Source organism: Paramacrobiotus metropolitanus, unplaced genomic scaffold (assembly GCF_019649055.1).
Source record: "Paramacrobiotus metropolitanus isolate TYO unplaced genomic scaffold, Prichtersi_v1.0 Parri_scaffold0000170, whole genome shotgun sequence".
Lineage (NCBI taxonomy): Eukaryota > Metazoa > Tardigrada > Eutardigrada > Parachela > Macrobiotidae > Paramacrobiotus > Paramacrobiotus metropolitanus.
This window is the reverse complement of record NW_026570390.1, coordinates 329-66,742: the sequence shown is the minus strand read 5'-3', so window position 1 is coordinate 66,742 and position 66,414 is coordinate 329. Positions and strand designations below refer to the sequence as shown.

The window sequence follows — 66,414 nt, the reverse complement described above, 5'->3', positions numbered from 1 at the left end:
ACGGTAAGGAAGTTCCAATAGGTTAAATGCAACTGAAGTGTAACAAAAGTCTGATTATGGATCTATTTAAAATACGATTTCATTATCAACCTATTGTTTCTGCTTAAAATTTTTGCACCTGAACACACTTATGCACAGAGATCATTTATACGACGAATCATTTTTCACTTTTTGACCATGAATTTTCAAGTTTTTGAAAGTTTTTTTAGAACTGGAAAAAAAATTCAATTCTGAATCGGTGAAAAAACGATCCTAATACTTATGTGCATTTATGTGCGAAGTGCGAAGAATCGTACCTAATGAAACTTTTATTACACCTAACAGTAAATGCGTTGAAACTTTATGGAATTTTCTTACAGCCATACATCCCGAACCGGAAGTTACGCGCACAAACGGTTTTCATGCTACTATAATTATACTAATCATCTGGCCATACTTGTCCTAAAGCAAAGCAAAATGCTTGAGCGTGCGCGAAAGTTTTCGTTCATGCATGCGGTGAAAAGCACGGAGTCGCTTCACTTAAATGCAAAACATCCCCATCTTTTGTCACATGCGGAGACTTGATCACGCTCGTCTGCCGCAGTCTTGTCGGCAAAACACTAACAGCATTCTCACTATTTAATGCATTCTCATTACTTATTTTAATGCACACCGCAATTAAAGGTCTGTATGAGAATGAGACTATTAAACCACCATAATAACGATAACGGTTTCATATTTCGGTCACCTGGTGGCTGGTGTCAACATTTTCGGATAAACAAAAATAGCAGAAATAAATAGTAATCACAATTTCACAGTAAAAATTTCTCTCATGAATTTCGAAGCATGAATTCACAAACTAACTTCCATAAAAGGAAGAACAGGAACTGGGCCTTGTGCAACCGTGCAAGGTAAAAGAACCGCTCTTCTGAGTTTACAACTTCAGAAATTTAAAATTCTAACATTTTCAATTTTGTTTCGATGACTACAGACCAGTGAGAAAGACATAAAAAAGTTACCGGTGACCGAAATATGGTACCGTATACTTAAAGTGGCTGTTGAAAAGGTACAAACCCAGGGACAAGGGTTTTGGTTAGCCTTTGGTTAACTGCCTGAACGCGTGGTATGCGTCGGGAGCCAATAAGGTTTTTTTTTTAATTTTTACTGCTGGCAAATGCGGAATTTGCGCTATCGTTTTCTACAGACGCTGAACGCAGGCCGAAATTACGAACGGCACCGTACTCCGCCAACTTGCCTGCTCATTCGCAACTGGTACTCCGCATCGAAATAGAGTAGTACGTCTACGAGGATCGGTGGCAGAAGATCGCTTATGGGCATTTCTCCAATTTCTGCAGAGTGAAAATTATGCGGTTCAGTAGACGCCAAGAGAAGAGAATTATGGAAATAGGGTAACGCTCAGTCACTCACCATGCTGGATGGGCGCGCGCCATGGGGCCGTACCTAGTGATACAGGTCCTTCGGTTAGTTTCTCCCTGAGATAGTCTTCGCAAGCTGTCTTCAAAGAATCTTCGTCCCAGAACACGCTGTAGTCAAAATTGGGGCGCCGCGATGGATGCTCACCGTGTTTTTCCAAACAGATGAAAGTGACCGTGTCACATCCCGCTCGCACGAACATGCGACTCTTGAAACCGAAGCAATAAAAAACACCGTCATGTTCTTCTCGCTCACGACAAGTGACCTGCAAGCGGTCTAGCCAAACCCGCCGTTTAAAGCCACAGTTGGAATCACAACCATGGTTGCTGCGGCGCACAACAAACCGACAGGTGCGGGCCATAAAGATCGGGATGAAATCGACGTCCGGCAACAGACGTGCTTCAGGAAAACTGATAACGTGCTTCTTGTACAGGTACCCCGTCGTTCGCTCGAAGAAACTTTCCCCATCATCCGGCATTGGCAGCTCATCGGTGCAATGATTACGAGGCACGATGATTTTTCGTTGGATTCCGTTAGTATCGTGAAGTGAAGTGAAGTGAAGTTTATTGTCCTTGCAACGAGGCGATTGCCCCCTCTAGGCTTCAGACAGCAGAAAGAAAACAGAGTGTAGAAACAATATCCAGAAATATAAACATGAAAACATGAAGGTCTTTTAAAACAAGCAGGAAACAAAACAAGCAAAGTAACACGCGTTGGCCATTAGCACATGAATAGGCAGAAAGGAAGTGAGTACTTTTACTGCGGTTGCGAAAAGTCGTTTTTACCAATGTGGAAAAAGGGAGGGAGACGATCGCGCTGGGGTCGATGCGTAAAACCGAAACCCACGAAATGTACAAAGTAATTATTAAGTTTCTCAAAATTTTCAAAAGAAAACCGTGGGGAAAAGGAAAGCACCGACACTTACGCACGTAATCGCCTTGTACTATCGTTGTCAACTATATCGCAACCGTGAAATAATTGCAGGAAAGAAAGAGAAGTTGACACCAAACATTAAGTAACTTCACAAACAATAAATATTCGAGTAAAAAACATTTAAACAAGAGTTTTCACTTTTAACACTTTCTTTCAAGATCTTTACTGATGGCAAATTGTTCAGTTTCACGGTATTCAGGGCTTCGGTAAAGGTGGCCAGCGTTACATACGCAATGGATTGTAGCGGAAGGTCATTCCAGACGGACACGAGTCTGTTGAGATATGATTCATGGGTGACTGGAACTGTTCTACCACAAATGGTTGTTGGAGCCGGTTTGATAGGACATGGATGCTTCAGGAGACGGTCAGATGTTCTGGTGTTACCTGCAACAGACTCAAGCACAGCAGCCGAGAGCGTGAGCGGTGATACGATTTGGTCACCCAACGGAATTACTTGGAACACCAATTTGTAAATAAACAACAAGGCTTTTTTCAAACGACGTATGCTTAGATCGTCCCATTTTAGCTCTTTTAGCCGTTTGTTGTAATTCAGGACACCGTTGCCTAAGCGTAGGGTTTTGGTAAATCTTCTTTGACAACGTTCGATTATTTTTCTTGACTGTTTCAGCACCGGATGCGTTAGGGAGCAGCAGTAATCGAGAACTGAGAGGACGAGTGATTCGAAAAGCCGAATGCGAGCCCCGTAGTCCGTGTATCGAAAAACATGATTAATGTAGCCAATTCTTTGGTTACATTTTTGCTACATTTTCACTGTTAACTTTAAAATTAAGTTTTCGATCAACAGACACTCCAAGGTGCTTAACATGATCACATTTCGGAACGGGAACGTCATTTATACTGTACTGGAATGGTGAGATCTTATCTTTTTTCTTCGAGAAATGAACATGGGCAGATTTACTGGGATTGAGAATCAGCTGCTTGGTGTTAAGCCATTCATTCAAATTTTTCAGGTCTCCCTGCAGCAACTGGCTATCTGTAGTGTTGGTAACAGGACGTAGCAGAACAATGTCGTCCGCGAAAACGTACACAGCGCTTCCGTTTTTCAGTGCACGAATAATGAAATTTAGGACGCATATGAACAGTAAAGGTCCCAACACAGAACCCTGAGGTACGCCGCTGTACACTGGTAGTTCATCGGAGATTTCGTTATCAACAACGACACGTTGCAGGCGGTTTTCAAATAGTCAGAAATTAGGTGCACAATCTGACTAGGGAGATTCATTTCGGTTAACGCACTGATTATTGATTCGTGAGAAAGCTTATCGAAAGCTTTAGAACAGTCCAAAAATACGGCGTCTACAGCAATACCGTTATTAATAAAATCGTTAACAGTTTTAACAAAAGAAAGAGCTGTAATTCAGTTGATCTTTTATGCCGGTAAGCAAACTGATGGTCGAAAAGAATTTTATTTTTATTTAAGTGATCACGAATTAGTTGGTCAAGACATCGCTCAAAATTTTCGAAACAGGGTTCAACATCGACACTGGTCTGTAACTGCCCGGTTTTCTGTGATCTGTTGCAACCTTCGGCACCGGGGTGATGTAAGATTGCTTCCATCTTGCAGGAAACTGACCCTCGTTAATAGCAGCACTGAATACCAATTTAAGCGGAGCGATGATTGACGGCGCAGCAATTTTAAGAAGCTTGTTTGTTATTTCGAATTTTCCGCTAGATGTTGTAACAGAAATTTTTGCTAATTGTTCGAAAATTAAAAGTTCTGAGATTTCCCAAATTTCATTGTTATTACAAATTAAATTTAAGTTCGAGCCACTACAGTGCCCATCGCACGGAGACTGAGAATCACGGTATAAAGAGTTCAGAGTATCTGCCTTATCCCTGTCCGTAGTTACTAGTTTGCCATCGCCAACGTTGAGCGGTGGCATACCGATTCGGCCATTTAACGACTTCATGTACCGCCAAAATTTCGAAGGATTATTTCTATAAGCCGTAGATACATCACTAAGCTTATGCTGGCCGAACTTCCTGATAAGAGAGGTACATTTTTTAGAAAGATTTTTCCATTTTATTTTTTCGTCAGCCGACTTTATGTTTTCACGGTACAATCTAAAAGCACGATCTCTCGAATTAATTATTTTTTTAATGTTTCTGGGATATTTCATAGATCCTTTACGTATTTTTACTTCGGCATATGTAAAAACGATCTAGCAATCTCAAGAAAGGTTTTTCGAATTTTTCCGCACGCTGGTTAGCATTAAGGTTAGCGAACAGGTTTGTCCAATCAACAGCTTTAAGCCCATCATTAAAATTACTAATAAGGTTACTCTCAATTTTCCACCGCATTACTGTACGGAATCTTCTCCGAAACTTTTAACTTTTAAAAAAATTCAAAACCAATATGATCATTGGAAGAAGAGGGCGGACAAATCGGCTTAGCTGGTTCGAATAGCGCGTTTGCACTTATCAAGCACAAATCAAGACAATTTTGCTCTCTAGTTGGAAAGTCGATTATTTGCGCTAATCCGAATTCTTTTACCGCATTTAACAATTCCTGCTGGCTGGTCTAATTGCTGTTTTATTTGACCAGTTGATATCGGGCCGATTAAAATCACCCAAAATTACACACCTTGCAAACAATTGAGGAGAGAAATTAGAACGCAGATGTTCAATTAGGGCAGGGACAGCGTGCATGCATTTATCTGGAGACGAATAGAAGGCAATAAAATTCGCTTGAGTGACCGAGATTCTACACACAAAATTTCCAGTGCAGGTGACTCTAGCTCCGGCCTGTGAATCGCTCGTAAAGAATTGCGTATAACAATGGCCACACCGCCACGACCATCAGCTCTAGCTTTTCGAAAGACAATAAAATTATCTAGGTCAGCAAAACAGGAATCTGTCGTAGAAGGCCTGTCGTGAGTTTCAGTAAGAATGGTCACATCACTGCCTGAACAGAATAATTTTACTTCGTCTTTTTTGTTGCTAACGCTATTCACATTACAACACCGCACACGGATGTTTTCTAAAGAAGACGGATGTTTCGGCTGCCCTACAACTTCGGCATGATCAGTAATTTTAAAATTATTCAAATAAGCAAGATCGTTAGTTTCAAAAGTCCCTAACTTTAGCGGTAACGTGGCACGTTTTTTAGGGAGCTATTATAAAACATTCTCGACTTATAAATTTCTTGGTAGACAGTGCAGTATTCATAAGCAAAAGCCGCATGCGAATTTTAACATCGTGTTTACCAGCCGCTTTGCAGTTCACACACGTATTTAAACAAAGGGTCTGTTTCGGGACAATCAGTAGAAAGATGTTGTTTTCCACAGTATCCACATACTGCACTCTTCTCACACTTTGAAGTAACGTGATAGTATTCACAACATTTCTTGCATTGCGGAACGTAGAAATGGTCACTGACAGGGCATGAATACCAACCCAACAATACGGACTTTTTGGTATTCAAAGCGTTGCGCGTCTCAGCATCGACGTCAATGACAACTGCATAGGTCAGCGGGTTAGGGCGATTACTTGTAAGTTTTTTTACTACTTTAACTTCACACTCATCATGTAAATTTTTGGACTTCAGCTCAGTGACAAAATTATCTTCGGACATAGCAACTGGAACCCTGCGAATTATCATACGATGTTTACGGGCTTTCGGCTTTTCAACATGTACTCCAAGGGCTTCACTATGCTTGTTAAATAGTTCTTCCCCTTTTGCCACATCGTCTGACGTTTTAAATTCAACAACGACTGACTTACCAAAACCCGGACGAACTTTCGTTACATTCGCTCCCTGAGCTCCGGTCGGAATAGTAGTAGACAAAATGTTGCAAAAAATCCGTCATTTCCTTGGCCGTTTTGCGGGACTGAGTGGACGTGGGCGCTTCTTTCGGTTTCAGCACCAGGATTTTCTTGCTGGATGCGGCATTTGGGAATGTTCCATGGGATGACACAGATGCGTAGGTGCTTCTTGAAGCGATTGCCGGGACATTCTGACGGTGAAAAGACTCAATTTCAAAAGTGCGGTTTTGTGTAGTTGTTGTAGGAGTCAGTCAGCTCCAGCACTGCACGGCCATCGGTGGTCAACGCAGTGAAATCCGCTAATTTTTTACACGTAAGAAAATCCGTAATGAACCGATTAATTTTGGCAACTGATTGGGAAAAATCAAGCAAGGGAATTTCCCGACGTACTTCCCCAATCGAACAATTTTACTGTTTTCCCCATGATAAGCGAGGAGAAAGCGAGAATGAGACTGCTTAAGCGAGAATGAGACTGCTTAAGCGAGAATGAGACTCGTCACCATAAGCGAGAATCGTCACCATCCAGACGAACTACGCAGAATGGCCTGATAGTGTCCCGGTCCATGGTACCTGGCCAGAATCTCATTGGATCGGCATGAGTATGCCGCAGTGCTACCTGCATCCTGGTGGTATTAGGCTCTTGGCGATACGTGGCAGGGTGGTGCGGCCAGAGATAGCTGGAGTGAATCCATTGGGCTCCGACGCTGCTGGCATCAAAGTCCACGTAGAAGTAAGGACCAATAATATCCTGAACGTATCCCAACCACCACTGGCCGTTTTCGCGATGCACCAGCACCGTATTGCCGTAATTCAATTCACGCGAACCCGAAAACAACTTGCGAAAGTACAATGATGTCGCGTTCATGGTGTGGAAACCAGACCGATAAGCAGGGCTATAACGCAACAAAAAATATCACCAAAAACGAGGACGAAAAAAAATGAGCAAGCGTACGAGATAACAGTCGATCCTTTTTAATACGACGAGCTTGCGAATAATCGCGTAAATCGCCACAACATGGCGTCTAAGTTGTGGCGACCCGTACAGAACGATAGTGCACCAACAGGAGACCAATGCAGAGTACTAAGCGTAAAGGCACATCAGCGCCGTGCATCGGTAATTAATTCAATGTGCGCATGAGCGCACATTTAATCCGGTTGCACGTGGCAAGCCCTGAGATCTTGTGAAAATCCCATAACCGGATGTTCCCGTGAAAATCCCATATCCGAATGTTCCTACCATCTGCACGTTCTGCTTGTATTCAATCTAAAATCCTCTACGCAATGGATATACTCCTGGTGTCCCTGGTGAAGTAGGTAGTGAAGGTATCCCTTTATTCGAGTTGACAGCTGTCAGAAAACCCACGGTTGACTGCTGACGTGCTGTGTCCGCCGCCGAGAGACATCCATCTGCGTAACTACATCATATCCAGGAAAATTCCGCAAAAAGCAGCTCGTGTCCAAGTGGAACGGCACCTGGGCTTTGACTTCCAGAATAACAAAAATTCCACTTGCGCCTGAAAAATAGCTGGCGAGTGAAGCGAGCGCAGTGATGCGGATATGCAATGGCGAGGAAGCGGTTGAAAGACAAAGCGGAAAGACCCCACAGCGCGTCATGTTGACCTCGTACAGGAAGTAGTGCCGGCAGGAAGTGTTGCTGGGAAAGATTCTGTGGTGCTGCAACAGGATCTGCAGGACTGTACATTGACCATCAACAGCTCCGCCTGGAATTAGTGGACCAACAAGAACCGATCACCGGACAGGGAGGAGCGCCGGTGAGAGGTCAGCGCAATGAGAAGAAGGTAGACGACAATGGTGAACAGACAGATCGACTGGTCAAGATGCCGCCATGCATGTGGCAAAATGAGCGTTGTTTAGGGCGACTACGTTTGTGTTGGCAAGATGTGTTGTATTAAACAGGAAAAACATCCGATTTATCATTTATCAATAAATTTTTAACACAGTTTGTTGCAACATCATTAATAGATGAGCTAGTTGTACCATATTTTATCCACAAGCTACCATCCACAATTACAGATTTGACGACACGTATGAGACAGAAAACGAATGCATTTTCATAATCAACAAAATAATATCGGCTTCAACGTCGCGTATACGTAGTTCGCGCATTATTAGCTGATAATTGCAAGTAATAATAATCGATAGTAAATTATACAGAATCAGATCACTCAACAAATCGTGTTTTTAAAAGCCATAAAACGAATGAGGTAGCCGAAGCGGTGCGGGGTAGCAAAGCGCATCAGAATCAGACTTCAGTACGATGATGCGTAACACGTAATCTTTCTAAATCTTGTGCTGACGGAACTACCGATTTGATCAGACAAGGGTCGAGCGAAAAGTCTGCCCTGCTGCGGTTTATTGTTTATTTATTGTTTATTGTAAATGCAGGCAGGTAACCCATTAAATGCTAGGATCGAAATCTAGCGTGGGAATCTAAACCTGGCTAAAACAGTAATAAAAATCAGGTTCATGAAATTTCAGCAAAAGCCACTCGAAAAACAGTATGTAGAGAACAAAGGTCATCAGTTAAGCAATGCTAACAAGCCTCAATGCATTACGAAAAACAGCAAGAGAACTGCTAGTGAGAATGTCACTCCCGGCCTCAATTAGCTGGCTCCTAACATTGTTCAGCCTCCAAGCCAGCGTAGATTTTCCGGTTCGTGTAGATCCTTCCGCTTCGATGAACGTGCGGTTTCCATTTCGAAGGCCATACGGTTTGGACGACTGCCTCACTACGATCATCTCGGTGAGATAGCGGGGAAGCTGGAAGTTTTCGGGATGCAGAATTTTGTAAAGCCAAGTTGCTTCCTGGTGTTTCCATCGTTTAAACAATGGCGTAATACCGTACTGTTCCATTAGTTGATTGGCCGATGTTCCCCCATAATTGGCGATAGCTCGAACGGCTTTTCTTTGGACGATTGCCAATGGTTCCAGCGTGGACACAGGCGCACCGCTCCATACAATGGAGCAACGGTCCAGATGTGTCTGGACAAATGCGTGGTAAAGTCCAAGGCGTTGGGCTACTGGCAGGGCGTCCTTTACACTGTTTATCAAGGCGAGTCCATGATAAGCACTTTTTTGGACCTTTTTAATTTGGTCGGTCCATTTCAAATGCTCGTCAATTATCACCCCCAGGTATTTCACTGATTCTTCCGGTTCTAACTTATGCCCGTTCAAATCAACCGATGCGACACTCTTATCTCGGCTGTACGCGGAGGAAATCAAAAGCAACTTGGACTTTTTTTCGTTGACAACCAAACGATTTAAATTAAACCACTCGCAAATTACTGGAAGTACTGCAGTTATTTTGTTTGCTGCTTCTGACTTCGTGTCTGCTTTTGCGTAGCAGATTGTGTCATCAGCAAAACTTTCTAACTGCACATCAGGACAACCAAAATCGATCTTCAACAATTCGTTTAGGTAAATGATAGACAGCAAGGGACCGAGAATAGAACCCTGCGGCACACCTGCGCACACACGTTCCCACAAAGACAGCCGTTCACCGATTCGCACCCGTTGCATTCTGCCAGTAAGATACGAGTGCAACCATTCAAGTGCATCCTTGTTGAAACCAAGATTGCGAAGTTTAATCAACAATAAATTATGACATACTGAAGGAAAGCACTTTTTAAATCAAGGAATACACAAGCCACCGCCTTTTTGTTGTCAACAGCCTTTTTCCATGCTTCGGTCACTTTAAGGAGCAAAGTTTCACACGAATGACCGTTACGAAACCCAGACTCGCATTGAGAAAGAATGTCATGATTTATTAAAAATTTAACAATCTGCGATTGCGCAGCTTTTTCAAACACTTTCGACAGGTTGCACAACAACGATATCGGCCGCACTTGGTCTACCGATTTCGGCTGACCGCACTTCGGCAGGGCGATTACTTCGGCTTTTTTAAAAATGTCCGGAAATACTTTTTTTATAAAGCACTGATTAATCAGATGAGTCATAGGCTCCACCAGTAACGGGTAAATCTCCTGCAAGAGTTTATGCGGAATGCCGTTAGGGCCGGCGCATTTTCTCCTGCTGAGGATGTTAGTGAAGGCTTCCGCAACTGTGGCAGCAGTTACCTGTTCGAACGCGAACGACGGAGATTCGTTGGTGGCTGGCACCGCCGCCGGCGGGTGAGGGCTACCGTGTTCTCCCATCTGGGCGAAGTGTTGGTTCAGTATATTAGGTTCAAAGTCCACAACAACGTTCGGTTTATTTCGATTCAACATCCGGTTTAATTCCCGCCAAACTACAGCACCGTTTTTGGCGTTCTGCTCAAAGTAACGTCTTTTGGCTTCTTTAATTCTAAGGATTACTTCGCGCTTTAAACGTTTAAACTGTCGATTGTTACTTTCGTAATCGGAAGTATTTTTCGACAACTTTTTACGTTTGTACGCGAGATCCTTTTCTTTCAGAAGCCTTTTGATGTCACCAGTTATGTTATCCAAAGAACACTTTTCTGGGAAACTCGTTTAGTACGTAACAGAAAACACGAATCAACAATTTCAAACAAACCACAAACAAAATTCGTTACTTCAGCATCTACGTCGCTGTAGTTGACGTAATTAACATATTTCTTGGTGAACTCAAAAACTTTATTCTTAAACAAATCGATATGCGTCGCTTTCCAGTCTCGAAAACTCGCCGTGCGATGCTGCGGTTTCTTACATGGATAAGCTGCAACTGTTTTACAAACGCGGTGATCGGAGATATCAGTGTCTGCTGCTAAGCACGGCAAATACGAGCTGGTTGGTCTGCATAGAATGTGGTCGATCTTCGACTGGGATACGTTCAGGATATTATCGTGTTTTTTCGAGTACTGCGCTACTCGAGTATACCCGATTACATTATCTGCGAGCAAAAACTCTTCAATAAAATCGACGGACAATTTGTAGAAAGGGCTTTTAGAATTAGAAGAAATATCAATATTAAAATCGCCCATAATAACATGGTCGTAATCAGGGTACTTCACCAAGACCTCCCGCAAATGATTAAACAGCATGTGGGTCTCTGACGTATTACTGTCTGGCTGACGGTATACAATACCCAAGATGATTTTCCGACCAGAAATACGCAACTTTAACCACAAACACTCAAAGCCCTTAGCCTGAAGGTTTACTTCTATACGAACGGCGCTAATGAAGTAGGGGATATAGCAGATGATTCCTCCATAGCGCTGCTTCCCGTGAAGATCAGATCGGTCGGTTCGAAACAAACAGTAGTCCGGAATAGAATAGATTTCATCAGGATCAAGCGAAGAAAGATGAGTTTCCGTAAGAGCAAAAACTTTTGAGACATTAACATCAGAACCAAGATAACGAGTCACAACATCTAGCTTATCGTATGAGAAACCTTGAATATTCAGATGGTAAAACTCCAGTGATGGCTTTTTGACCGTAGACATTTCAGACAACGAACTTACCTGGTGTTGCTATACATCACTCGATAGAGAAAAGGTTTTTCTACTTACCAAAACTAAATGTAAAAAGAGAAAATACACACAAAATGAATTGTTCAAACAAAACTACGCTGGCTGCGCGGATTAAAATTTATCCGCCAGCCAGCCGTCAACAGAATTCTTTACGTAAACCGGTATGCAAAAGCGATTAGTACGAGAATACAAGGTAAATTTTCGAAGTCAATAAATGTAAGTCAGTGTAATCTTTCGAAGTAATTTTCGAAGTCAATGTAATCTTTCGAAGTCAATAAAAAATCCTGCTGATGGGATCAATCCCATCACACTTAAGGAATGGACAAGATTTTGATGTTTAGAAGTAACGAAATTTACCTTGTATTCTCGTACTAATCGCTTTTGCATACCGGTTTACGTAAAGAATTCTGTTTTCCCAGTCGAGCTCTCCTCACAAAAGCTGAAATAACTAAATGATTCACCATTAAACCAACTACCAAAATTGTTATTAAAACGTGCATTAAACCTGTGTTGGAACGTTTAAGGAGATGTCCGAGAAGATCCTGGACCCAAAGATCTGGCCATCCAACGTATTTGTGCGAGAATGGGTTTTCTAAGTTTGTATAAATAGCCGTCGTTACAACGCATGCATTTTCAGAAGTAATTTGTTGCATGATAGTGTTTACATTGAGCACGTGTCTAATGGATGCATTGATTTGTGTAGTTGTAATCTGAATGTATCCCATGTCCGTTTGTTTCCCTGTCTTAGCTTAAAAGGAGGCGCTGCCTCGTAGCGAAGGACAATAAACCAGTTATTACCTTCCGGCTTATGAATGTGCACGTAATGGTTAATAACATTCCATCAAGGTGGGGCATATCTGTACTAAGTACTGAAGGAGCTGCAACATACGTCATACTTCAGGAAAGGCTCAAAGCAAATTACGCTTTGTTTGTTTCTTTAGACTGAAGCCAGCCTGAAAAATTAAACTATCACCTAAACACAGGAATCAGTGATTACACAGTTTCTAAAAAAAGTCACTCAACGGTGAAGAAACACAGTCCAGCCCGAATGATTTCATCGAAAATCCTGACCACCCGGGAAGGCAGCCACTGTAACTGTTGGCAAGCGTCGCCCGATCCAAAGCCGTTCTCTAGGAACCTTATTGCAATACGGTTTATTGTAACACGGTACTTTCAGTAACGAAAACCTATCTATTGTATGAAACACAAGAAAGTCCCCAGAGAACGGGATTTCCCTATGTTATTTTCTACCACGGTGTTATGAGTGATGTAAACTTGTGTTATGGGTGATTGATAGGCTGATGTTACTCGGTGTTGACTTAAACGCATAACCCACTCGATTTTCTTCAGGTATAAGAATATGAGCCCGTTTAGGAACACCCTTATGTGTACGTTTCCGCGACTAGAACATTGAAAAGTCGTTCATAGAAAGAACATCGTTCAAAAAGAGAATTGTGATCTTACAAAGTCACATCAAATTAAACATGCCAACTGCCACGGCATTCACTGATCGTTTCGAGGAGCGAGATACCAAATACATTTTTTTTTAAAAAAGTGACTGCACTCTGGAAACACTAGGGATTACTATGACTCAGTCAGATTCGGTTCTGGAAAACAAAATTATTCCATATTTTGTCGAACACTTCCCTTTCCCAATACCTGCCACCGACAGCGGTAACAGCCTTACGATTCAGCATTTGTTCTGGAAACTGCGGTTCCCAGTGGATCTTTGCGGCTTGGTTGATAGCTCATCGACGCTCTGGGTTTGGCCTTTGGTAACGGCTTACGCCGCATCAACATACGGTTGAACGCTTCCCGGCATTCTTTATTCATCGCGTAAAACAGTACCTGCATGGAATACAACATTAGATTTTCAGATAGTTTTACTGACATATCAAAATCTTTAATCAGAGACAAATTGAAACCAAACATATTACTGGAGTAGATAAATATCCGGAAAACAAAAGATCACGCAGCCACGGTAGCATCATCGTTTGTCGGAGCAACCATAACGGCAGCACTGATTTGAGCATCGGCAGCGTGGAAAAGCATACACAGTGCACGATCCAGTTGGCGAAGAGCATCTTGGCCAGTTGGACGCGCTTCCGAGATGCTCCGCTCACGGGAGGCAAGGCGGCCGCTTCCGCGGTAGAGCGATTTGCATGTCGCCGTGAGGCTGCCACTTGCCAAAGAACAATGACGTGCATAACGCCGGCCAGGGCCAACGGCAGGTGGACGCGCAAGGTAGCCACAGTGTCGAACAGCAGACCGCCCTGGCGGGCGAAATTGCACAGTGTCCATGGAGGTTCCGCGACAAAACCGTTAGCATCCAAGTAGAACGGCAGGTGAAAAGCAGTTCCAAGAACCCAAAATAAAATGATTTGGGCCAGGAGAAAGTGCCGACGAGAGAACTGGGGGTAGAGATGCGGATAGATGATGGCGATGAAGCGATTAAACGAAAGAGCGCAGAGACCCCATAACGCGGCCATAAAATTGATCTGGTAGAAAAAGAAGAAATTCCGGCAAAATGTGTTGTTAGTAAAGATACTGTGCCGCGCTAACAGCATTTGCAGAAGAAGGAGCGGCCAGTGAATGCCGACCATCAGTAGTTCCGTTAGGAACTGGTGGACCATCAGCAAGCGGGAACCGGACAGGGAGAAACGCCGGCGCAGGGTCAGCGTGACGAGGAGGAGATAGACGATGATGGTGAACAGGCAAGCCAGACTGGATACCATCATGAACGTCGCAAAATGGGCGGTGTCAAGGTCGGCTGTGGTGCGGTTAGTTAATATCGTGTGATTCCATGTGGACAACGATGAGTTGAACATTTTAGGGTGGCAGTGACGTATACATACATCAAAGGCGCAAAAGAATTAGCTCCGGTAACTGTTAGTGCACTTTGTAAGAACAACCTTTGACCCGGACTGTTGAGATCCAGGTTGTTATTTCCGCTCCGCCAGCACAATTAACCATACTTCAAAGTATTTAAGGATTTACGGATTAGGTGGATATCAGCTGGGCACTTTATTCACTGCATGGAATCGGTCTGCACTCAGAGCACCGTTTTATGCGCCAGATGCATCGCCCTGGCTCCCGTAAGCTCGCTCTGTGTTTAAAACACGAAGCAAGTTGGCTGCCGTTTCAGCGATCACGTGTGGCGGAAAGAGAACATGAATCTTTTCTGCTGTAGAATAAAATGATACTCTAGCCGAGCGTTTCCCGACTCCCAAAATAATAATGGTCCCAAGGCTTATAATTACCAGGCAGATTAATGAGGGTAATTAAGTAAAACGACGTAGAATTCCGTCACTAATTTAACGGACATCCCAAATTTAAAACTGCAAGACAGAAAGCGCTATGGGGACTTTGTATCGGCACGGAACACGAATCACATAATTTTGTAGCCGACGGCAAAATTAACTCGGGGTTTCTATTGACAAAATTACAGTAATATAATATCAGCACAGCTGCGCGCAATTCTTCACAGCTATTCATCGAACAACCTGGTAGCGAGATTACACCCATGATACTGAAAGGTCCGGATTAATCTCTATATCTCGTCCCTTTTGGAATTAACGAAACGTACTTCGAAGTATGCTAATCAACGGTGAGTACAAAGATGCGAGGCTGGGCTACCGCAGTGTCGTTGTATAGATGTAATCATGTTCTGTTTTTCCGGTGGGAAATCTCCTGACAAACACGGCTTTCATTGAGATAATTACGAGGGAAGTCCTGCTGCGAAACCAGTATGCTTATCGCGATCTGCAATGAAAACGCTCGACGTGGTTGCAACCCACTGGCTCGCTAAGCTGCACCACTCTTGTGTCGTTGCTCGACCAGAGCATTTTAAATCCCTGATTGCTGCTTGTTTACAGAAATTTTCTCGTAGTATTAAATAATAAAAGCCCGACGATCCATACAACATTAGTTCTTCTGAGCGTAAGAAAACCGCTAAGATGGTTTAGCGTATTTCCCACGAGTGGATCATGGCACAGCCGGCGCCACCCTCGTACTGGCGTCATGATTTAATCAATTGGACAACTTAATTAAATGGCTTGACTGAAGCGTGCATCGCTGGGAATAAGAAAAGACAGCAGCAATGTGAATGCTCGGCTGTCGGTTCGGCATAAACTTGCGCTGCCGTGCGAAAACGTAAACATGTAATGACCATTCCAAACATGTATCTGTACAGAACATCGCAGAACAATTTACAGAAAAAAGCGCCAAAAAAGATGTAGGTAAACTATCGTCAGCAAAACCTTCAATGTCAAGATCGTATAGCTCGACTGCGAAGTGCGACCATTGCCGGCTTTAGTCTTTAAACCAACCATCCAGTGCAGCAAAGGTAATACGCGACAGCGCAGCAATGTCCAGTTGGCGAAGATCCGTCGTAATCCAGCGCTGCGGTGTGTCCTCTGGGCGGAGGTTGTTAAACCTGATGTCACGTATTGAAGCACCGGTTTTTATTGGGCTTCTGTGTACTGGCCGAACAGATACTAAATATGATAATCAAGAACACAACCGAATATCCCATCCTCTAAGGTCACAAATATGTAAATGTTGCTACGCGCAAGGGCGCGTAGCCACTGTACTACATTACACCTTCACCGGAAAAATGAAGTGAAAAACTTCAGGGCAAAATATCAAAATAATCTTCTTCAACATTAAAAACCGTGCTGATTTTATCCTTCTTTCGTTCTTCATTTCTCTTTTGCTGGCAGGCTCTTTCGATATGACCTTTATTTCCGCAATGATTACAGCGAGTGTTCCGGTACCAGCATTCATCCGGTGTGTGACGCCATGAACCACACCGCTTACACTTGCGCCGGGACGCGCCCTCTTCGTCGCTTTCTTCCTCTTCATCACTTCCTTTCTTTGTCTCTTTACGGCGTTCACTTTTCTCGTCTTTCTTCTCTTTAGCGTCTCTCTTTGCAATTCTGTTCACCGATTCTTCTTCGACATTATTCTTTTTGGCTTCCTTAACGCTTGTCTCAAACTTGATGGCCAGCTGCAGGGCGGCGTCGAATGTTTTCAATTCCGACAACATCAAATACCTCCTGGTTGCGTCGCTTCGTATTCCCGCCACTAGGACAGCGCACAAATTCTTTTCAAGGACAGTGCTAGGGAAATCGCACAGGATGGTCTTATCCCGCATCCGTGTCGCAAAATCGACCAGGCTTTCACTTTCACCTTGACGAAGGCTGAAGAATAGTGCCCATTCCGTGATCTGGTTGGTGTACGGCGCGTATGCCGTTTCCAGCTTCGCCAGCAATTCTCCTAACGTGAAATCCGACGGCATTTTCGGCTTGCACATGGACACGAGAAGCTGTAAGGCTTTGGTGTCCAGGCTGTTAATCAGCAAAGGGCGGTGCTTATCGGTATGAAGATCCGTCAGGGCAACGTAATTATCAAACAAGAACTTCCACGCTTTGTAATCCATTGTTTCCGGATTAAACTTTGCCAGTCGATCCGTTGAAGTCGCCATTTTCACGCTTAACCAACACTCACTCTTCTCTTCCCACTTAAAGTTCAATGAATACTACACACTTCACGCCAATTGTCACGTATTGAAGCACCGGTTTTTATTGGGCTTCTGTGTACTGGCCGAACAGATACTAAATATGATAATCAAGAACACAACCGAATATCCCATCCTCTAAGGTCACAAATATGTAAATGTTGCTACGCGCAAGGGCGCGTAGCCACTGTACTACATTACACCTGACAAACAGTGTAATTTAACAGCATGTGTTCAAATCGATAGGCTGACCTACGTGCTTATTTAACCGGAGACAATAATATTTGTCTTGAGTTGTAGCAACGTTAATCTGATTCAAATCAAAGCTAATCTAGTGGCAAGAAAACACAATAATTTCAGCAAATACAGGAATCAGACAGTATTCCATACGCTACGTACAGTTGTAGGAAGTTCCGAATGCCGATCCACTGGTCCGGATAGGCCAGAGTCCGCACCCACCGCTCATGCATCGCTGTGACCTTTTCGTACACCCGCTGACTGACGGCCGGACACTGGTCGTTGGCCGCGGCTAGGAGAATGCGGATCTGTTCAGCAGTCGCTGTCCCGGAGCGAAAGCACAGAAACGGAATAATAACGGGGAACTGAACATTGTCCATGCTACCGCCGAGCATCATCGCTTTCTCCGACTTTGGCAAACGCGCTCCGGAACCATAGTTGTAGCCCAATATCTCGCAAGCGGATTCGATAATCAACGGCATCGCCATAAAATTTACCAGTACTAATTTCAAACACACAGTCATCGCTCCCGACAATCCCTTGCATTCCCATGACCCACTGTCAGAATTTCGATGGAGGCTCAGGAAGTAGCGTGAGCGGCCGTTCTTCACAATGATTACCGAGAGACAAACACCTTTGGTAGCTAATACGGTTATGATCGCTGTCATTCGTGTGGCCAGATCCAAGTCGTTATGAGAGTGGCTGCTATCTTCCGTCAGCGCCAGTGTTCGTGTATCCGTAGGAACTATGCGGCCCACTGTGGTTGCCAGTTTGTATGCTAGATATTCTTCAAATTCCTGGGTTATGTCAGAATCGTCGATCTCAGGATATTTTTCTGCCAAATTATGGGGCTTTTTTTCGCATGTGGAGCAGAGGTCGAAAAGAATGTGCCCGTTGTTGACATATTGTTGACGTACCAATCTCCTTAGCGCGCAAACCCTAAAAAAAAGTTTTCAATGTATAGATAAAAGGAAAGCCAATACTCCATCAAGTTGAGTGGGTATATTGTACGCTGTCGCCGGGTTACCTTTTGTGAAACCCTGAGAAAGTTACTTTGCCGCAGTCTGGTCGGCAAAATACTAGTAGCTTGCTGTTTTGACGCACCCCGCAATTTTATTAGCTAGCAGCAGTATCGGAGCGTACAGCTCAATATACAGCTGCACGGGGTGGAAATTTACTGGTTTATTACTGTTCTGTAAGGTGTTTGCGTGAATTTTCCCCCGAGCAAAATGTTCGGAGCACTATTTGGCAAATCTTTACACCAAAATACAGATAAAAACGAGCAGATTCCGAATTTGTAATAAAAAAAATCGGATGAATAGGTAAAAGGTAATTACCGTTGCCGGTCTCAAAAAATACCATAATCCACCCCAGACTGCACTACGTATTTTTTACTGCTGGCAAATTTAGAATCTGCGCTGTTTTTCGCAAAAGCTAAACGTTTTCGTATAAGCAGTTGCACCGGACTCCAGTAACTTGCCTGCTCATGCGCAGCTGGGACTCCATATCAAGATGCCGCAGTACGTCTACCAGGATCGACGGCAGAATTTCGCTTATGGACATTCCGTGCTCATCAGCATCTGCAGAAACGGTTCAGCCCAGAAAGCACCAAGAGAAGGAAATATGAAAATATTATCCCAGTCAGTCACTTACCACGTGGGAGCGCGTGCCACGAGGCCGTATCCATTGAGGTCGGTGTTTCGGTTAATTTCTCCCTGAGATAGTCTTCGCAAGCTGTCTTCAAAGAATCTTCGTCCCAGAACACGCTGTAATCCATAAAGTAGCCCGGTCCTGGACGTTCACCGTGCACTTCCAAACAGATAAAAGCGACCGTATCGAATCCCACTCGCACGAACAGTCGACAACCGAAACCAATGGTGTGAGAAACATGAACGTGGTTGGCTGGCTCATTATAAGTAAACTGCATGTGGTATACCCGAACGAGCCGTTTTAAAGGCACAGTTGGAACAACAGCCATAGTTCCTGCTGGGCAAAACAAATCGAGAGGTGTGGGCCACAAAGATCGGGATGAAATCGACGTCTGGCAACAAATGCGTTTCGGGAAAACTGATGACGTATTTCTTGAACAGATAACCCGTGGTTCGTTCGAAGAAACTTTTCCCATCACCAGCCACTGGCAGCTGTTCAGTGTAATGATTACGATGCACGATAATATGCCGTTGGATTCCGTCGGTATTATCACCACTCAGGCGCACAATGCACAGTGGACCTATCTCATCGGTACAGGTCCACGGTACAGGAAAGGAAACCATCGGATCAGCATGGTACGCGGACGCCGCAGAACTGTGTGCACTGGAGTGGGATCAGGCGATGGATCATAGCTGAAAAAATGGTGCGGCCAGAGAATGTCTGCCGCTCAGTTTAGCGAGTTTACATATGTAAGCTTTATTGTTAGGAAGCGGCTATTTGTTATTTTGCCACACCTCACACTATAGATGGGCCCCGGATAGGAATATCCGAATGTATCCTAACCGTATCCGAATTTCGGATAGGAAAAAGGATAATTATCCAAACCGATTGGATCAGGGTTCGGGTAAGAATTATGTGCCGTAGCATTCGGAAAGGGTCGGATAATGGCTGCTGCCGCAGACTGTTTTCGTAATATTACTCGTGTCTCGTACAAACTGGATGTATAAAAGTATTGTGTAATCTTGTTGCACAATGCACGGCCTGGTTGAACTAGAAACATTTCGGCTTCCGTTACGATTGCATACAGTGACACATTGTATCTGTACTCCGCCCTAAATTCGCTGCTCATTGCGTAAAGCAGTACCTCCGGGGAAAACAAAGACCACACATAAGTGTTACTGGTTAACTGATTAAATAATGCTATAATTTCGTAAACAAGACAACAAGTTAATACATTACTGGTGTGGATAAATATCCAATTAATTTACACATGACAGAAACTACTCGTCACAATAACAAAAGCAACCTTAACCATGACTTTCCATAATACATTTTGGTTTTTTCTAGCGAAATGCTTGCCTATAGGTCCTATAGTAGAACGAAAATAATGACAAAAGTAATAACTACGAGTTTGTACTTGTATAAAGACACAAAATTCCAAAAGCACAATTCGGCTGAACTACACATCATTATCAAACATCAACAACTATTTATCTAAACGCAAAAGCGAATGAGCTCAGGTAAGATTCCGCCATACGGAAAACTTCGATGCAATTATCGCATTAATGTTTATCTTTGGCTCACCGTCACGGTTTACAAAAATAAACTGACCAAATAAACTGAACAGCTACGGCCATAAAGTATCACCAATCATATCTCCAACGCTTTCCTTAGTCGTCGATGTATGCGTCCAGTACCGCGAACGTAATGCGGCTTAAAGCAGCAATGTCCAATCGGCGTAGATCCATCGTATTCCATCGCTGTGGGGTGTCTTCAGGGCGAAGGCAATTGAACCTGGTAAACAAGATTTGTCAGCAAGCGGCTAAATCAAGAAGTAGCTAATGGACAAACTACGGAAGCTTGCTTGTTTTGCACAAATGTATTAGATCGTAGTGAAATTTCGCAGTTAATCCAGATCAAAAGCATAGAAATTGCTCGACAACAGCAGTTTGCAAGTGCAATATTTCAGGTTGTGTAAGTCTGGTGTAATGATTTATGCACTGCCTGTTGCCAAATAAAATAAACTTTCAGTTTTAATTACAACTACAGAGTACGAGTACATGAAACATACAACTGCAGAAAGGTGCGGATGGTGGTCGACTTTTCCGGATACGCCAACCTCCGCACCCAGCGCGCATGCAGCACTGTGACCTTATCGTATACCCGTTGACTGACAGTCGGACAATGGTCCTCGGCTGCCGCAAGAAGCAGGCGGGTCTGCTCAGCGGCCGTTTCCACGGAACGCAGTCGCAGGCACGGAACGATTATTAAGCCGCGAATAATATCCGAATTATCCCACCTAGAGACTGCTCGTGGGCCTCTGGGTGGGAGAGCATCAGAACTCAATACGCTGTGCGCTGATGTGGTAATGAATAGCCTTGCCCGAAAATCCTTGATCACCAACTGCTCACACACCGCCATGATCGCCGACAACCCGCTGCATTCCCATCGATGAGTGAACGAATTACGGTCGAAGCGCAGCCTTTGCACTAACCAAACTTACTGCGCTGAACGCGTATATGACCAATATGAAGTACTAGCCAGTAGCTAGTACTTTATATGTGTGCGTGAACTTGTTGCAAGTTCAGTTCCCAATACGATCAAACCCGCTTAAATAGTCAAAAATAACTTCCGACGGAAAACAAATTTGATTGATCGCTGCAGACACCCAAGCGTGGCAGAGGCTGCCATAAGATTGTTCTAGTACATTGGCTCGCGTGGAGTGGCTTTATTTTTGGGTGTGGCTATTCCCACCACCTCACACCACCTTTTGGATATTCTCACCACCTTTCACCGCCTTTTAGCTATTCGCACCACCTTTTTGATAATATTCTTTACACATTGTTTTCTATAAAAACCTAAAAGACTTAATCTACAGATATTACAGCTCGGCTGTTAGCGGCGCTTTTTATTACGATTAGTTACACCGCCGGCCAGGAACTTAGTACTTGTTGATACCAGCAAATATGTACGCATTTCCGGCTTCTAGAGGTCAGTTGGTTGCTATTTCAGATAGACTGTTTCTTTGTTTTTTCTTGCAAAAGCGTTTAATTCTCGTGAAAACCACAGGCTAGTTTTTCGAAAATAATTCTTTTTTTAGTAGTTTCAAATAGTTTTCAGAAAAAAAATTTGTGACAAAATAATAACAAATTTGTAACAGAAAACAAATTTGTAACAAAAAAATTGAAAAACTGTTCGATAACAAAAATGAAATTTTTTTGGCTATGGCTATTTTGCCGCAGTGTGACAATAAGGGTCTAAATAGCCCTCAGGCTATTTTGCCGCACACTGCGTCAGAATAGCCAGTTGGCTATTTTGCCGCACTATGGTTGGCGAAATAGCTTGTTGGCTGTTTTACCGCACACTGCGTTAAAATAGCTCGTCAGCTATTTTGCCGCACTCTTGCATCTGCAATGAAGCAAGTCGGGGGACCGAAACATCTTCCCGCGTGTATGCTATTGCCAGAAATCACCTTTAAGCGCACGACTGGCGCAACTGGGGAACGAAAATTGTACATCACAATTATATTCATTCATACCACAATTCGTCATTTACCAGTCAGGGCGACAACAAACACAAAGAACGCAGTGCCGGACTTTTGCAAAAACTCACACAAACAGTAAACAGCGGCACCAAAAGAGCGCGAAAAACAGATGCAGGGAGTATGCTATGAAACGTGCATATGGTCACTGGTCTGTGGTCAAGCAATAAAAGCGGCAGTCCGTGTGAATGGCGTCTTGCGTGGGCACCCGGCCGAAACGTCTGGGCAAGCAAGCACGTCCGGCGGACGTGTTCGTCATTAAGCCGACCAAAGCGCCGGGACAAAACAATACCACTGAAAGTGTTGCTAATTTCAGAGACCGCATACTCGAGGCGGTAGACACCTCTTGTGGCTTGCTCTGTCGCCCGCACGCAGGGCGCCACACCACTCGTGACGTAGAGCTAATCGCAAGACCACTAAGAACGTGACGTCACACTGGTCAGTAACGTAGCACAGGGCCATAGGGAGCTAGTGCTAAACCTGAACTCTAGCGCACCTGACCAGCATCGACCCGCGATCTAGATCCGGTCCAGACCCGAAAGAAGTTCCGGTCCTGACCAGGACCAAAGATTTTACTAAACTCACAGCGCCTTGGCCAAGGTGATGCCATACACCAGCCATGAGCAACTCCAACGGAGATTGCTCAGTCCTAGGGACAGGCGCCAAACCAATGAGTACGCCAAATTTCGCGGGAATAACTACGCCACGCGCGAACCAACGGGGCCATACGGTTTTTGTGGCGCAAGGCGGACCAGTCCTGACCCGGACCAACCAAACTCGACCGGCTCCACGGGTTAGGTCGAGGCCAAAGCCAGGCGGGACAACCAAATCCTGCCGGCCGACTTGGACACAAGTGAGGAAAGTTTTTAACGCCACCCAGGGCGATACATTCCTGGAAGCGTCGGAAGGGCTGCTTGAGACTAACCAGCCTCAAGACAACCGCCGAGCCCGATGTTCGGACCATCAGCAACACAGGGACAAAGAGGAGGCCAAAGTGGCACACTAACGGTGCCACAGCCACTCATAGGCCAACTAAGCTTAACTGGTCCTCCTATTTAAGCGGCAGCCCAAACGGACCAAGCCCAACCACAGTCGGGCCAGAATGTGCCCCACCCACCCGGCGCACTGCCAGCGGCGGCGACGCCACCCGGACCTGCAGCTCAGCCAAACCTGGGCCAGAACGCGCCCGTGCTGATCCAGCTGCCCAATGAAGCATATGGGTGGATGGCGTTCAACGGAGCCATACAATACGCGCCTTGACTGTTGGTGAACCCTCAACAGGGACATCAGCCAGGCCCAGTGCCACAAGCACTGCATCCACCGCTACAAGTAGTGGTACAGCAGATAACGCCTGCACCATCGCCAAGGGCCAGCCCGCCAGTGCATGATTTGGTATACATGCAAACGGTAGCCGATGCATATGCAAAGGCCAATGCAAAGGCCAATGTCTGGATCACTCTATTGACCTTCGACGGCGATAAAAAAGCCGTAAAAGTGTAGATTGCCCAGATCAGAAAGATTTGTAAGCAATCATCCGACTTAAACAAGCCGGATCCGGACTTCATGAGCCGTATCTACGCAGCCTTGTCCAAACCGGTCAAGGAATGGTACACCGGCCAAGCCAACAGCGAAGAAAGCGACGGTAGGACAGTCGACGAGTGGCTTCTGAAGTTTGCCGCTTGATATGATGATGAGAATCAACAGGCTAGTGCTCTTGGCGTCATCTCGCACCGTAGCTACCGAAACGGATTCGAGACGCCAGAGCAATATCACGATGCGATCCTTACCCTCCAGGCACGCGCTAACCTAGATGACACCATGGCTCTCCATTTTTTGAAAAGCACCATGAACGAGTCAGAATGCGTCGTGCTCTGGACATCCGGTTACGGAAGTCTCCGACAGAATTTCGGGACTACATCCGGCAGTTTACGGCAGGCAAACCTGAATACGAAGGGAAGGCGGGTCAAGGATACCCCGTTGTCCGGGCGGCCGCACCAACGCCTCCTGCTCGTACCTCAGCAGCCAGCATCACCGGCTCCACAGACGCTCACACCAACCCAAGCTCAGGTCGAAGCAACATATGCCGCTATCGCTGCTATGAAGCTGGGCTCCCCACAATGGGGTTCCACACCGCCTAACGGTGGTGGCGGCGTCTAAGGCTAGGCCCAGAACCAGGGCAATTTTGGCTATAACCAGGGAAATGGTGGTGTAGGACAAAGCGGCGGCTATTCCGGAGGCCAAAACGCCAGCTTTAACGGAAAGCGAGGCGGCGGCAAGAGTGGCTCCGGACGTCGTAGCCAAGAAGGCAGCGGAGGCTAGAGCGGCCAACGCCAAGCACCAAACTCCGAAGAGGCCCAGAGGTTCCCGTTCCCGGCGAAAACCAACGGAACCAAGATACAGGCAAAACAACCAGTTCAGGCAATGAACATTCGAAAATGGGATACCTTGCGGCAGCTTCATGTGGGGGAACACCTAAGCAGTACATGCGCGTACGACGACCGGCAAGTAACCCGAATCGGGGGTTTTTTCAAGAACTTGCATAAGAGTCTTGATATCGGTGGCCCAATAAGTGCGGCAAGCGCGGACCGCGCAGCCTAGGTTGCACCACCGCGCCCACGAGGCGCGGTAGACTGCGAGTTGCCCCTGTCTTGCCTCCCGGCAATGAAACGGAAAGAGCCTACCCGTCCTTGGTGGGTACTACCATCGTCGTGGGCCATGCTAAACCTTCTCCGGTCAAATGCAACAGCTGATAGCTCAGCAGCCCTCAGGCTCATACCCTGGACCGGTTTCCTCTCCCACCACCAACGGTGGTGGATTGCCCCCGGATTGCTCGACGGGAAACTTGTATGGTCCGTGAGCACTAGTGGCTTAACTGACCTCCTGCCAACAACCGAAGCACCGAATAAAGATAACCCTGTGCGTCAGAAAACAGCCACGGGACCTGATACATGTGCCCAACATTGCGACAATGACTTTCCGCCCGGCAAAAAATTAAACACTAAGTTGTCTTGTCAAACTAAAAGCCCAGAACGGGACCGTACTAATCGTAGAAGTCGGAACCTAGCCATAGCAAGATCGGCTTATACTGCCAAGAGTTGCGCCGGCGAACTACGACCCGACTAGAGAACCCAGGACGGAGTGCACAGAACCGAGTTACCCGGAAACAATAACGCAGCCGGCCGACCTGAACGCAAGATACCGTTAGACTGACTGACGACGATAACGCCGTCGCCTCGCTCCGGATATGGTCAGTGACCGCCCGCGAAAAGCTTGGTTTACCGGACGAAGCAACCACCCCGGCATTAAGCTTCACCAGGGTAGTCTAAACAGGCTTCAGTGGGTCTGAACATGATAAGAATATTATAGCGTATGTGACTAATGATGTACAAGTGTTGTATGAGTAAACTGTGTGAGTGTAAAGTGTAAACTTTGTGAGTGTAATCTTATATAAAAAAACCTATCCCATCTCATTTAGCCTTACCTAAACACTCATGTTTCTCCGCCTATAAAATGGCAGTCGGTTACTGTTTACGGGATTCATGGAATCTTATTCTTACGACTTCTAACGAAAGAACGATCGACCGACCGTTATTAAACTACTGCCAAAACCTGTTGTTCTTACCTTCCCGTAATTCCGATTATTCCTACTTCATCAGTTGAATACAGTTACGGATAGTTAGGCGACTGGGCCGCCGGAAAGGCAATCCAGTGTGTAGCATCTAAGATTACGTTGTAATATCATAAATTCACCCATAATGGAGTCGAGTTACCCGAATACAGTAACGCTTCCGCAGCGTCTGCTGTCAATAACGTGAGCAGATCGATCGGCGCCAACAACGTCGTCTGACCAGCCGGTGCCAATGGCGACGCCGGGTCGACCAAACCGAAAGGCGCCAAAAACATCGTCAGGGCAACCGGAACTCGTGGTTCAGCGAGACGTTGCGCTATTAGTCCCCAGGACGCAGTAATGCCTTCTGGGCCATTCACCATATGTACAGCGGATATAATGCTAGTCAAAACCGCGGAAGGATCTCTCGGTAAAGCCTTAGATGATTCGTCTGCATAAACCGCGGGCATGTTCGCCTTCCACGGGCCCAGAAAAGGAAACCCGTCAACGGCAGTGACAATCGCTGAATGCAAGGAGGCTTACGCTTGAGCACAATGGCAACGGAGCAGTTACCCATTCCATTGAGCACGCCATAACCCAAACGGCTCCGTCGGTCACCAGCATAACGGATTTGTTGCGCAGAAACGTAGGGCACTATGCAGAGTCCCGATGGAACAATCCGCCAACCGGACTCTAGATCCTCCCAATCCGATGGTAGCCTCTGTCCCCATACCAGAGGAAGCCAGCAATGTGTGCATACGGTTAAACTGGTAAAAACCGTCGCACCATTCACCGAGTGGATAGCAAACCGGTTCAGACCCGACGGACAAAACCTGAGGACCAGGAACTAACCTACCCGATTAACCCATCTGACAGTTATAAGGACGCCAAGAACAGAGCTTCCTCCGAGCCAATCGGAGCTCAGCCGAGGATCAGCTTGCTCTTTAGGCGAGAACGCGGAGAACCCAGTGAAACCTCAATCCGATCTTGAGCGCCCGATAGGTGCCTGTCTGGTGCCACAATAGACTGATTTCTTCAGGGACGAAATGCTGCACCAAGCGCAAACTAGTGCCGCGGCTTCGCGAAACTGGGGGGCTTGGTGTCACCTCCAACAGCCGACAGCTGGTGGCAGGTGACGTGGTCAACTTAAGTCGGATATCAACCAAAAGAACCACTAAACGGTCCCAGAGGACGACTTTGCAACGCAAGCAAACGGTGAATAACCCTTCACCGGTCCGGATACCGACATCACCGGAGGGTGATGTCGGTATCCGCAGTATGTCAAAGAACAGACTGAGCACAAGCCAGTTCTTTGGTAAATCATCTTGATCTCGTGAATGCTGAGGTCTGTCCTGGATTTATGCTGACTACCTTAAAGCGACGAATTTTGTTCCTCTTGTTTCAAAAAGATTAATACTTATTTTGTAAAAAATTATTTTGATAATTAATTTGTCCAAAAAAGGCGTTTATTTGCTTCTTTTTGATTTTCTGGACGAGTGCGAGAAAATGCTATCCAGTTTTGATTTTCTCCGGCTTTACCGGAGAAGAACCGGAAAACCCCGGGTCTTCTGGACGCTGTTTTAAGCTAATAACGCTGTTTTACAGAACTTCCGGCATTTTAACGTACAGAGTGCACTGGAAGTGCGCCCGAGCGAGACAGACTGCAATAATGGTGTGGCAAAATAGCCAGCTTACTATTTTGCCGACCATAGTGCGGCAAAATAGTTGAGCAGCTATTTTAACACAGTGTGCGGTAAAATAGTCAACAAGCTCTTTCGCCCACCCTAGTGCGGCAAAATAGCCAACTGGCTATTTAGCCGCAAACACTGCGGCAAAATAGCCATTTCGAATTTGGCTCGCAAAAAAATTACGGTGTGGCAACTGATTTGCGAGAGTCAAACTAAGAACTTAGACCGCCAATCTGTTGGCCCACCCGCTAATAAAAAAATTATTTAGGGAGGTGGGAATAACGAAAACAAGGTGTAAAATGGTGATGGCAATAGTCAAAAGGTGGTGTAAACAATATTTTCAAAAAGGTGGTGCGAATAGCCAAAAGGCGGTGAAAGGTGGTGAGAACAGCCCAAGGAGGTGCCAGGGTGGTGAGAATAACCATTTCCTTTGGTTTTCGTCATTGGTTTTTTACACCGTAAATAACTAAAAAACGGTTCACCCGGATTTGAAATTTTCAAGTACGCTATAAAGAACAAGCTGTGCTTTGCATGTCCAAGCAAAAAATCGAAAATAGATTTGATTGTGGAGCCAGAGATTCAAGTCTGGTAATTTGAATGTATGTTTCCCATTCACTAAACGTAGCTGGACAATTGAAGGTCTTTTCGAATAATTGCCCAAAAAAACGCCTTATTGTCGGAAAGAATCCTTATCATGCTTTAAGATTACAAACCGTGCGTCGATCAAGTGGAAAGGGATTTTATTTCCCGTTGGAAAGCAGAATCGCAGTGACTTACCTGCTCGTCCGCAATTGGGAATCTGCATCCAGATATAACAGTACGGACGTCATGATCGGATGCGAAAGAGCAGTTATCTTCATTTCTTCTTCCATATCTGGAGAATAGAAGTACAAGTCTACATAAACACATTCAGACATCAAGGAAGGGGAATGCGTTCAAGCGTTATAAAAGGCAATAGGCAAGTACCTTGTGGGCCAATTGCGACACTGTCGCACTGACCAGGCTGCAGCGCGGCCCATGCAGTCACTTCCATATTCGTTGGCTCACTAGTCACCGTTTCCGTGAAATAGTCATCGCAAGCTCTTTCCAGTGATTCTTCGTCCCAGACCATGCTGCTACCGTCTCCATCGTTCTGAACGTCGGCACAGACAAAAGTAACCGTGTCCAATCCTACTCGGACGAACATTCGACAGCCAACATCGATGGAGTACGTTTCTCCATCACCGTGAGAATTACAACGGAACTGCATCTCATCCAAAATAATGTGCCAAACACTTTTATAGGAACAGTTCGAATCACAAATACCATCGGTGCGGCTCAAACTGAATCGGCAAGTATTTGCCAAAAAAGTTGGAATAAAATCCACGTGTGGTAACGCCTGCGCTTTGGGATAATGGATGATGCGCTTCCTGTATAGAAAACCTGTTGTGCGTTCGAAGAAGTTCTCCCCATCCTCCGGTATCGGCAGGCTTTCGGTGCAGTGATTTCGATGCACGATTTGTTGCCGCTGTAGCCCGTCAAGATTGTCACCATTCAGAATTACCCCATAATTTGGGGTAATTCTGAATGGAATTTTTGGAATTGTTTTTCTCCTTGGAATTACCAAAATTTAGCTTTTAAAGGCTTTTTTCAATTAGTCTTATCTAATTTGCGTTAAAAATCACAAACTTTACTTTGCATAATTTGACTCTGGGCTCTTAAATTGCGTTTCCCCCAAAGCTCAGTGGTTTTACGCTAAAATTTCCGAAAGTTTAGCGTGATGGTGAGGGAAGCTTTTTAATTTTCAGATAATTATAAAGCTCGATACCCGTAAACTGCCATACTTAAATATTAAACACCTATGTGAATCAATACTACTCGTTGCGCTATTCTGGAGGAAGGGCTTACAGACGTGACTTAGTAAGCAGCGACTCAATAATTTGAAAATCCGGCAAATGACAATATACTGGCAGTGCCGTTGCAGTGTTAGCTACAGCGGCACTGCATATATTATCTTACGGTGCACGTTTTATTGTGTTTGTGATGCGATATTAATAATTTAAAGTAAGGTAAATTATAAGTCTTTTGTCTTCAACTACAGCAGTATCATACTATGAGTTTAACCGGTATAAGAGCAATCTATATGGCTTATGACTGACGCCGTATGTTGTGATACATCTGAACATTTTGAGCCTCAGAGTTACTGTAAATTTGACGATAGAAAGCTACTGAAACGAAAGAGGTCAATTATAAATTGAGAAAAACAACATCTGCAATTAATTATAATTGCTAATTACGGTAATTCCACTAATTTATTGCGATTCCGCGGATTGGAACGCATTCCATGGAATCCATGGAATATCTTGGATTCCAAATTTTGGAATCCGCGTTCCAATCCAAAATCCGTTCCAAAGGGACGTTTCCCTTGGAATGCCCAACCTTAAATCATAACAGTGTCGTAATTGCGCCCGCCCGTACTTCAGGACCATACATGCCCAATGGTGTTTGCACGCAACACGAGTTTTCGATGGACTGTGGCTATCCACTGTTTAACTTTCAGAACCGCTGCTTGTTACTAATTATTAAAGCATTAATGATAGTACATTACTGAATTATCTTAGATTAATTAACTCGATGACTAATTAGTTAATTGCGAGGTACTCTGGGAGGCTAGAAAGTTTGAAATTAGCGACCTTTGCGAGCTCGTGGTTCTTGAGGGACTTGAGATTCCAGTTTAGTTTGTTTTTTTATTGCTGCTGCAAGGTCTCGTAACGCTAATTACGCTATCAGATATCGACTAATTGCGGTTGTGTTTTAAGAAAATCAACTTGATGACCATGTTGCGCCCAAACACCAATGGGCGTTACTGGATTAACCGGCTTTCAGTTCCAATGTCCGACAAACAACTAAACATTCGATAGTTATTTTCCAGTTTCCATCCAGGACGGCCACGGAAAATTGCTTTATTTCAGAAAAAGAAGATTAATTTCCTGCTTGTACAGATAGCTCTGCTCGTGTCGAAACTCGGCGTTGCCGAATGCCGACGGCTTCGCCTTCTATTAAAATCTCAAGACATGATCTTGGGCCCCACAAAATTCTTGCAGAATAATGTTCCAATATTCGATCACTGGTCACGCACCACGTTTAGCTCCAGCCGCAGATTGTGTTCCTAGCAATTCTGACCTTGCTTGTATTTACGCTTATTGTACATTAAGCACTAGGAAATCCAAGCAGCATGATTGTGGTTCCATTTGGTTTGTTTTAAATACAAATTTAAAGGTTTATCAGGCAAATCGTCTTTTCTAGCAAAGCATTATCCTCTGAAAATCAAAAAATATTAATGATTACAGTAAATTTCGGAAATTAGCTTTCACAGCACAATTAAACAAAAGTTAACCGTATCAACCCGAGGAAACGCGGCAACCTTCAAAATTTGCTAACGCTTGCACACGCCAGCGCCTGGAAGAAACTTTCTGAACTGCTGCGTAGACTTTGTTATCTTGATTAGCCTCGATATCTGACGTAGAATTGCTTCTTTTCTGAAAAAAAACTTGTTGAAAAATCTATAAATTCAGGAGTACTAAATGATACCCAGGCATCCAGGTTTGATCCAGTGCAACGTTTTAACGAAGCAATGCAGAAATTCAGTTTTCGACCATTTTTGGCTGATTAATTTCTACAGCAGTGCTACTAAAGGAGTGGTCGGTTTTGCAATGCTGGATGCCTCATTTCTCCCGTAGACTCTGCATGTTAAGTTTTTTAAAGTTTCTGAAAACTGACAATGTTTTTCTTTAATCTGGTTGTTTTGTACAAATTTGCACGTTTAGGGCTTTCTATACGAGTAGGTCGTAGACATACAAGTTTGGTTTAGTGTGCAAGTACAGACCCATGACTTAGACTCACAATCAGACATACAAGAATTTTGTGCACCTGCAAATGTAGCACTTACCAGGACGGTTACGTGGGCGATTCACTAACCCGTAGGGGGATTCGCGAACCTTTTAATTTTACCACAAGTTAATTGCAGTATATGCAAAAAAAATAAAAGTTACACTTTTTTTCGTACGTAACAGTCGCTGAATGAAAAATGGATGAGCTCGTCATTACTACAACAAAACGTAATCAGCCGGCAGTAATCTATCGAGGGTACTATCATCATATGACGAGCGGGCATATTTCCTTATTTCCATTTTCTATATATACGACCTTCGGAGGGATGAACAACATCTCTACGAAGGGCTAATACAACAACGGTTCGAGCCATACCTTTAGCTGCACTAATTAAGCCATAAATAACCCTAGTCATAAGTAAATTGTTGATGATTGTTGACAAATGTATGTTCATCGCGTAGCGACATCACTGTTTTGGTTGATTTCTAAATAAGTTTTGGTTGATTTCTGAAATAAACATGTAAAATAATGTTGTACGGGAAAGGTTCGTGAATCGCCCATGTTCCACCCAAGAAACTCTCCCCATCGCCCGCCCGCCCAACCAAGAAGACGAGCAACCGCGATTGAGCGCGCTGCACGGTAAGATGGCGATGCAGGCAAGACAGCACGTGTCGACTATGCCGACCGAAACGGACAAAGGTACCGTTCCACATTCACTTCCGATCACCCGAAACACACACGCACCAAATGACGCACAGAGATGGCTGGATGATACAGAGCAAACTGCAATGAGTGCACCATGTACAAACACGAATGTGCGCGTGTGCACGCACGCGAGAGCGTCACCATTTTGTGAGCGGGTGTGGCTGGCTCCCATAACTGTTGTCTGAACATTCAACGAAACAAAAAAAAAACATAACAAAAGTTACAAAACCACCGTTCACTGTCTCGAAGTGCAGGTAAAAAAAATAAAAAAAATTGTGTAAACAGTAATAGCAGAAGTGATTTACTGAACTCACTGAACTCGCTGCATCAGCTGACGCGGCTAGTTAGGTTAGCATGGCTGATCCGGATTTAGTTTTGGTGGTAGGAGTATAAAAGGTCCCATATATTGGTTTCTGTCGTCGGTTGTGGCCCCATCTTTATGGTACAGCAACTGTTTTGAGAAAGGCAGTGTGCGGTTGTCCTTTATGGCTTTGTGCATAACTCATGGACGCTTCGGGTTTTGCTTCCGTGACTGTTGCACACATTAACACACTGTTCACCACCTCCCGACATTCTTTATTCATTGCGTAAAACAGCACCTGCGGGTAACACAAAACCGTCCATTTTTAAACAACGTGACTCGCATAAATCATATTATGTAATTATCAAACAGACGCGATAGCAGATGTAAACATATTACCGGTGTGGATAAATATCCGGCATAGAAAACATCGCGCAGCCACGGCAGCGTCATCATCTGTCGGAACACCCACAGCGGCAGCACCGACTTGAGCATTGGGAGCGTGGCAAAGCACATACAGTGCACAATCCAATTGGCAAAAAGCATCTTCGCCAACATTACGCGTTTCCGGTATGCCGCGCTTCCCGGCGCCGATGCCGCAGCGTCCGCTGCACTGCGGTGAATTTGCCGCCGTGAGGCAGCCACCTGACACAAAACTATAACGTGCATGACACCAGCCACGGCCAACGGTAGGTGGACGCGCAACGTCGCCGCGATATCGAACATCAAACCGCCTTGGCGAGCGAAGTTGCACAGAGTCCAGGGAGATTCCGCAACGAAGCCGCTGCCATCCACGTAGAAGGGCAAATGAATCGCGATTCCCAGAATCCAGAATGACACAACTTGCGCTAACAGAAAACGTCGGCGCGTGAAGCGAGCGTAGAGGTGAGGATAGACGATGGCGATGAACCGGTTAAACGACAGGGCGCACAAGCCCCACAATGCGGCCATCATGTTGACTACGTAGAAAAAGAAAAAGTGCCGGCAGAATTTGTTGCTGGTGAAAATACCGTGACGTGCCAACAGCATCTGCAGGAGAAGAAGCGGCCAGTGCACACCGACCATCAGCAGTTCTGCCAGAAATTGGTGGACCAACAGAAAACGGGATCCGGTCAAGTAGAAACGTCGCCAGAAGGTCAGCGTGGTGAGAAGAAGGTAGACCACAATGGTGAACAGGCAGGAAAAACTGGATACCGTCATGTATGTCACAAAATGGGCGTTGTCCAGTGTAATGTTGGTACTGCCTAACTGTGTACGGTTAATAACGTAGAGCGATAAGTTTGACATTTTGTAGAAATTAATGTCGGCAAGAATTTGCGTTAGACGAGAAGGCAAGTCAATGATTTATTGACTTGAAAAGTCGGCATACAGTATACAGCTAGATTTTTATTGTTCACAGCAAGCAAATCACGAAATTTACGCACGTGCGACTGACACAGCATCCGAAATGGCGCGCAGTTGCTTTTGGGAAGTCCATTGTTGACTGTCACGCCATGCGGCGGCTCGCCGGCAGTGCAAAGTACTCGAATGATTGCATTCCCGGAAAGTACAACTTCGGACAATTACATCACACCCTCTCACGCAGAAACAGGACAATTTTGGACAGCTACCAATATAATAATAAACGATCGGATACTACTTCGTAGATTGATATAATCTAGTAAAAAGTCAAAGAATCGGTTCGCTGATGTGATCAAGGGATTGTGCCCGAAATGCGGGACAGAACAGCCCGTATAATTTTAAACAGCACTCATATCTGTACAACACTGGTTACCCGTATTGTTCTTCGTACTAAACGCAAACCGAGGACCAAATTTTCTCAAGAAAAATGCAGTCAAATGAAAATCACCCAGCCGTGTGTGATTAATCATAGGCATACTCTGTATGCTGATGTAATTAATTCCCAGATGACACTGGAATGGTGGTGCTTAGGAAATGACGGAAACGTCTGAAGTACATGCCATCTGGCACATCGGTCACATGCTAATGTTGCAAGGCTGGGCTTCCGCCTGCCGGCTTACCTAGCCTAAAATGCTAAATTTAATCATATTCTGTTTTTCCGGTTCTCGGCAGAAAACGGCCTTACTTGGCATTACCGCCTGCGTCAAGATAATATCCTTCGCATAAAAGCGGCTTTACATGAAATTACAAAAGCTTTAATTTGTAGATTACAGCTTTTGTCAAGAGAATTTCTTTTGTTAAAATTGAAATCAACTTCCACTTCGAATGTTTAAGAAAGGGTCCTCTTTTATCGTAATGCTGTGTCCAGATTGGATTAAAATTTAAGAATCTCCAATATCCTTAACAAACGGTTGAGAAAGTGATTCAAGCTTTCGTTTATTAAGCTATAGACACCCGAAACTTTATAATTTACTGGAAATCGATGTCAACTCGATCCATAAAAGGCATGACGAAAGAACAGAAGTGGTTTTATTATGCTCTAAAAGTTTGGCAAGCGGACGTGGCCTTTTTAAAAGCGAAACACCATAGCTTACAGGAATCATCATACAGCTAATAGGCCAACCAAACGGATACTTAAAACTGGCTGAGTAAATTTCAGGGACTGGACTGCTCAGTGCTGTTCGATGTACACCGCTACCGCGCGCTCGTCCCGGCCTTTGCTCCAATACCCATTCGCACGCGCGGTACATGAATGTCAATCCAATCAAAACTACGACGTAATTCCTTTCTATATTTAACACCCATAGTGAGGAATTCAACCAGCTGAAAATACGTACCATACCGCATACGCGCAATGTAGCACGAAAAACCGTTTGTGCATGCGTGTTTTATGGCATAATGCGAAAACTAAACATTTCCTGCTCCAACATACAACATGTATTACAACTCTAGCAGCTATACGATGATAATTACAGTTTGAAAAATTTCATTCCTTTTCTGCTAATTACCGTTTATGTTCTCTCCGAAACCATTTTCTTTGGACACTGGCAGTTCGGCGCATAATTATTACGTAGGAGTGACTGTCTCTATGTTATTATCCTTATGCATGGGGTGTTCGCGCATCGGATGCGTTGCTGTTGCACCTTCTTTTTTGATTATTTTCTTAATCGCGGCCCGACCGGTCGATTTCCTCGTTTTAGCGTTCCCTGGCATGTTTGTAAATATTATCAGCGGGGCCGGTCCTGTGAGGCATACGTCTTTGGGTGTAACGGGTTTTCAAACTGCACCTCTTCTTTTCACCGAGATGAGTTAATCGGCTATGGGAGTATTTGACAGGAGAATGCAGTGTTCTGCGTAGCAATGCCGACACCAGCACACATTTTTGCTGTGAAGAAATACATAACTGCAGAAGAAATACATAACTGCCACTCTTATGGGTGCGTCAAGTGAACCTTACTACGGGAATTACGTGCGCTCCCATGGCCACTGCTTAACCGGAAGTTAATATGTGGCTTGCAGGAGGATTCCCGTAAATCTATCGAATCGTTACAGTTATATTAATATACCGAAGTTTACCCTAATTCCCTTGCAATCAATTTTCTGAAAACCCTTTTACCGACTTTCTGCCCAAATCCTTTCGTTAACTACAGCCAATGTTTTAATCAACGTCGCTGACTATCAAATCCCTGAACGCAATATTTGCAGATGGCCCAATCGGTGGAAAACTCGAGGCATAATAAATTATACCTACATCGTTAGTCACAGAACACAATGGCTCGCAGCTCCGAATTTTGGAAGAAAAATAGATAAGGCTCACTTTTTCGCTAGGCGGATTTCCCATTGGAGAAAAGTTTATACGCCCAGTTGAACGTTAAGGGGACGTTCGAAAACCTTTAACACGCACCGGAGATCAACGAGCTCTTTATAATTTTGTATGAACTGGAGTGATGTCCAGCGGCTGCGACCGTGCACTTTATTGTTAGAACATACACGACACTTTGAGCAACAATTTGTTGCAGCCAAAATACTTTAAAAAGTCAAAAGTTTAAGAAATGCAGGAAACAGTCGGCGGAGAGCACTCTGGAGATATGGCCGACAAACAACTGTGATAGAACAGTGGTCAACGTTCACAATCAGCCAACGCTATACCCCATCCGCTCCATGATTAGAAATCTGCAGCTTATTCGATCGCAATGAATGACACCAAGTCTTGCTGCGTTTGTTCAATGGAGTCATAGCTTCTGTAACGTTTTCCATTGCATGCAATGAACTGAAATATACATAAATGTGGAAAGAGAAGCAAATTTCTGCCGCGATGTCATCAATCCACAAGGTAAGTGCGTATGACGAAACACGAACTTGTTATAATTTTTCCGGTTTTTTTAAGTGAAATTTATCACGGTTTTGGTTACGCTCTTTCTTCTGCTGTAAATTTTTACTTCTTTTTTTTTTTCTTCTTCTGCTGTAATACACGGTATGTTCAAAGAAATGATGGATTTCGCTTTTCTTTCTGTCCGAATCATGCACCAGCGTTTTAGTTTTGAACTTTACTATTAGGCGAAACCCATTCTTCATAAATCCTCTAACCAATGGATTATAACGCGACATCCGTTCAGAATCTGTCGGCCCTACCGATATACATACCACAATCACACCCTAATATCCAACCTATCATTCTCCAACAGGTCGTCGGGTACCAGTTGGTCTCATCAGCACCGGGATACTAGCCTTGACGTTAAATGCCCTGGCGCTGCTCTATACGCTGACCAATACATCCTTGCGGACACCCTTCAACATGCATGCAGTAGCTTTGCTGTGACCACCTGGGAAAACATCGGGCTTGTTACGTAAGGGCGTGGAGCAGTTATCCAACGTGAGCATATCCGAAGCCCAGTGGATGCAGATGGCATTACCGGTTCGGCGTGGTGGATTATGAACGCGACGCACTGAGTCAGTATCTGTTTGTGCCTTTCTGGCATCAATGTACTCTGTGGCAGTGTGTAGTCTCTCGTTTCCAGGTTTTGCGCACCGGCTGGCGAATGTCTGATGCTATCAGCTTTAGAGGGCTCGTTACTGAACACCAAGTGCATGTTGCAGAAGAATGCGAGCCGCGAATGCGAAGGTGCCGGTATGTATGGGACACACCCTTGATTGACAGAAATGTGTCGACGCTAATTTCGTCAAAGGTCGGCGATGAGCGTAGGAGAGCAGTGTTATTAGCAGCGTTCAGCAGAGATTCAGTAGTATGGTTGAACGTGCTGCCGGCACCATGCCTGGGGACGTTCTTGCGAGACGAAGAAGTAAGAACAGGAGTAGCCTTGCGCTTTGAATTGCCAGCAGTTACTGCGCATAATTCCGTTGCATGTTGAAAACCTGTAGAAATAAACAGCCATCATGGGCTATCTTGCAATAAATCAAAAAAAGGACGTTCGGCATGACACAAAGAAATGAAAAGTATCGCAAAAAGCTGCTGCGAAAGTGCAGGTTTTGCGTGCCAGTTGGAACCTGCGGGCTTATACAGCAACGGGACAAGAACTGATGCTTCCACCAGGTCTTGTAGGACACTGATCCCTGTCCGGCAAGGAATCTGGATAGTGTGGGATGCGACAACCGATTCTCATGTCCACGGTAGCTCGAAGAAGGCAGGCAGTGCGGCCCACCAAGCAGAAAGCGCGAAGCGACAGAAGTACGCCTCTTTAGAAAACCGATACTTTTTCTATTCTCTAGTTGACACGTTTAGTGTTTCGATCCAGTTTTAAGCGAATTGTTGCACTTCATGGGCCGGAAAATTCGTGACTTGACCGGAGAAGCACGTCCTACTGCTTTTCTTGAACAACGTTTGAGTTTGGCTGATATTAAGGGAAATGCTACGGCTGTATTAAGTAAGTTACCTTTTAACCCACGGGTGGATAGAGATTTTTTTAATGTTTAAATTTTAACAGTGACGTAGTATGCCTGCGCCTGTACTGCTCGTTACTTTGATGGCTATTGCATATTAAAATAATTAGTAGTCCAAGAATGTGCCGCCTTTGTACCTAGCAGAACGGCGACCGCCACTAGCACTGCGCCGCAGTATGACAAGACGTGTTGTACGAAAACTGTGTGCCAGCGCGGATGTTATCGTACGCCAGGTCCCGGGAACAATCCACACTGAAAATATGTGGCCACTCATCCCAGTAGTGCCCAACCGACGGCGTAATGTAGATCCCAATGACCGCCACCTGGCCTTGTTTCTTAGATGCAGTCAAGTGTGGCTTGCGCTTCAAAAAGTTGCGTAACCACGCCAGCGAGCAGTCGCAGTGTAGACGACGCACGATGACAAAGTCAGCTTGATTCAGAAAAACTGGTAGCATGTCTTGGGCCTGATAATCTTTCTGTAGTCTCTGCAAATCAAACCCCAGTCCATTCTCCAACGCCAGACTGTCCAGGCTGGGCAGATCGGTGAAGGTGTAGGCTTCCAGTGAAGCGATCGTGCAGGCGTACAAGCGGATCATTCGTACTTGCCGCATCCCGGCAAAGTGCTGCTTCTTCATGACCAGATTCCGGCCGAGTTCCAAGATCAACGTCACCAGCTCCGGAAGTGCCCCGGCAGCGTGAATTTTGGCCGTGACATCCGGCGTAAAGCAGGACGTTACTTCCAACTCGATTAGCTGATGACGCCAAAGTGCACCGGATCGTCGGCATCGGTGCGTTCGCTCAACAGGAGAATCATTGCACGGTCGGGGCTGAACCGGCGGATGTGCCTGGTCAGGCGGGTGGTGTCGCGGCGATTCTCACCCGGACAGTTGGCACGGAGGTACGTCCCGGCAAATTCAAGCGATCCCGGCCGGCCGTCATCGCCGCAATCTAAATGGAACTGAAGCGGAATGCAAAGAGTCGTTCTGCTGTTCGTCCAAGCGACGTAGGACTGACATTCCGCTCGCGTCAATCTATCCGTGCGGAAGGCTTTTTCCTGCCGGAAGTGGCTGATCGGGAGGTGGAGGGGAAGCTGATGGTTGGCTACATTCGACTTCCGGTTCGCTGGAAGGATCTACAAAACCATGAATGAATAACAATTTTAAGAAATCAATACAGAAATATATAAAATCAATCAACATAAAATAAAATAAGAGATTAATAAATAAATATTTGAGTAGGAAAAACTTAATACTTAAAAATAATATACGGATGTATTTAAATAAATATTATAGAAGGAAAAGATATTAATAAATACGTTATTGCAGTAAAAATCGATAACTTCATAAAAAGTACGGACTGGGACGGACCAGCCAATGTTGCAACAAGTCGCATAACGATGATTAACAGAACGGAATGGAAATGCATAGTGCTTGCATATAGTATATTATATGTGGAACATCCAGTGTGCCGGTTATCGGTAGCGTCGAACTTGTTGCCCACTATTGCCGACGGCAGCATTTGTTGATTTGAAGGGACGTTTGCAGACGTTTATAATCTGCAAGCTAATCGTGCTGAAAGTTTTGATCAAAGCTTTCACTTGGTCATTCAGTGCCAGTTTTATCGTTTTAGTGATAGCTATCTGCACTCGCAACGAACAAGTTACCTGATATCGTGCTCGTAACATTTAAAAGCCGAACTAAGAAAATAAAATGGGGCTTATATGCGGTAGTATTAAGATCTTTAGATTATGGGTTTGAATGGTGGATTGCGGCTGCTGTAAGTTTTACGTTTAACGCCTTTAAAGCAGATAGCCAAAACCGGCACTAAAATGCAGTGTTAGAAGTACGGCAAACGGTGGCACAGGAGGTAAGTGTAATGACAACGCTCATGTAATCAGTATGCGTGAATGCAGGCTGATACATTTAACTGTTATTGCAGCCTGATACACACACACACATAATATTATTATAGGGTACTGGTACATGTACAATACATATACATGCTAGCCGGACAATTCTAACGGTACGGTCCGATCTGGTCTTCTTGTTGCGTATCATAAATGAGCGTTCTGTCACTGCAGTGATCTACTCCGGGTTGTCGCATACTAGGTTCACGTGATCCTTGTCCTTCTAATACTTTCCTTTTTCTGTCCTCGTCTGCTCAGCAACTTCTATGTTGACTATTCTGTTCCTCCTTTGTGATTTTCTTGTGCTTTTTAGTTGTCTTCCTGATAAATACGATGCACCAAAGCAAGATACTTTATACTGTAATACAAAACAATATTTTTGCTACTGTTTTTTTATCTGTAATGAATTAGTGTCTGGTGAAATAAAAAATGCAGTCACAATACTTCATTTGAACTGATCAAAAGAAAGCAACAGTATCGTTTGCGACTTTGCGATTGTTTGTAATTCTATTCTATGCTCGCACCCTTATTTACAGCCTCTGCATTAACTTTCATGATATCTCTCTTTCATGCAAACAACTTTCCAAAATGATACAGACTAAGGTCCGGAATGGGAACAAATAAACCGATGAGAGTCTCAAACCGATGTATGATCTCATTTTCTCTCTCCCCTTTCTCCACATCCCCTCTCTTCTCTCTCCCCTCTCCTCTCTTTCCGCTTTCCGCTTTCCTTTCCCCTCTCGAGAGAATGTCCGAGTTAGGACATTAGTGGTTCAATGGTTCTATGCCAGTAAACCACCATAGAACCACCGCACAACCATAAGTGAACCAAGCACGTAATCACTTGCCGGCATGCTGACACACTCGCTAGTCATATTAGAGCTACCGATCACTTCGGCAGTATTCATTTCGACTACGATCATTCCGGCCAAAGTCTTTCGACCGTCAATCACTTCGGCCGCCGTTTACTTTGGCCGCAGTGCATTTTGGCCAGCGCTCACTTCGGCCGGCGCTCACTTCGACCGGCTCACATTTCGGCTGTCATTCTACGAGCCTATAAACTGGAATGCATACCTCGCTAACAGCCATCACAATAACCTTAGAACCACAATAACCTTAGAACCAAGTTATGTACACCTTACACAAAACTAAAGAACTAACAACTTTTTAGTGTGTCAAGAATGGTCGCTTATGCAAATCCAATCAGTGTACTACAAAAGTACGTGATCGCACTCTAAACTTTGAGACCTCACAAAGACGAGGGTGAACTATAAAACTACCCAAGAGAACCGGCGCACTGTAATCATAAAACCTTCTTTTAAGAAGATGCATTGTTATTCATGGTTGTGGAGTGTGGTATTTTTGCTAACACAGTGTTTTGTCTCACCCAGTATGTGTCTTCTATCTAAATGTACGTAGCTTCAGTACAAGACACCACCATCTCAGAACAGCAGGCGCACGAAGCATTACGTCGGCTTAAAAAATTTTAATTTTGTTGCCGTAAAGTAAGAGCAACATTTTTGCTATCAAGGCCAAATCTATGCGCACCCCCCCCCCTAATTTTTGTTAACAGAACCGTTGTTTAGCAGGCGATATAACACAAGTTAGTGAAGTGAACTTAACGATTCTAAGAGCGGTATACTGTGGTAGTGTGGTATGACAAACTGTCATATAGCTAATACAGTAGACAGATCAAACGGATCCGGAAAACTGGCTGTTGAAATTTGCAGGATTGGACTGTCCAGTATTGTTCGATGTGTTTCCCGGTGTACTGTGCGGGCGCACCGGCCCTCGTTCCAGTTGGATTCGTATGCGCGGAACATGACTGCAGATCCTGGTCCAAGCCAAGCGTAATTCCTTTCTGTATTCCCCACTCATCGCAAGAAAAACCAGCTGCAAGTGCATAGACAATCAGCACATTGTTGGAATGATAACTCTACATGCTTGGATTGTAATTATACATGTTTTAAGGCATACTAAACGAGGCTTCTCTGTTCGAAACCGCTCCTGGCGTTATATACCCACCGAATGTGCTCCTTTTGCTGAATATTTGTTGATTTATTAGCAAATTTTCTAACAGAGGATTGGATTGGCTGATTTCTGAATTTTAATCCTACTGTGTGGGCGGCAATAAGAACGAGTATTATCTTGTGCAAGCGAACGTATATAAGAAATATAATTATTATATACCGGATTAGTAGTGTAACCCAGAATTTGTACATTGCCCATGGCCAACGGTACCACAGGGATGCGAAAGGGAATCTGTGGCGCCACCGCCGTCATCACCGGGAACACGAGATAGCAGACGGAATTCCAGAAGAACGCCATAAACACCATGTTGGCCTTGCTCAGCCGACTCTTCTCCGCACTCCGATCCTGTTGACTGGCATTTTCCAGGGCGAAGGTTCGTCGTCGTTTGAAATTATTAGCAAGCATCCGAATGTAGATAATGGCGTAGCCGGCAGCAGCGATGGCTAATGGCAACCAGTTGCCGGCGACAAAGGTCAACATCCCCCAGGATGTTTTCTGCAGGTAGCCACAGGCGCCGTTGGGCAGCGAGAAATAGTATGTGCCTATTTCGTAGATTCCCAGGAAGGCCAGTGCATAACCGAGAAACCAGATAACGGCTACAATCTCGTTTTCCAGTTTTTCTTTGGCGAAGTTACGGTATTTGAACGGAAAACACAGTGCCACGAGACGATTGGCGGCCACGTATACCTCCAGCCAGTTGCTGACGTGTCGTGTAGCGACCTATTAATTTATTCTAATGTTTTAATCACGGAATATAATAATAAATATCTATTAATAAATATCTACGAGCGGTTGATAAAATGTCCTGCAGTGTTAATAAAAACAAGTAAACAATAATTTTAAAAATCGGATAAAAATTGGATTTTCATTAAAGAGTTATCGTTTTTTAACTCACTAATTCGTTGTTATGCCAAAAACCGTACGGAACTGTAGGAGCTTAAACAGACTCCATCACTGAACTAAAATAACGAAACCGATTTAATAAAAATGTTACAAGTGAAGCCAAAAACCGTTTTAACACTGTTACCCTGTCCCTAACTTAATAAAATTAATCACATTCTCTTGGGCATTATGTTCATATGTTGTTAAGAATTATTATCAAGAAACTGTAGTACGTCTCACCTGCAGAAACATAAAGGTGTTGCAGTAAGCACTAGCGTCGTAGTCCCAGTGTGCCACGAGGCGCCCGTACACTGTAATTGTCGATAAGGGAAAGAAAAGCATGCACAAAGCCGTATGGGCAATCAAGCAATGGGCTATCAACAAACCGCAGCCCGTTCTTAGACGCCGGTGTCCTAGAATTAAGCACACCACTAAAATGTTCAATAAACCACCGCCAAAACACTGAGTGAAGTAGACAGACATCCAGATGACGACATCAGAGGCTGGCAATGTCGGTCTGGATGGTTTTGTGACATTGGTCAAAGATGATAGAAAAGAAGCGTTGTTCAGCGGATTCATGGCCAGTTTTGCTGGGTAAATTTAATGGGCTGAATAAAACCGTCTGATGAATCTTCAGCAAACCTTACCGAACGGCAATGCACAAACATTATATCGTTTCCAGTGTAATTATAGGCTGAAGTAACTGCGGTATCAGCTTGCGATTATGATTGCATTTCGGCCGAGCACGGGATAATTTTCTGCAGCGAGAAACAGATGGAAAAATGCAATTTGTGGCTCCTTGAATTACTTCTCTGGTTTGTGACGCACGGTTCCTATAAGGAAGACGCTGCGTATTTTTTGTTTATCTGCCCTTTGAGCGATGTGATTACGGGCGTCTCTCGTATTCAAAGCGAAGTCAGATTCAGTATGGTTGTTCAACCGCACGAGGCCGCGGAACGCAGTGGCTATGTCCACAAATATTGCTTGCGAGGCCAGCTCAAAAGACGGATTCGCGGCATCGAGTGAGCCTGAGTTCAAATTTGAGACGAACCCTATAACATATCACTATCACATTACGGACATATCTCTAGATTTCAAAAACATTTCAAAGGTCACTGTTTAATTAATTTTTGTGAGATTAAATGGAATTTTTAGCTTTCATACGTAAAATAAGAAAGCTCTTTTCCTAATAAGCGGATGGTTCAAAACAACCACGGGACTGTTACCTAAGTGAATAAAAAGAAGCTTCCTGTAAAATATCTGTACATATGACATATGTGATACCTATAATGGAGGTTTCCACTTTTGAACATTACGCAATACAAATAAAGTACTCATATACTGTTCCGTGCTGTTCTTTATGTCGGAAAAATGTAGACGTACACTGTAAGTACAAATTACTTCCGAATGGTTCATACGGTTACAGATGGTGTTTGCAGAGAAACCCCGTATTTCGACATAATTATATGAGACACGTTCGCAATGAGTTGAATATTAATTTTTGGCTACCAAGGGTGGTTGATGTTCGTAATATTTTATTTTGTGATAAATGATCGGTTACTTGCATCGTCGTAATTACTGTCGCATGTGCAGCCTATGATTTTGTTTTCGTTAACGTTTGCATTCTCATTCAGTTTTCAACTGGAGACTAAAAGCTGCATTTGAAATTTAAACTGTTGATTATCAAAAGTTTATTCATGTTGGGGCCGGTTGGGCAACATAAAAAACCGACCCACACATGCAAAGAGATATTCTCGTGATAACAATGTTTTCTACAAAGTGACAGTTGCATGGTACATGACAAGTCACATTTTCACTGTTTAACCGTGTGCAAAACGGGACGGACCGGTAAGAAAACTTGAATTTTTCAAAAACAATTATCCCGGTTAAAAATGGGATCAAAATTTAGCTGCGCATTACCGGCCTTATGCCAACAAGACACAAATATTCGTGCCGAATGGAACCGGGTATTATTATGTAAACATCGTATCAAATTCCAAATGCCTTGTCGGCAATTATAACAGCATTAACGCATTTACAGGGCGCCCTTATGGCAAGGTTTCATTCCTGTGAAATCGCTGATCCTTTGTTCAGTTGTATAACATGACTAATCCTGCTGCTGCAAAATTATGGCTAACTAAGACAAAGATTCTCCCACGATAAATATTATCTTTGAATTGAATTGTTCGCTATCAACCGATTGGAAATTAAAGCAATTCACGTACACCATGGAAGTGAAGTAAAAGGTTTGCTGCAGCGCAGAATACGATATTTCTCACAGTGCGACCAACATGTGGGCTTGGACAGCATTACCGTTATCCGTCATCGTTCCTTGACATTTCCAAAAAGTTGAACAATCATTTAAAAATTGTGAGAAAAATTTGAGCAAAAAAAATTACTCAGCACAGCTGTGACGAAGATTAGTAGGCAAGCAAAAACGAATCCGGCTTCGGTTTACCAATAAAACTATGTAACAGCAAATGGAGCGTGTCAGTTTAGCAGATTTATACAGGAAAACTCTACCGTGTTACAGTAAATTTATAGAAGAAAACGATCCAAGTTGCTTTTGTAATTTGTGAGATAGTAGTTAAATTGGTGTAAATGTTCAAGGAGAAAACAAACATACTGTATATTGTACAATGGAAAAAGAAAGGGAAATCGACATAAGTGTACAAAACGAAGTCATGAATATAGCCAATTTCTCCATGGGTCACCTTTATTTTGCTAAACGAGTATTGTCCCAGGATTCCACCATTGAGATTCTGGGCATTCGTTAAAATACCTTTAACAAACAATCTCGATTTATCTAAGCAGTTTTGGTTGAAATGTGCAGTTGTGAGAAATCCGAGAAGCTGCCATGCAGCAAGTTGTTAAACAAGCGTGGAACGGACAAACAGTAGTAAAATGAAACACTGGTGAGTGGTGACCGCTTTCGATCACTCAAACAGACTTCCGCTTTCTGGGAAAAATATACAAATTTAGTAATTATGAGACTGAAATACCTCCTCTAAAGGATACTCTGTACAGCTTAAGCTTACCTGCGGATGCATTTTGCAATTTATGCAGTCAGCTGAGAAATGGATTGTAAGGCATAAGCAGAAAATTGCAGTAACCTGTGCAGCTCAACTGAGGTTTTTAATCCACAAATAATTACCGTGCAGCACGCACTCCTTTCGGTTTGCGTTGTGTGAGCTTCATCCAAGTATTGGTTGCTCTTTCATGCTCACTTTTATTCCATTACACGCTACAAATTCAACTACCACCGAAAAGCTTTGTAACCGTTAATCCGTTTTGTTTCCCAATTGCTCGACGGTCATTCATGCCGTATCTATTGGAGAGAATACAGGGGTGATTCTTGACCGGCAAAATATGGACTCCAATGCAACCACTCTCCAAAGCAACCAGTATCTACCGGCCGTTTTAAAGCCCTATACCAATATCACGGGATCTTTCCCACAGCTGTACAATGCACCATCCGCACGCCCCTTATCAGCAAGTCTCATTAGCACCGGCATACTGGCCCTGACGTGTAATGCCCTTGCGCTGCTTTTAACGCTGGTTAAGACCTCACTGCGCACACCGTTCAACATGTACGTCGTCGCCTTAATGTGCAGTAACGTGGTGTTTGTTTGTGTTGACCGTACATTGCTGACCCTCGCCGACGCATACGGCCCATCTTGGCTGGGCAAGCCCCTGTGCACATTACGCCTGTATTCTTTATATGTATTCGCCCCTCTGATCTACCACTATCATCTGCTGATTCATCCACTATCATCCGCTATCATACGCTGAACCGCGCCTGGGCTCTGTTCGCACCCGTATCCTACCGTAACTGGCATAATCGCACCACCGCCGGAACACTGTGCGGCGTTGTGGTAGTCTATGTTCATGCGTTTATTCTGCCGCAACTGATACTCGATCATCTGTACTATCGTCTACCGCTGGAGAAGGGATGCCGACTCAATACCGACCGCCAGTTTATTCTGACCGAGTTCACGTCCATTTGGATTTTCGATGTGCCTTGTGTGGTCATTTATGTCGCATATCCATTTTTACTGTGGAAGATGCTGTCAGTGCGACGAGCGACTAGAGCGGTTAACCATGCTCCTGAACCACGTTGCCCCGAGGGAAGGCAGGAAGCGTTCCACCGTCCTTTCATACTGCTGACGCTGTACACATGCAGCACCCTGGTATGCTGGCTGCCGAGTATGGCCTACTATACCATTCTCAGCAATTCCACTATGCAGATGGGCCCCATAGTGTTCCAAGTGACGTCCACCTTGTACAATGTGCAATCGATCCTGGATCCGGGGTTCTTCTGTCTCACCGTCGGCAACGTGCGGAAGTATGCACGTCGATTTTTCAAAGTAGCGAGTGATAATCAAGTCGGCATTTCTACGGACACCGGTCAGCAGCCCACGGCTGCCACGGGTGGCATGGGAAATCCGAACGCAGTAGCTACAGTACCGTCATAATACGAAGCAGGCGTTAGCGGCATGGCTGCACAGTGGACGAATCGGTGTTTCACAGCTGCCTTCTGCACTAGGATTTTTAACTTTTGTTGATACGGCATCTTCAGTGTTTTGCTTGAGTCAGATTTTGTCAAATGATCTTGTTTTGAATAATCAAGAAGCCATATCTTTTACCTTCTGAAGCTAACAAGTCTGCATATCAATTTTATTTCATCAGGGAAAACCACGGACCACAACGAAACCGCACGCGAGGCCGGAAATTTCCTTGTAGTTTTTAATAGGTTACACGAATAGTTTAATTACGCATACTGTATCTTCCTAACACTAGGAAACAGTGGTTTTCAGTCCATTACATCATAACAGTGGCTCTTTGACACAAAAAGCGGTAATACGCTGGGCGGGTAAAAAACTTGAAACATATAGAAAACTAACAAATTCACGTAAATCAAGTCAACTGCAGTATAAATTTTTCTATGTCCATTTTTAACGAACCGAAGTTGTAGTGAGTGTTTAATCGAAACGTTTCGCAGAACAGCAGAAATTTTTGTTAAATGTCAAAGCCTTACAGATATCGGTAGCAGACAGCACGGTCGCAAAGCAGACAAACCCGAGAAGAGGAAAGTCAACACCTTGAAACGACTCCCTAAACAATTTCTAAAGTGCGATCCGCGTGCAAAGACATTCAGTCGACGAAATTAAGCTATGGCGACAAGAAAACAGACGGCAAAAAAATTAGCACATAAGAATGAAGCGCAGAAGCTGTCGCTACTACAACGCAGATACAGGTACCGTATTTCAGAGGATCAAGAAAGTTACACCTGTAAAATTCAGCACATGAACAGGTATTCAGTTACAATCAGTCATGCCGCTTTATCAACAGTATCGTAGCGTAGGATTTCGAATTCTTCTGGCCATCCGTAATGTCTATTAGCGGGTAAGCGCTGGCAGCACCAGGGCAGACGTATTACTCGTTCTTTTGCAACATCCTAATACATACGACCGTGCATTGCCGACGATGAGACAGAAGAACAGCGGATCCAGGATTGACTGCACGTTGTACAGACTGGACGCGACTTGAAAAACGACAGGGCTCAACTGGATAGTGGAATTGCCTATGATAGTATAATAGCACATACAGGGCAGCCAGCACACTACGGTACTGCACGTGTAGAGTGTCAGCAACTTGAAGGGATTATTGAAGGCTTCCTGTTTGGTTGTATAAGCACCCGGTCTGGTCCGTCGTCGGGATATGATCTTCGACAGTAAAAACGGATAGGCGACATAAATTACCACACATGGTACATCAAACATCCAGATGGACGTGAATTCCGTCAAAGCTAACTGGAGATCCGTATTGAGTCGGCAGCCTTCATCCAGCGGGAGACGATAGTACAGGTGATCGCGTACCATTTGCGCGAGCATGACAATATGCACATACACGACCACAGCGCCAAATAATAAGCAAGCGATGGCGCGGTTGTGCTGGGCACGGTAGGAAACCGGACTGAACAGTGCCCAGGCGCGATTTATGGTGATCAACAGATGATAATGGTAGATTATAGGGACGATGACATACAAGGAATAGAGGCGTAATGTGCACAGGGAACTGCCCAACCAAGCGGCACCGTACATGTCGGTGAGGACGAGCAATGTGCGATCCACACACTCGAACACCATATTGCTAAGCATTAAAGCGATGACGTACATGTTAAACAGTGTCCGCATTGATTGGTTGGTTAGCGTTAGCAGCAGTGCTAGAAAGTTAAACATCAGGGCAACTGTTCCGGTGGTAACGAGGGTGTCTGATAAATGGTGTCCCGACGATGCGTTGTACGGCGTCAGAATACATCCTGTGATGTTGATTTCCTGGGTCAAGGAAGCCGACAGTTTGTTAGCAGTTATCGCTTTGGAATCCATTTGCGTTGTTTGTTAACGCGGTGCATTGGGTGGTCCATAAAAGAATCCGGTAATTACTACAAATTATTTAATGCTAGTAAGTGTGGTTGGAAAGTCTGAAAGATCAGTGTTGTGTTAAGGAAAGCCCAATATATTATTATTTTAAGTATACAACTGACATAGGATGCCTTGCATTTCATCTGCTTTTAAACCATGAACTGACTACCGGTGTAAAAATGACAGTGCAATCGTCGAGGTGGTTAGCGTTGCACAATAACGCGAACCTCGTAGGTGACTAGTTCGCACTGCATCAGAATCACTTGTGGATTGACAATATTGGCATGACTGCAACGATTACTGCAATCTTCGTCCCCTGATGCACACTGCATTTCGCAGTTCATTGCGCAAACTGCAAAGCCCATGAAAGGCTGAACGGGAAGCTTATAGTGGCCGAATGAATGCAGAAGTGTTTATTTTTGTTCATAAAGGACGGATGTAGCCTAATGTTGAGTGATTGTGAGCGTTCACCTATGTTCCGTCTTACCATTGTTTGACCGCCACATTTCCAGCCTCCTGTTCGTTAGTAACTCCCTTGATTACTTACATACTACAACTGTTACCTGCATGTGCTGTTTACTGTTTTGTTTTGCCGACTGAACTGTTAGTCCGTTGCATTTCTGAAATTACACACGGTCGTAGCAGCTGTAAAATGCTCGAACTAAAGGGGAGCGCTCACTGACCTCTGACGTTAAACGGTTCAGTGCACTTGTCCAAACAGTATTCTGAAACTGAATCTGGCAGTACTCAGCCGTTTGCAGGCAACTAGACGTTAACTGTGTACGAAGTTCCATTTCCATTCCAGATTGCAGGTATGGTCTTAAATCTTGAAGTAAATACTTTGTCCAAACGAAAAAAGCAGCATCATAAAATTAATAAAATGAGTACAGATACTGCGTGTTCCTATTCTCCCAAATTGCTGCCAGCCGCATTAAAAATCCCTGAGATAATGATGCAATTTTCTGTAAAGTCTGCTTTAATTGCTGTGAAGAATTCACGTATGTTTCCGAATACTCATATGTACTTGTACCTGGCACTTTGGGCCCGCGCTCAAGCTCGGACTTGGACTCGGACTTGGACTTCTAAAACTTGGACTTGGACTTCACTTGGACTCTAAAACTCGGACTTCACTTGGACTTGGACTCGGGCTTCACTTAAAACTGGACTTGGACTTTACTTGGACTCTGAAACTTGGACTTTATGACTTAAACTTCGATTTAGGCGTTTCTTTTGTTTTCTTACGTTTCTTCAAGGTTTCTTAGGTTTCTTAGGTTTTTCAGGTTTCTTAGGTTTCATAGGTTATTCTTAGGATACTTCTAGGTTATTCTTAGGATATTCCTGGGTAATTCTTAGGATATTCTTAGGTTATTGTTAGGTGTTCTTAAATGTTTCTTAGGTTTCTTAGATTTTTCAGGTTTCTTAGGTTTCTCGGGTTCTTTGGTTTCTGAGGTTTCTAAGATTTTTTTGGTTAGCATTCTAAGAAACCTAGGAAGCCTAAGAAACCTAAGAAACCTAAGAAACCTAAGAGACCTAAGAAACTTGAGAAACCTAAGAAACCTGAGAAACCTGAGAAACCTAAGAAACCTAAGAAACCTTGAAGAAACGTTGGAAAACAAAAGAAACGCCTAAATCGAAGTTTAAGTCATATAGTCCAAGTTTCAGAGCCCAAGTAAAGTCCAAGTCCAATTTTAAGTGAAGTCCGAGTCCAAGTCCAAGTGAAGTCCAAGTCCAAGTTTTAGAAGTCCAAGTCCGAGTCCAAGTCCGAGCTTAAGCGCGGGCCGGCACTTTGTGGTGAGGATGCGCATTTGGTGTAAAGTCTCATGATGTGTAAAGTCGCATTTGGAACTGGAAAGTTCAATCTAATTCATTGAACTTCTATAACAGATTGAATGCGTAATCCCAGAAAATGTACGCCGCATAATGGCAAAAAATGTCAACCAAACAAGAAACAGATGTGTAACATGATAAAAGGGCTCTGCTATCACAACTTATGATTTGCCAAAAAATAACATTTTGTCAACATAATCTGTGTTCGGCATGGAGACTCCTAGGGTACAACATTAAAAAATGCTGTTTTTTTGCTATACCAACGTACATAACTGAGCGAATACTATTTTTTCCACGATTAGTAATCGCGACTATCATCTTTCTACGAGTTGTCTGCATTTTGAAGTCCACGCAGGTTCTTGGTTTGCCTCTCGCGCATCATATTTTTTTGTTACGTATGCAGTTTGTCTCAGTTTAACATGTTTTAGATACGGATACGAAAAACATGTTAAGCATGATGGAAAGCAAGATTATATTCGCCAAGTCTGTGTTGGTAAAGAAAAGAAATATTCGAAGCGGCTTGGAGATACAAAAGCAGCATAGCATAACATAACGTATACATCTGCGTAGAAGTTCGTTACGACTTATAAACAAGTGCCAAACCATAATTTCTCTTTATTTGTAACAAATTAGACAATCGATTACTCGGAATCAGTTCATAATAAGCTTGTTCCGTACGTGGACTTCCATGCACATGCAGTCTGTACATTTAAGGAAAATGGCCCGGTACAGGGTGTCAAAAATGGGAAACATACACTAAAACTTTCGCTTTCGCGCAGTCCGAATCACTTTTTTTTTGCAGTATGTACTTGATGTCATTCCAAAGCTTAATGATTTGTACACATTGTTCTGAAAACTGTTTGCGCGCGCAACATTCGGTTGCCGAGGTATGGTGTACTTAGATGGGCGAAAAGTTTAAATGCATTGCTGTGTACCGTGATTAGTTGTAACATCGCAACCGCTGCGCTTTGATCTTCCGATCACGCCAGGCTTCTACGGTGGATGTATTTTTTGCCTCGGGTTTTACGTAACATATACATCTGCGTAAAACTTGCTTACGGTGAATTAATGATTATACGCCACAAAGAAAACGTTAACGAAGCCGTACCAGATTGCATAATTATACACTCGGTACAGTGAGAAGCTCTGCTTGGAACGATGATTTACTCCCGCGCTCACGGATAATACCTGGATAATTTTATTATCCGGATTCTTATGTGACTTCTTGCATCTACCCACTATTACTGTACGTTCGCCACAGGATGCTCGCTCAGAAACCCATAAAGATTAAATAATGAATCCGTAATATGTGCACACACTAATATGTGCTTACAGACTCTCTAGTCAACACTATGAAATATTCACACAAGCTATTTAATATGCGTACAAATCCTCAAAGACTCCGACCAACACAAAGACGAATTGACACACACAGATTTCTGATGAAATTAGCAATCAGATTCGGAAGATAAGAACAGGTAAACCGTATGAACACAACGATGCAAGCACAAAGTATAGGCATAGCGTGCCAATACTGTTAGCGCGACCATAGTCCATAGTACGAGTACAACAGTTGTCGCAGTCGGAAACAGTTGTAAATAAAAAGCCAAAGGATAGCATATTGGAGCCGTTTGGCTAGAGCATGCAGCCATGTTATGACGCCATCATAACCAATGCGCTGCAGTGGTGGTTCCACAAATCAAGGACAGCTGGTAACGGAGCTGTATTATATTGGTACTGGTTGACATCAAGACGTAGATTATTTCTTGCTCGTTCGCATAGTTATTCCTTTGCACAGACGAAGTGCATAATGCCGCACGTCGCCGACGAGGAGAAAGAAAAAAAGCGGATCCAGGATCGATTGCATGTTCTGCAGATTGTTCGTGGCTTGGTGCACACCGGGTGGCCACTGGACACTGGGATATTTGCTGATAATAATATAGTAGCACATACTCGGCAGCCAGCACACCATCGTGCCACACGTGTACAACGTTAGCAGTTTGAAGGGACGGTGCAAAGCTTCCTGCTTCTCTTCCGGTTCGCATTGTGCAGGTGTATTGTTTACGTTTACCTGCTTAGATCCACGTCGTCGGGATAGCATTTTCCATAGTAACAACGGATAGGCGAGAGGAATAGCCACACAAGGTACGTCAAACATCCAAATGGACGTAAATTCTGTCAGGATAAATTGGCGATCGGTATTCAGCCGGCAGCCTTTTTCCAGCGGTCGACGATAATAAAGGTGATCAAGTATCAACTGCGGGAGCATAACAATGTGCACGTAGATGACCACAGCGCCGCACAATGTGCCGGCGATAGCGCGATTATGCCGAGCACGGTAGGTGACGGGTCCGAATAGCGCCCAGGCGCGGTTCAGTGTGATCAGTAAATGATAGTGGTAGATCATAGAGACGAAGACATGCAAGGAATACATGCGGAGGGTGCACAGGAAGTTGCCCACCCAGAGTGGCCCGTATGCGTCCTCCACGGCGTTGAGTGTACAGTTAACACACACAAACGCTATATTGCTGCACATCAAAGCTATGACATAGATGTTGAACGGTGTCCGAAGCGATGCATTGGTCATCGTCAACAGCAGCGCGAAAAAATTGCACATCACGGCCAGTATCCCAATGCTAATACGGCTGATTGATCCGGGCGTTCCAAAGGTGGCGTTGTACGGCCGTAGGAAAGCTGGTGTGGCGAAATTAGATACCGAAAGTGCTGACAGATTTTGAGCCGTTGTCGCGTTCCATTTCATGACTAACGCCATTTATTGGCGGTGGTCGCACTGGTCGGTTATTTTGCTGTTCAGTCAAAAAGCGGTCCGAGATCAATGAAGTTTACGGCATTTGACCCAACGAAACAATAATAAGGAAGATTTAACAGTCACAATGCCATATGACAATTATACCCATCAATGAATACGACAGATTATGAGAAACAGCGACGAGGCGTAGCATCCAAAGCTATCGATGACGCCAAAAAAAATTCACTCGCTATATTGAGGATCAAATTGCATTCGGCAGTCACTTCCACATCGTCGTCCATAAAAGCTTGGTTCAAAACTTAATTCTCTATACGGGAAAGGTTGTCGCAGATAGCCTCGCATTCCAGTAAGTCTATTAAGCTTTCTCTTGACTGAATCAGATCGCGCGGAGCACGCATCTGATTGCCATACCTCTCAGTAAATCCTGTGATTTTCATGAGTAATCTGGATTTCTTATGAGCGTGAGCCGTGAGCCCAGATTACGGCGTGAGACGCACTGCTCGCTGCGTGAGAGCAGCTTTTCCAGAGTAGGTTTGCATTTCTCATCCGGTTGTTAAGTACAAAAGAAAGTGGGCGGCATAATTCCAGTGCAGACTGCAGAGTTATAAAATAATTAACTAGTAGCTCAGCAGCTGCGGAATAATATCCTTTCATGCGTCGGCGTTATTCGCAACATCCGTCCTTTATCAATATCACACTGGTCGAATTGATAATATATGTTCGAGTTAATCCGAAACATTTTGTTTGAACTAGCTAGCGAACAATACTGGGGATTTTCACAGCATACATCTGTGGATTGTTGCATTGTTAAATATAAGCGGCCTGACTAATACATAACGAAAATAGAAGACACTCTCAAAAACTCCAGTACTTTTTTGATCCCGTAAGAACATCCACCGAAAACCGAATTTTAAAATCAGTTTTAATAGAAACTATCCCTCTGATACTTTCTTTATGGATTTCAACGCATTCAGTCTTGAACAGTTGGAACGTTAATAATGCCCACTACACAATTACGAACGCAACCTGTACATGCACTGATTTAATTTATGATTTGTGGCCAATCTTTGGTGGCCAAGACAATCTTTGGTGCTAGTCATCGTGTCATTTAGTTTTTTGGCCGTTTGGGCCATCCCTTGGACATCTACTGTTGAACGCAGACCATGCCGTCAGTTTCATTGGCACTGTCATCACTGTCGTAGCCAGGCTGCCAAAAACCATCGCTGTCGCTGTTGTCATCATCTTCATCAAACCGCCACCTCAAATCCAGTCCCCGATTGCTCTCCACATTCTCACCATTGCTCTGCTGATTTTCTACTGCATTCAGCGCGACTTCCGTTGATACTGGCGTCTGGGTATCGGGCACTGCGGCTGTTTCGACTGGGATTTTAACGCAGGTCTGTTCTGTTTCACGTCGTTTTCATAGCATTCTTGCCTTTGGATGTTTCCATGGAGGCCGGTGTAGCTGCTTCTGTTTGAGTATCATCTAGGCTGGCCACGGGCTCTGTTACGTTAGATTTGGAAGAGAAAACCGCAATCGGCTGATTGCAAGGTAGGCTAGTATCCGGAACATTTGCGTCCGCAGTAGATGGTCTGCTGTTGGTAAGATTATTAACCAGTGATATTTTCAGAGATCATTCACGTGAAACTGAAATCAAAAAGCACAGTTTAATAAATCGTTTATTAATAAGGACAAATATTGCGGTTAAACTGCAGCCAAATCGAATGCGTTGTAGGTAGTGGCCTTAAGCCCACAGGCATCAGCCTGACGGACGGCTTAATAAATACCGTATTACTCAACTGTCTCGATGTGCCTTATCGTAATGGCTAAGGCGATATGATTGCGATGGTGTAGACCAATTACAAACCGCCCTGTTGAGTCTGCTGATATTGTGAGTTTTTGCAGTATCAGCGGTTTTGATTGCACTAGTCACTGATATGGCCGGCTTTCCGTAATCGTCCCACACGACTATATATAGCTGTCGTTTAAATAATTGCTTCCCAAGAACAGTCTAACACGATGGCCATAATGCTGTTGTCATTCGTTGCTTTCCGGGGAGAAAAATTTATTGTTGTCACTCTCAAAACTCCTTCCCACCTATCCCGAAACTTAACCGTTACCTTGTAACGAAACACCAATTAAGAAATTGGTATATACACTGCCTCTGGTACAGTAAAATCTGTGAGACTACATTGCGAACATTGAACGCCCGGCTAGGTTCAATGAGCCGAGCCTCGTATTTGACTACAACATAAGGGGACACCGCGAATATTGAACATCGGTGCTGTGTAATATGAAGATTGAACACTTTACTCGCAAATACTTTTGAAATTACCACATAACGAAAGCCGCGAGTAGGCAATTTAAAATAACGGTACAGTATTGGGCACCCCGGAAGCTGCTCCGACGGAACCGTAAGTATTCAAGGTATACAGATTTTGCGGTACATGAATTTGTTAGGTTAATTTTAAACTGACTCGTTATAAACAGCGGGAAACCAAATAATTTTTTTCTGGGAGAACGATAGAGTTTTGCAGCGACTGCCGGCACCTGCCGCCATCGTAATTTACCGTAATTATCGAATTATTAGACCTGGACCAGCGCCTGGCAAGTCTGTTGTGCGTGCCGTCGCGTCGCTAGATCATCATTGGTCCGCTACGAGAAAAGGACTACAAATTGAGTTCAATGCAGGCGTTGACATTTCTGGTTAAAATAGAAATGATTAATTTATGAAAACAGTTTTGAGGAAGTTCACAATTTTTCCAAATTTTCCTGCACACCCCATGTTGTGTAGTTCTAAAGCAATCTAGCGCACGTACACCCATCAAAATGCTTGCCCTAGTGAGCACTACATAGAATGATCAGAATAGACAGAACAATCAGCATTTGAAAAAAACAACCAGAATCGTCGGTGTAATTTGTGGCCTTAAGGTACGCTATCCGTGTTTTGAACTTTATTATATTTTTACCTTTGCACAATCCTGGTGCATAATGCCGCACGTTACAGACGGTCAAATGAAGTGTGAGTCGTTTACTCAGAGTTACAATTTAAAATGAAATGTCAAATCTGAATGAAACTGTTTAATAAGACGAACGCAGCGTCAGGTTGTATTGAATCGAAAGAATCCAAAGAATAAAACACTTGTATTAGAAGTTAACTTGGGGTTACTGTATTTACTCGCAAATTTTCTGTTACTTTGCTTACTCACCTTATCGATGCAAATAATTAGGCGGTGACTTTGCGGCATCTTTAACATCAGTAACACCTTCGCGAAGTGGATCCGAAAACGGTTTACTTATCACTGCAGCCAAATCCAAATTTGGAGCAGAAACCCTGAAACATTTTGGGCGCGGAGAGAGAACACCAATGCGCCAACTAAGGCTTTTATAGACCATAATTCTTGCCCGCCAACGCCACCACCAAGGTACCAACTGAAACTCGAATCACGGATGGTGAAACCAGCATCACTGATTGAGGAATTTAAGTATCTCCGGCATGCTAGAGAAAAAATACTCCGTAGAGAAAATATTCATGTGGGTACGCTCAGTAAATGTCAACGCGAAACCATTCCGTCGTATGCGTTTAAAAGAACCATTGCGAAACATATTCAGGAAGAACACACACTGCCTCAAGTACGAGTACAACAGGCAGAGATAAAGCTGGATGTACACTGCACATCGTCAGGCTACACCGCCGTTGTAGTTGCTGCGTTGATGTTCTCGACGCTTTCCGTTCTGATGGTTTGCAGTTGAAACATGTCAGAAAGAGGGCGGATTTGATTTTTATGCTGTCCTTTGCGAAGTCGAAATGCAAACTTCCTTACATTGCCCACGGTGAGACAGAAGAACAGGGGATCCAAGATGGCCTGGAGGTTGTACAGGTTGGCTTGGGCTTGGTAAAAGGCGGTGCCCGGTTGAACAGTGGGAAAACCGCTTAGAATCGTATAGTAGCAGATAGTCGGCAGCCAGCACACCATGGTACTGCACGTGTAGAGTGTCAACAGGATGAACGGACGATGGAGAGATTCCTGCTTCCCCTTCAGTCGACGTTGTGCGGTGTTGGTCTTGCAAATCGGTCTTGTCTGTCGCCACGACAACATCTTCCACAGTAAAAACGGATAAGCGAGAAAAATGCTCACACATGGCACATCGAAAATTAGAATGTTGGTGAATTCTGTCAGCGTAAATTGGCGGGCGGTATTGAGCCGACAGCCTTTCTCCAGCGGTAAACGATAGTACAAGTGATCGCGTATTACTTGCGGCAGCATAAACAGATGTGGATATACGACAACAGCGCCGCATATTATAGCAGCCGTCGTGCGATTATGATAGGCGCGATAGGAAATTGGTCCAAACAGCGCCCACGCGCGATTCAGCGTGATCAGCAGATGATAATGGTAGATCAGGGAAGCCAGGACATATATGGAATACAGGCGTACGGTGCAGACGGAACTACCTAGCCACAATGACCCGTACGCCTCGGCGACGACGACGATGGTATAGTCAACAGTCACAAACGCCACATTACTACACATTAAGGCGAAAACGTACACGTTGAACGGTGTCCGCAGTGACGTTTTCGTTAGCATAAATAGTAAAGCCGCAGCATTGAACGTCACGGCCAGTATTTCTGTGCTGAGGAGACTGGCTGATACCGGGCGCCCGAATGATACGTTGAAGAGGGGCAAAGAGAATCGCGAGGTATTAATATGGGACGTTAAGGCGGCCGATGCATGTTGAGCAGCTGTCGCGTTGAAATACATTTTGCGGTGTTTCTGTTAACACTGAGCGACTCACAGAAAATGCAACATTTGTGCTAACCAGAACAGCAATCGTAAGCAAGATGGAAAACGCAAATAACGATAAAGCGGATGGAATCGATTAAAGCGCAACAGAAGCATCGCACCTTGCAGCGAGATAGATTCTCTCTTTTTCCGGGATCTGTTAACTGAAGACGAATATTTCCTCAATTACTGCATTATTCATGCACAATGCACACAGAAATTTGTACTGAAATTATACACAAACGCCGCGCAGACCTTTCCGCCTATATGTACCGTGACGCACACATCTCTCAGCTTCTCGGTCATATAGACCAAAAGGTTTGCGCGGCGTTTGTGTATAATTTCAGCATATTACGGTGTGCGTTGTGCGTGAATAACGACGCAGTATAGATAATAATTGAGGAAATGCCCGTGTTTAGTAAACAGATCGCGGAAAAATGGTTTTTCTGTGGTCTGCCGCGGCTTTTGTGTTTTCCGGCATCTTTCACAAAAATAGCCACATAATCTTCCCTCGGGAAATCAGGCGGGCATGGCTGGTGCGTTTCGGTGCATCTTTACGATAAGCGCAATACCGTAGCTTTCGGAAATGAATAAAATTTTTGCCTTCTGCATCAGTGGTTCTCGCACTTGTCCCATACTCGGAATAGTGAACAGTGAACACTGTTGGAAACAGCAAAATTATTATGTGTATTATGAAGATTAAGCTTAAAACATTAAACCTAATGGCAAATAGGCGAATAATCTGGAGTTACTACAATATTAGGCCGTGTTGCGGACTGGCAAAACTACATCCCACGGCAGTCGAATGCAGCACATACTTCTGTTATAACTTCGTAAAGCCCACTAGCCAAGTGGTGCGTTGAGGACAGTTCGACGTACCTGCATACTTGGAGTAGATATACTTCGGTACTGTTAATATACTGCATCAGACCATCAGATACCCTCAGTCGCAATTACCTGCGCATTGATACGTATCAGTTAATGGTACACAAATCAGTGCTATTTTCTTTTTCGGCGACAAAACTTTAATTAAATTGAAACCGGAGCAAGCAGCCAGTTTCCGGCTAGGGTTACCATCTAGAATGGGATTTGAAACCTGGATAAAATACAGAGGTATTTAACGGGGCTTAATAGGTACCGCAGCCGCTCGCATGAGCTATACCACATATGAGTGTATGGGACAGATATACGCACTCATGAGTTATAGTTATAGTATTATACCACATATGAGTGTATGGGAAATACGAAGCACCATACGCACGCTGGGCCGGGAAAATGCTCAAATAGTACGGTCGTACATTATTTTGTTAACGTTATTTTGAGCATGCTTCTGTAAATTTTTATTTTATAATGTTTCGAGAAAACCGTTCTGTATCTTGCAACAATTGTTATCTGGAGTCCAGACAAAGTCTTGTTCGGCTGATTACATTTGAAGGATTTGGCCCGGTACAGAGCACTAAATTCGTGTACTTACATTCACGGGAGCTATAGCTATCGCGCACTCCGAAAAACTTTTTTGCATTGCTTTATGGTATTTTGTAGCCAAAAAATTGGGTATGCAGGTGTGAGATCCGTTTGCGCTCGCAGCATCCGTTGCGGAGTTATGATGTTAAGTTAGTAACAAAATTCTAAAATTTAAAAGCATTCCAGTGTACCAAAAGCCTCATTATAGACCGATCTCCTTCAAATTTTGCAGGTAAATGCGCATTACCATAAAACTCGTTCTTTATAATACACCGATCCACTGCACTTGCATGTTTTTCAAGTTTTAAAATGAATTTCTAAAATTTTAAAACTCAACTTAAAATTCGAAAAAAATTATGGAAGTCTGGATCCGTGTAAGAACGATCTTTATGGTTATGTGCATTTACGTGCAAAATTTGAAGGCGTCGGTCCATAATGAGACTTCTGATATACCTGAATGCATTTACACTTTTTGGAAATTTCTTACCCTCAAAACTCCGCAACCGGAAGTTATGCGCAAAAGCGGATTTCACGCCTATATACACCAATCATTTTGCTACATAATGTCGAAACGCAACCCAAAAAAGTGTATGGAAGTGCGCGAAAGCGAAAATTCCCGTCAACGTACACAACTTTTTGCGCTATGTACAGGGCCAAATCCCTTAAATATTAGCACTATGGGCCGCGGTTCTCTCCGCGTTGTGCTGGAATAGTTTTCCTAACCGGCTCGATTTCGTCTTTCAAGTACGTATTATACAGTGTCGTATCACATACAGTAGTTAAGCTGATCCGGTGTTTTGCCATTTATTCGTCAAATAAAGTTGTCAACATACATGGAGGACGTAGTTCTCACTGAAGACAGAATTATGGAAAAATTACACTTCAGAGATGTTGATTACACATGCTCCCATAAGTCCAAAGAAACCCATTTAAACCCATTTAAATCTGGCATCACTCTGGCTTTGCAACGGTGCAGTTGCAAGTTGTGGCATTGCTGCCAAGGCAAGCGGCGATTATGTTACCGCCTCGGCGGCAAGCGCCGCTCTTATCGTCCCAGATCAGAATGACGTAGGTGGCCATGATTCCCAGCACTACGCAGACACAAGACACATGCACTGCACAACCTAACCGGCATTCTTTACAGCATACTCGAAGTCATTCATACCGTTAAGACAAACTGCCGATCCAGCGCCACACAGCCTCCCAGATTCAGCGCCACGTTGATGCTGCGCGCTTTATGCTGCTCCCACAGGAGTATATTCTGCTGCGTCGGCTCGCTGGTCTGCTCCAGAATCTCTTCAAACATTGCTTCCACACCTTTAGCCTGCACATAGAAGCTACAGTGGTTTGTACAGGTGGCACGTTAAGGTTTGGGGACGGAAAATCAGCACCTGCAGCGTGTGCACTGCTTGTGCATACGCTCGCATTAATGTTATACACGCTACGTACGTGATAATTCCCCGTACATAAACTGTATGGCATACTTCTACACAACCTCTGTCTTCACTTGTTCGAGCCGCTACAGTAAATCAGTAAATGTGGTCACTTTCCACACCAACCATCACAGTTGTTTCACGTTTGTATAATTTAAGAACTTCCTTCTGCATCCGCCGGTGCCCCACCGGCACAGACTTGTTGCTTAAAAACTAAATTCCAGTGCCGCAGCCGACGCATGCCTTGGTCAAATTACTAACCCGGTTCTTTTCTTTACTTGAAAAACCGATTTCTTATGCGCGATTCTTACGTAGGCTGTAGGGCAACAAAATAATAGAGAGTACTTAATGCTAGTGATCCATGAGCCGGCCCGTGTTTCGATACCATAAATGGCAAAAACTGTGGGTAACAGAAAATCAGAGACGCTTTCAAGTGTGCATGATTCGGAATGACTCGCCACTAGTCGCCAGCACTGTGTTTGAATGGAGAAGCGGCTGTTTGTGCATTACTGTACTCTATAAATCAAAGTTATCGGCATTCTTTCAGTAATACATTACCACATATTCACGAGTGGAACGAAACGCTTTCCTGCAACTGCCAATTTTACGGCAGGGGATAAAAGGTGGCAGTGGCACCTGCCACTGGCAACTGCCACTGGCAGTGGCATCTGCCATTACACGTCTGGCAAACGATAAAACGTGGCAATTGCCAGAAACTTGAGCGCTTCTTTTTACGAAATGTAAAATGAAAAACTGAAATCTAGAAATTCAAAAACACTAAGAAATGGTAATTTTATTTGATGGTACTAGTAGTGGCACTGGTACCGGTGCTTGTAATGGTACCGTAGGACAACGAGATTGGTAATAATTATGGTGATGCTATTGTACAGTTCTTATTTTTCCTTCTACTTTGAGGTCGACTTACGTTACTGAGGCTTTTTCACGATTTATTAACTTCCGAGAAAAGACTAATAGGTATAAACGGTTTCTTACTGGTTCTGAATTTTATGGCTCGCTTAGAAATTCGTGTTTAAAAGAGGAATCCTTACGATTCGCAGCAAAAAATGGGTTTATACAAAAGTTCTATGGCCCGTGCTCAAGTTCGGACTTGGACTACTATAACTTGAACTCGGACCACACTTGGACTTCTTAACTCGGACTGCTAAACTTGGACTTGGACTCTTCAAATTGGACTTCTTTTGGGTTTCTTAAGTATCTCAGGGTTCTTAGGATTCTTATGTTTCTTAGTTATCTCAGGGTTATTAGGTTTCTTAGGATTCTTATTTTTGTTAGGTCTCTTGGGTTTCTTAGGTTTCTCAGGTTTCTTAGGTTTCTTAGGTTTCTTAGGTTTCTTAGGTTTCTTAGGCATACTAGGTTTTTAAAAGGAGAAGTCCAGGTTTCCTAGTCCAAGTCAGAAGTCCAGGTTTCCTAGTCCAAGTCAGAAGTCCAGGTTTCCTAGTCCAATTTGAGACGTCCAAATCCAAGTTAGGAAATCAAAGTCCAAGTTCGGTCCAAGTCCAAGTTTTAGTAGTCCAAGTCCGAGTTTGAGCGTGGGCCCAGTTCTATCTAATATCAAACAAAGCACCAATGGACACCTCGGGAATGTTTTTCTGTTTGATTGTCATTAACTGAAGTCATCTTTTGTGTTGATTCCTTAACAAAGTAAGTCAGTACCAACATGGATAGAAGACAGTAGAAGTAGCTGTATGCCTCTCTAACAGGAGATGGAAATTAGGGAAAATTTCGGAGTACTTTTTGTAGAATTACACACTAGGAAACCATAAAAAGCTAAGGCAAACAACGCACAGACCCGTAAAATTTCTAAGAAACCTAAGAAAACCTAAGAATAAGATAAGAAAAATGGAGAACCAGGAAGCTTTAAAAACCATAAAAATCACAGAAAACGCGTCGTCGTGGCCGCAGGCACAAGCTGGGGCTTTTTGGTAGCGGGGAGGGGGGCGAATTTCCTAAAAACCGTCGGGTGGCGGCCAGAAACTGGTGGGTGCGGAAGGGGGTGGGCGCCATACCTTAAATCCGCCCTCGCGGCGGTGAAAAACGAAAAACTGCTGCCCCCCGGCGGCCGAAAATCAAAGACGGGGAGGGGGTGGCCGGCCCCCCCCCCCGCACCCCTTCCACCGCGGGCCTGGTCGTGGGAGCGGCAATACATCCAAGCACGTTTAACCTTTTCTGAAATAATACCGTTGAGATCTTGCTAAAATTGATGTTTCCGAGTCGATTTAGAAGGGATTTTATATTTGTGGCAGCTGCCATGTTTTATCACTTGCCAATGAACTGCCACTGCCAGTGGCAATTGCCAGTGGCAGGTGCCACTGCCACCTTTTATCCCCTGCCAAATTTTACCTGATCGTTACACGCGATAGACGCTCCAACAACTAGAGTAAGGTAGGCTAGACTGAAGCCCATGTACATAGCGAACAGCGGTCCGCGCACGGACAGTGTACCGCGCAACTGCAACAGATCATAGACCCAGTAGATTAATTCCCGCAACCACTGCAGCGCCAGCGGCAGTCCGTACAGATCCGCCAGTAAAAGAAAATAGTGGCGCAAATGCTGTACATCGCGCAGCGCTCCGTCCCGTGTTTTCTCGTTGCGCAGGCCGTCTTTCAGTCTGCTATAGGTTATGGCGGTTACAACGCAAGTGTACGCCAGGAACTGATTGACGGAATAAATGCCGATCTGGAGAAATAGCACCACAACGTATAGGAAACACGTTAAGGAATATCTCCGGCTGCGATCAGTCGACATTGCCAGTAGCACTGGCGAATTTACGACCACCTCACCGATGACCTGGTGCCCGGCGGCGATAACGTAAATCTGCAGTGCTATGTGCACGAAAAGAGCAGCTGCGAGAAAGGCCACCAACGCTAGTACCCGTCCACGATCTGCGGTGAGCGCGTTTTTCTGAATCACCGGCAGGATTCGCTGCAGAATGACGCCGGTATTTGTGGAAGCTTTCATGTGGAGAATTATGCTGAGGTAAAACAGCACATCGGAGATGTAGTGCTGGCACACTTTTTCCACGAAATCTTCCAGATTTTCCACCGGGGTGGAACGGTTGGCGAAGCGAGCGACGATGTACAGCGATAAGACAAGGATGTAGAATGCCGACCAGATTAAGGAGAAGACGCGGATACCGGTTCTGGCGTCATTCGTTCCGATGCGGAAAACGCCGAAAGCTGAGGCCGCGATCAAGCTGGGCTGGGCCAGTGCTTTCCAAAAGGAAATTGAGGACAGCCAGTATTTCACACATCTTAGCCGTGTATTGGCGAAAGAACGCATTGTATAAGTGAGAGTTAAGGGGAACGGGAGAAGTTGGCACAGCCAAAGGATCTTGGGGTGATAACACACAAATATAAAAGCACTGTTTCACTTTTTGGCGATAAAAGAGTCATTCACAATTACAGTCGTGCTCGTACTGATAAGTCAGCAGCAAATTCTCAATCCGTTAGCAGCAATTTTGGTCGGCCGAAATCAGCAACGTCCTGCGAGTGAAGTGCATGGATGTACGGTTCAAGTAGTCATCCAATGCAGCCAATGGCATGCCACTGAGCGGAACTTGCTGACATCGCTAATTATTGGGGCCGCTATTTGCGCATTGCCGTTTGGGGATAAATATACAGTGCACTGTCTAACTCTCCATGGTCGTTGATCCAAGAGAATCCTAGGTTACCTTCGATTTCTACCATGACTCACCAATTAAACAGATATGTGCTCCAACACACTGAAATCTTTGCCTCGTTATGCGTTCCAGCAAGGAACTGTAAAAATAAAAACTGGGAACGAGCAGTCTGTATCGACCATCGACGCGAAATTGAGTAAAGGTTGTTGGACCCGTTTTGCAAGGCGTCACCGTTAATGTCAAAGAGGTTTCAACTTTCAACGGGGCCACCCGTACATAACACCAAATCTATGTAAATGCGCGTGGATTTTCCCTTTTCGCGCCTTCCGGAATACGTTTTTCCATTACACCTACACTCCAAGCGATAACACCAAAGGTGGGGCTTGAAATTTACTTCATTTGCTGTCTTTAATATTATGTTATCTGCCCGTATGCATATATATATATATATATATATATATATATATATATATATATATATATATATTATATATATATATATATATATATATATATATATATATATATATATATATATATATATATATATATATATATATATATATATCCTAAGTCCCCTGTTCCAGATTTGCCTGAAGACCCAAATGGTTCTGTTTGCCCCACTCACCCCAGACGAGGTTTTCAGAGCACTGGAAACCATGCCAAAGGGTAGCGCAGGCGGAGTAGACGGATTGCGCCCGCAACACCCGTATATATATATATATATATATATATATATATATATATATATATA

At 44.2% G+C, this 66,414-nt stretch overlaps 5 protein-coding genes across 8 annotated transcripts; all 5 read right to left on the bottom strand.

Annotated features, from left to right (window-relative positions):
* Positions 1-16,211: 16,211 nt before the first annotated feature.
* LOC129600305 (uncharacterized) lies at positions 16,212-17,066 on the bottom strand. The gene has a single exon (XM_055498792.1). It carries the CDS (start codon positions 17,064-17,066, stop codon positions 16,212-16,214), a length of 855 nt encoding a protein of 284 aa, XP_055354767.1.
* Positions 17,067-32,834: 15,768 nt separating this feature from the next.
* Positions 32,835-33,985, bottom strand: LOC129600304 (alpha-1A adrenergic receptor-like). Its single transcript, XM_055498791.1, has 2 exons — positions 33,098-33,985; positions 32,835-32,996 (listed from the first exon to the last, which is right to left on the bottom strand). The coding sequence occupies exons 1-2, from the start codon at positions 33,983-33,985 to the stop codon at positions 32,835-32,837; spliced, it is 1,050 nt and encodes a 349-aa protein (XP_055354766.1).
* Positions 33,986-37,318: 3,333 nt separating this feature from the next.
* Positions 37,319-40,032, bottom strand: LOC129600299 (uncharacterized). 4 transcript variants are annotated; one of them, XR_008692036.1, is made up of 3 exons: positions 39,865-40,032; positions 38,635-39,629; positions 37,319-37,972 (listed from the first exon to the last, which is right to left on the bottom strand). XR_008692036.1 is itself a non-coding variant. In XM_055498785.1 (2 exons), the coding sequence occupies exon 2, from the start codon at positions 39,130-39,132 to the stop codon at positions 38,656-38,658; it is 477 nt and encodes a 158-aa protein (XP_055354760.1). In that variant the 5' UTR covers positions 39,133-39,629; positions 39,855-40,032; the 3' UTR covers positions 38,552-38,655. The 4 variants fall into 4 exon arrangements, 3 of the variants coding, with proteins under 3 accessions (XP_055354760.1, XP_055354759.1, XP_055354761.1); XM_055498785.1 differs by lacking the exon at positions 37,319-37,972 and having other exon boundaries at positions 38,552-39,629; positions 39,855-40,032; XM_055498784.1 differs by lacking the exon at positions 37,319-37,972 and having other exon boundaries at positions 38,552-39,629.
* Positions 40,033-42,464: 2,432 nt separating this feature from the next.
* On the bottom strand, positions 42,465-43,799 carry LOC129600303 (nociceptin receptor-like). Its single transcript, XM_055498790.1, has 3 exons — positions 43,557-43,799; positions 42,594-43,154; positions 42,465-42,476 (listed from the first exon to the last, which is right to left on the bottom strand). Exons 1-3 carry the CDS (start codon positions 43,797-43,799, stop codon positions 42,465-42,467), a joined length of 816 nt encoding a protein of 271 aa, XP_055354765.1.
* Positions 43,800-53,327: 9,528 nt separating this feature from the next.
* Positions 53,328-54,155, bottom strand: LOC129600302 (uncharacterized). The gene has a single exon (XM_055498788.1). It carries the CDS (start codon positions 54,153-54,155, stop codon positions 53,328-53,330), a length of 828 nt encoding a protein of 275 aa, XP_055354763.1.
* Positions 54,156-66,414: the final 12,259 nt, after the last annotated feature.

What these genes read in the sequence shown, in the direction of transcription:
- LOC129600302 (XM_055498788.1), bottom strand. Translation starts at nt 54,155, where the DNA reads ATGACCAATGCATCGCTTCGGACACCGTTCAACATCTATGTCATAGCT.
- LOC129600303 (XM_055498790.1), bottom strand. Translation starts at nt 43,799, where the DNA reads ATGTCTGTCTACTTCACTCAGTGTTTTGGCGGTGGTTTATTGAACATT. An exon ending in ACACCTTTATGTTTCTGCAG is followed by an intron (nt 43,155 to 43,556) that starts GTGAGACGTACT and finishes ATAAATTAATAG; the next exon opens with GTCGCTACACGACACGTCAG.
- LOC129600304 (XM_055498791.1), bottom strand. Translation starts at nt 33,985, where the DNA reads ATGTCAAACTTATCGCTCTACGTTATTAACCGTACACAGTTAGGCAGT. An exon ending in CCGGATATTTATCCACACCG is followed by an intron (nt 32,997 to 33,097) that starts GTAATATGTTTA and finishes TGTTACCCGCAG; the next exon opens with GTGCTGTTTTACGCAATGAA.
- LOC129600305 (XM_055498792.1), bottom strand. Translation starts at nt 17,066, where the DNA reads ATGGCGACTTCAACGGATCGACTGGCAAAGTTTAATCCGGAAACAATG.
- LOC129600299 (XM_055498785.1), bottom strand. Translation starts at nt 39,132, where the DNA reads ATGAAGAAGCAGCACTTTGCCGGGATGCGGCAAGTACGAATGATCCGC.